This window comes from Pleurodeles waltl, chromosome 1_2 (genome assembly GCF_031143425.1).
Source record: "Pleurodeles waltl isolate 20211129_DDA chromosome 1_2, aPleWal1.hap1.20221129, whole genome shotgun sequence".
NCBI classification, from domain to species: domain Eukaryota; kingdom Metazoa; phylum Chordata; class Amphibia; order Caudata; family Salamandridae; genus Pleurodeles; species Pleurodeles waltl.
In genome coordinates, this window is record NC_090437.1 from 572,315,434 (window position 1) to 572,387,522 (window position 72,089).

Sequence of the window (72,089 nt, forward strand, 5' to 3'; positions counted from 1 at the left end):
CACCCACAACATAGCTAAGCACAGCAAAACACGGTTCCGGGAAAGATATGCTTTACATATATCTCGTACTATCTTTATAAGAGCTAAAAATGCTCTTTTAAAATTACCGGCTGTAAAACACAGCTGCGCAAAGAGCGATACAAAGTGCAGAAAATGCTAAAAAGTATAGTGTATTGGGATGGAACTCCATCACATGGACAGCATGACAGGGATGGAAACCAGGTACCCACTAAAGAAAAAGCGACTAAAAAGTGAATCTTATTTAATCCCAGTCGGGTCACATAAAGTCTTGATTCTGGACTATCAATCCAGAATAAATAAGGTTCTATACCCGAGGTGATAGTTAAGGAGAAATAATTTAAGACTGAGCACATACAGTATCTAATGCCTTCTTGATTCTATTCTTTGCCTATCTGCTGACTTTCTGGTCCAGGGTCGTAGGTCCTCCCATCTCTGTCTACAATCGATGCTGCGCTGCTGATAGACCCCAAGGGGCTGCATCTTCTTGGTGTTGGCCTTCTTCTGATGAACGTTGACCTGTATGGATGAGAAAAAATTGCAGATTATTTACTAACATTTTAGTTTTCCTAGATAATACTAATTTGCAGTGACCTGTTGAGTACGCTCAACATTTTCAAGGTCCTCATGTTACTATTCCAGGCAACAAACATCATCATGACCAGGGGTCTGAAAACTTTCCTGTAGTGAGAGCCACTCCTGTGCATTACAAATCACTTTGAGCTAGTAGAGGCTAAGCGACTTGTACAATATTAACACCCTCCCCCACTCACAGTTTCATTGACTTAATTCCAAATCTTCTTATGGGCAGATACTATGGTTTGAAACATACAGTGACTAGGCGGAGTATGGAAGGGCTGGCATGTGTGTCAGTGAGAGCATGGTTTTTGGTGATGCATGAACAAGTGTGTGTAGTAATGGGACATGCTTGTATGGATGATTGAGAGCCTGTGTCATTTATACTTATAGCACAGGATATACCTTTCCCCATATGTGGCACCATTACATGGCTAAAACATACAGACACTCATCTTTCAGAAAATGGGATTTAGCTTAAATTGAAACAAAAACATCAGACTACACCATAACGTGAAAGTTTCTTTTTGAACTTTGCATTTCTCTAATTTTTACATGTGGCTGTATTTGTCACTTATACTACAGAGTCTACTGGCCACTGGAAGTAAGGGGCATGCAGTTTGTCAAATGAAATCTGTTTTATGAGTAAAAGGAACAAAAGGTCAGTATATTCAGTCAGGTGACTTTTTGTTTCAATTTACAAACATTTCAAACTTTGTCAGACATCATTATGCTCCTTGCTAAATTGTTCAGTAAACTGCACTCCAATCACAACATTTCGCTCATGAGCAAAAAGGGACAAATTAGCCTGTGTGTGAAGAAGAAACAAGTTACTTAGAAAACATTTACCATTCAAACATGTACCTGTTCCTCTGGGTTCGCATACAACTGGCTATACAGAGACAGGACCTTTGTGTTCCAACTCTTCAGAGGAGACATTAGGGGCCCTGTCATCTGATTTGCCTGGCATTGTGGCTCCCAGAGGTCAGTAGTGGCAGCAGAAGCAGAGGAGCTGTTTTGCATGCAGTGTTAGGAGGCAACTGAGATTTTTTTGAGTCTGTGCGTACAAATGCACGGCGTATGTGATCCATGACAGAGACGGACACAGCCATTGGCTTTCATGCATAGCCATCATACATGTTAGCCTATGGCATTGTTTGACATGGAGTGTCACACCTACTATGCCGTTAACTTCCGCCAACAGCAGTTAGAGCGCCAATGTCCTGATGTCATTGTCAGGCGCCTACCATTTTAGGAAGTGAACCAGTGGCTTTTTTAATTTAACGTACATCACCACCACTCCAAATGGTGGCTAGTTTGTTTACCAATGAAAGATATGTACAACACAGTATGTTTTCAAATTTGACACATTAATATTCAAATCTTTACTGTGTTTAACATCAGTAGTGACACAGTGTATGTTTTACTTCAGTTGACAGATTTGTTTAAAAATGTTTTAAAAACATTCATGTGTAAATATTACATTTAAACTTTATTGTTTACACATTAAAATAAAGAATATCAGGCATGCAAATTGCTATTTGAAGTTGCAACATAACACAAAAAATGTGGTGTAGATTTATGTCACAAAAACATATGTATTGTTACAAACACATGAGATGTGTGTTGATCATCAAAGTATTGTAGGACCATTTTAGGTGATACTTTGTTTTTCTTAACCTCTTCTGTGCCTTGGACGAGATGATCTCGTCCAAGGCTACAGTTCCCCTGTGCCTTGGACGAGATGATCTCGTCCATGGCACAGGGGAACTTGGGGGCGCGCTAGCGCGCCCCCCGTGCACCCCCCTCCCCCCCCCCAAGTCGGGGATGGAAGGGGAAGACCTTCCCCTTCCACCCCCGACCCCCCCCCCACCCCCCCCTGTGACGTCAGCGCGCGCGCGCGCGCTGATGTGTCACAGGGGCCTCCCTCGTCGCGCTGGAAGCTCTGCTTCCAGCACGATTGAAAAAGAAATGCAAAAGCATTTCTTTTTCAATCACTTGGGAGGCCCGGAGGGGCTTCAAAGGGAAGGAAAAGTATTTCCTTCCCTTTGAAGTCCCTCCGAGGGTTTCAAAAGCCGGATTGCTTGCAATCCGGTTTTTGAAACCCCACTAGACACCAGGGATTTGTTTTTTTTTCGTAGAAATTGACAAAAGGGAGCGACCCCTTGGGCAAGGGTCGCTCCCAGGGGGGGCATTTTTTTGAAAAGGCCTTTTCGGCCTTTTTTTTTATTGAGGTGGGGAGCGACCCCTTAGGCAAGGGTCGTTCCCCTCGGGGGAAAATTATATTTTGGCCATTTCTGCCCCCCTTGGGGGCAGATTGGCCTATTTTGATGAGGCCAATCTGCCCCCAAGGGGGGTAGAAACCACTAGACACCAGGGATTTTTTTTTTTTTTATGGTTATTGACAAAAGGGAGCGACCCCTTGGGCAAGGGTCGCTCCCAGGGGGGCATATTTTCGGGAAGGCCTTTTCTGCCCCCCCTGGGGGCAGATCGGCCTACTATTAGGCCGATCTGCCCCCAGGGGGGGCAGAAACCTCTAGGCACCAGGGACCATTTTTTGTTTTTTTGTTTCATTTTTTTTTTTTTGGTGGGGAGTGACCCCTTAGGCAAGGGTCGCTCCCCTTGGGGGAAAATTATATTTTGCCCATTTCTGCCCCCCTTGGGGGCAGATTGGCCTATTTTGATGAGGCCAATCTGCCCCCAAGGGGGGTAGAAACCACTAGACACCAGGGAGTTTTTTCTTTGCGTGAATTTCACGCAAAGGGAGCGACCACTAGGCAAGGGTCGCTCCCTGGGGGGGAGGGGAATTTATTATTAGGCCGATCTGCCCCCAGGGGGGGAAGAAACCTCTAGGCGCCAGGGCAAATTTTTTTTTTGTGTTTTTTTTTTTTGTTCTTTTTTTTTTTTTTAGAGATGGGGAGCGACCCATCAGGCAAGGGTCGCTCCCCTGGGGGGCAAATTGTATTTAGACCATTTCTGCCCCCCTGGGGGCAGATTGGCCAATTTTAGGTCAATCTGCCCCCAAGGGGGCAGAAACCACTAGGCACCGGGGATTTGTTTTTTGGCGCCAATGTCACGCAGGGGGAGCGACCCCGTAGGCAAGGGTCGCTCCCGGGGGGGGGGGGTGGGTGCAAATTTATTTTAGGCCATTTCTGCCCCCCCGGGGGACAGATCGGCCTATTATTAGGCCGAACTGCCCCCGGGGGGGGGCAGAACACTCTAGGCACCAGGGCAATTTTTTTTTTGTGTTTTTTTTTTTTGTTGTTTCTTTTTTTAGAGATGGGGAGCGACCCATCAGGCAAGGGTCGCTCCCCTGGGGGGGCAAATTGTATTTAGTCCATTTCTGCCCCCCTGGGGGCAGATTGGCCAATTTTAGGTCAATCTGCCCCCAAGGGGGCAGAAACCACTAGGCACCGGGGATTTGTTTTTTGGCGCCAATGTCACGCAGGGGGAGCGACCCTGTAGGCAAGGGTCGCTCCCGGGGGGGGGTGGGGGTTGGGGGGGCAAATTTATTTTAGGCCATTTCTGCCCCCCCGGGGGACAGATCGGCCTATTATTAGGCCGAACTGCCCCCGGGGGGGGGGCAGAACACTCTAGGCACCAGGGCAATTTTTTTTTTGCTTTTTTTTTTTTTGTTGTTTCTTTTTTTAGAGATGGGGAGCGACCCATCAGGCAAGGGTCGCTCCCCTGGGGGGGCAAATTGTATTTAGACCATTTCTGCCCCCCTGGGGGCAGATTGGCCAATTGTAGGTCAATCTGCCCCCAAGGGGGCAGAAACCACTAGGCACCGGGGATTTGTTTTTTGGCGCCAATGTCACGCAGGGGGAGCGACCCCGTAGGCAAGGGTCGCTCCCGGGGGGGGGGGATGGGGGTTGGGGGGGCAAATTTATTTTAGGCCATTTCTGCCCCCCCGGGGGACAGATCGGCCTATTAGGCCGAACTGCCCCCGGGGGGGGGGGGGGGGGCAGAACACTCTAGGCACCAGGGCAATTTTTTTTTTGTGTTTTTTTTTTTTTGTTGTTTCTTTTTTTAGAGATGGGGAGCGACCCATCAGGCAAGGGTCGCTCCCCTGGGGGGGCAAATTGTATTTAGACCATTTCTGCCCCCCTGGGGGCAGATTGGCCAATTTTAGGTCAATCTGCCCCCAAGGGGGCAGAAACCACTAGGCACCGGGGATTTGTTTTTTGGCGCCAATGTCACGCAGGGGCAGCGACCCCGTAGGCAAGGGTCGCTCCCGAGGGGGGGATGGGGGTTGGGGGGGCAAATTTATTTTAGGCCATTTCTGCCCCCCCGGGGGACAGATCGGCCTATTAGGCCGAACTGCCCCGGGGGGGGGGCAGAACACTCTAGGCACCAGGGCAATTTTTTTTTGTGTTTTTTTTTTTTGTTGTTTCTTTTTTTAGAGATGGGGAGCGACCCATCAGGCAAGGGTCGCTCCCCTGGGGGGGGGAAATTGTATTTAGACCATTTCTGCCCCCCTGGGGGCAGATTGGCCAATTTTAGGTCAATCTGCCCCCAAGGGGGCAGAAACCACTAGGCACCGGGGATTTGTTTTTTGGCGCCAATGTCACGCAGGGGGAGCGACCCTGTAGGCAAGGGTCGCTCCCGGGGGGGGGTGGGGGTTGGGGGGGCAAATTTATTTTAGGCCATTTCTGCCCCCCCGGGGGACAGATCGGCCTATTATTAGGCCGAACTGCCCCCGGGGGGGGGGGGGGGGGGCAGAACACTCTAGGCACCAGGGCAATTTTTTTTTTGTGTTTTTTTTTTTTGTTGTTTCTTTTTTTAGAGATGGGGAGCGACCCATCAGGCAAGGGTCGCTCCCCTGGGGGGGCAAATTGTATTTAGACCATTTCTGCCCCCCTGGGGGCAGATTGGCCAATTTTAGGTCAATCTGCCCCCAAGGGGGCAGAAACCACTAGGCACCGGGGATTTGTTTTTTGGCGCCAATGTCACGCAGGGGGAGCGACCCAGTAGGCAAGGGTCGCTCCCGAGGGGGGGGATGGGGGTTGGGGGGGGCAAATTTATTTTAGGCCATTTCTGCCCCCCCGGGGGACAGATCGGCCTATTATTAGGCTGAACTGCCCCCGGGGGGGGGGGGCAGAACACTCTAGGCACCAGGGCAATTTTTTTTTTGTGTTTTTTTTTTTTTGTTGTTTCTTTTTTTAGAGATGGGGAGCGACCCATCAGGCAAGGGTCGCTCCCCTGGGGGGGCAAATTGTATTTAGACCATTTCTGCCCCCCTGGGGGCAGATTGGCCAATTTTAGGTCAATCTGCCCCCAAGGGGGCAGAAACCACTAGGCACCGGGGATTTGTTTTTTGGCGCCAATGTCACGCAGGGGGAGCGACCCCGTAGGCAAGGGTCGCTCCCGGGGGGGGGGATGGGGGTTGGGGGGGCAAATTTATTTTAGGCCATTTCTGCCCCCCCGGGGGACAGATCGGCCTATTATTAGGCCGATCTGCCCCCGGGGGGGGGGGCAGAAACCTCTAGGCGCCAGGGGAATTTTTCTTTTTTTTCTTTGTTTTTTTTTTTTTAGAGATGGGGAGCGACCCATCAGGCAAAAGTCGCTCCCCTGAGGGACAAATTGTATTTAGGCCATTTCTGCCCCCCTTGGGGGCAGATTGGCTGAGTTTAGGTCAACCTGCCCCCAAGGGGGCAGAAACCACTAGGCACCGGGGATTTGTTTTTTGGTGCCAATGTCACGCAGGGGGAGCGACCCCGTAGGCAAGGGTCGCTCCCGACGGGGGAGGGTGGGGGTTGGGGGGGCAAATTTATTTTAGGGCATTTCTGCCCCCCCCCCCCCCCCCTGGGGCCGGCTGAGCTACAGGCCAAACACCACAGGTAGGCACCTTGCAAAAAACACCTCTGTTTTCTGTGAAAAAATATGTTGTGTCCACGTTGTGTTTTGGGCCATTTCCTTTTGTGGGCGCTAGGCCTACCCACAGAAGTGATGTACCATTTTTATCGAGAGACTTAGGGGAACGCTGGGTGGAAGGAAATTTGTGGCTCCTCTCAGATTCCAGAACTTTCTGTCACCGAAATGAGAGGAAAAAGTGTTTTTTGGGCCAAATTTTGATGTTTGCAAAGGATTCTGGGTAACATAACCTGGTCAGAGCCCCGCAAGTCACCCCATCTTGGATTCCCCTGGGTTTCTAGTTTTCAAAAATGCACTGGTTTGCTAGGTTTCCTCAGGTGTCGGCTGAGCTACAGGCCAAAATCCACAGGTAGGCACTGCTTTTTATAAAAAAATGTGATGTGTCCACGTTGTGTTTTGGGCCCTTTCCTTTCGTGGGCGCTAGTCCTACCCACACAAGTGAGGTATCATTTTTATCGGGAGACTTGGGGGAATGCTGGGTAGAAGGAAATTTGTGGCTCCTCTCAGATTCCAGAACTTTCTGCCACAGAAATGTGAGTAACATGTGTATTTTTAGCCAAATTTTGAGGTTTGCAAAGGATTCTGGGTAACAGAACCTGGTCCGAGCCCCGCAAGTCACCCCTCCTTGGATTCCCCTAGGTCTCTAGTTTTCAGAAATGCACAGGTTTGGTAGGTTTCCCTAGGTGCCGGCTGAGCTAGAGGCCAAAATCTACAGGTAGGCACTTCGCAAAAAACACCTCTGTTTTTTTCCAAAATTTAGGATGTGTCCACGTTGCGCTTTGGGGTGTTTCCTGTCGCCGGCGCTAGGCCTACCCACGCAAGTGAGGTATCATTTTTATCGGGAGACTTGGGGGAACGCTGGGTGGAAGGAAATTTGTAGCTCCTCTCAGATTCCAGAACTTTCTGCCACAGAAATGTGAGGGACATGTGTTTTTTTAGCCAAATTTTGAGGTTTGCAAAGGATTCTGGGTAACAGAACCTGGTCCGAGCCCCGCAAGTCACCCCTCCTTGGATTCCCCTAGGTCTCTAGTTTTCAGAAATGCACAGGTTTGGTAGGTTTCCCTAGGTGCCGGCTGAGCTAGAGGCCAAAATCTACAGGTAGGCACTTCGCAAAAAACACCTCTGTTTTTTTCCAAAATTTAGGATGTGTCCACGTTGCGCTTTGGGGTGTTTCCTGTCGCCGGCGCTAGGCCTACCCACGCAAGTGAGGTATCATTTTTATCGGGAGACTTGGGGGAACGCTGGGTAGAAGGAAATTTGTGGCTCCTCTCAGATTCCAAAACTTTCTGCCACAGAAATGTGAGTAACATGTGTATTTTTAGCCAAATTTTGAGGTTTGCAAAGGATTCTGGGTAACAGAACCTGGTCCGAGCCCCGCAAGTCACCCCTCCTTGGATTCCCCTAGGTCTCTAGTTTTCAGAAATGCACAGGTTTGGTAGGTTTCCCTAGGTGCCGGCTGAGCTAGAGGCCAAAATCTACAGGTAGGCACTTCGCAAAAAACACCTCTGTTTTTTTCAAAAATTTAGGATGTGTCCACGTTGCGCTTTGGGGTGTTTCCTGTCGCCGGCGCTAGGCCTACCCACGCAAGTGAGGTATCATTTTTATCGGGAGACTTGGGGGAACGCTGGGTGGAAGGAAATTTGTAGCTCCTCTCAGATTCTTGAATTTTCTGCCACAGAAATGTGAGGGACAAGTGTTTTTTTAGCCAAATTTTGAGGTTTGCAAAGGATTCAGGGTAACAGAACCTGGTCCGAGCCACACAAGTCACCCCTCCTTGGATTCCCCTAGGTCTCTAGTTTTCAGAAATGTACAGGTTTGGTAGGTTTCCCTAGGTGGCGGCTGAGCTAGAGGCCAAAATCTCCAGGTAGTCACTTTGCTAAAAACAGCTCTGTTTTCTGTGATGTGTCCACGTTGTGTTTTGGGGCATATCCTGTCGCGGGCGCTAGGCCTACCCACACAAGTGAGGTATCATTTTTATCGGGAGACGTGGGGGAACGCTGGGTGGAAGGAAATTTGTGGCTCCTCTCAGATTCCAGAACTTTCTGCCACAGAAATGTGAGGAACATGTGTTTTTTTAGCCAAATTTTGAGGTTTGCAAAGGATTCTGGGTAACAGAACCTGGTCCGAGCCACACAAGTCACCCCTCCTTGGATTCCCCTAGGTCTCTAGTTTTCAGAAATGCACAGGTTTGGTAGGTTTCCCTAGGTGCCGGCTGAGCTAGAGGCCAAAATCTACAGTTAGTCACTTTGCTAAAAACAGCTCTGTTTTCTGTGATATGTCCACGTTGTGTTTTGGGGCATATCCTGTCGCGGGCGCTAGGCCTACCCACACAAGTGAGGTATCATTTTTATCGGGAGACGTGGGGGAACGCTGGGTGGAAGGAAATTTGTGGCTCCTCTCAGATTCCAGAACTTTCTGCCACAGAAATGTGAGGAACATGTGTTTTTTTAGCCAAATTTTGAGGTTTACAAAGGATTCTGGGTAACAGAACCTGGTCCGAGCCCCGCAAGTCACCCCTCCTTGGATTCCCCTAGGTCTCTAGTTTTCAGAAATGCACAGGTTTGGTAGGTTCCCCTAGGTGGCGGCTGAGCTAGAGGCCAAAATCTACAGGTAGTCACTTTGCTAAAAACAGCTCTGTTTTCTGTGATATGTCCACGTTGTGTTTTGGGGCATATCCTGTCGCGGGCGCTAGGCCTAGCCACACAAGTGAGGTATCATTTTTATCGGGAGACTTGGGGGAACATAGAATAGCAAAACAAGTGTTAATGCCCCTTGTCTTTCTCTACATTTATTCCTTCCAAATATAGGGGTGTGTGTAAAAAAGACATCTATTTGAGAAATTCCATGTAATTCACGTGCTACTATGGTCACCCCGGAATTCAGAGATGTGCAAATAACCACTGCTCCTCAACACCTTATCTTGTGCCCTTTTTGGAAATGCAAAGGTTTTCTTGATAGCTATTTTTTACTCCTTATATTTCAGCAAATGAATTACTGTATACCCGGTATAGAATGAAAACGCACTGCAGGGTGCAGCTCATTTATTGGCTCTGGGTTCCTCAGGTTCTTGATGAACCTACAAACCCTATATATCCCCGCAACCAGAGGAGTCCAGCAGACGTAACGGTATATTGCTTTCGATAATCTGACATTGCAGGGAAAAGTTACAGAGTAAAAAGTAGAGAAAAATTGATGTTTTTTTCACCTCAATTTCAATATTTTTCTTTTTCAGCTGTTATTTTCTGTAGGAAACCCTTGTAGGATCTACACAAATGACCCCTTGCTGAATTCAGAATTATGTCTACTTTTCAGAAATGTTTAGGTTTCTGGGATCCAGCATTGGTTTCATGACCATTCCTGTCACTGACTGGAAGGAGGCTGAAAGCACAAAAAATTGCACAAATGGGGTATGCCCCAGTAAAATGCCAAAATTGTGTTGAAAAATTGGGTTTTCGGATTCAAGTCTGCCTGTTCCTGAAAGCTGGGAAGCTGCTGAGTTTAGCACCGCAGACCCTTTGTTGATGCCATTTTCAGGGGAAAAACCACAAGCCTTCTTCTGCAGCCCCTTTTTCCAATTTTTTTGAAAAAAACGAAATTTTCACTGTATTTTGGCCAATTTCTTGGCCTCCTTCAGGGGAACCCACAAAGTCTGGGTACCTTTAGAATCCCTAGGATGTTGGAAAAAAAGGACGCAAATTTGGCTTGGTTAGCTTATGTGGACAAAAAGTTATGAGGGCCTAAGCGCGAACTGCCCCAAATAGGCAAAAAAGGGCCTGGCACAGGAGGGGGAAAAGACCTGGCAGCGAAGGGGTTAAATGCAGACACATGAATAAAGGCATGACTAGAAGGCAATAGCCTCAAGACTCCAGACCTTTTCCAGACCTTGCCACCATGGCAGAAGGGGACATCATAAAAAATGCCAAATGAATAGGCAAACTATTCTAGATTCATATCACCAACTGGATCCTGATCATCTACCTCACAATAGGAATGCAACACCAATAACACCAATAGTGAAATTCATGGCAGTACTTCATTTTGTGGCCACAGGATATTTCCAATACACTGTGGCAGTATCTGGAAGCATGCCACAACCACCTTTCAGTGGTTTGCTTCAAGAAGTCCTTTCTTCAATGATGAGACACATCAATAGCTTCATCTTCTTTCCACAAAATCAGGATTTTGGCAATGTGAAGGGAGATTTTTATGCTTTTGATGGCATACCACATGTGGCTGGAGCAATTGATGGCACGCATGTTGCCTTGGTGCCACCACACACCAGGGAACAGGTCTACCTTAATCAGAAGTACTTCCATTCAATTAGGGTTCAAGTTGTCTGCTTGCATGATTTGCACATTTCAAGTGTGTATGCCCGTTTCTCAGGTCAACACATGATTCCTTTGTACTGAGGAACATCACCATACCCCTGCAAATGTCACAACTTGGACTTGGGAGGGCCTGGCTTGTTGGTAAGTACCATATGACTTGAGGATCATTTGCTTTATTCATAGTTTAGGTATGTACAAAGGGATCAGATATTTGTGCTCAATATATTTTTTACTTTCATATAGGAGACTCAGCTTATCCTAACTGAACATGGTAGTTAGCCACTTAAATGAGGCCCATGGAATAACATGGAGGCCAGTGGAGAGGGCTTTTGGGCTTCTGGAGGCCAGACGTAGATGTGCGGACAAGTCTGGCGGAGCCCTCCTCTACCTCCCTGATGGAGTGCACCAAATCACTGTTACCTGCTGCATGTTGCACAACATAGCCCTGCAACAGAACATCCCAATCATTGCAGAGGATTGAGACCATAAAGAGCCACTGCGTGAGGATGTTGAAATGGAAAATGAAGATGGCAGTGGTGAAGAGGAAGGAATTGATATACGTCAAGATGCTATTGACAGCTTCTTCAACTGAGCGTAAGTTTACCGTTACATATTGTAACATTAAATGTCAGAACAACTTGTAACATAGTGAACATATCAGTCTGTGATGGTAATTTAGTAGTAATGGTTAGTTCAGGAAAGTCCAGGGCAAAGATGTTTGTTGATCAGAGATTTCATACATTGACTACTGTGTCTATTGACATTGATTATCTTTGCTTGTGCTAAGTATGTGTCCTCCTAACTTATCATTTGAGTCAATTTTCTTATGTGAAATCCTTAATTTTCCCTTATTCTGTTTAAGGATCCATCACCATGTACAGATCTTAAACAGAGACAACTTGCACAGTGATTGGATGGAAGTTTTTGAGATTGTTTTATACCTGTTTTCTGTTGGAAGCTGCAATCAAGGCAATATGTGTTGCTTAACTTGCTCTAACCACAAGTATATGTCAAGTTATAGGATACTGATCTCACTCACAATGGCTGAATCATCATTTTGTGTTAAGTGTATGAAGTTGTTGCTGTATCTCATCGTTGTAGAAATAGCAGATACTGCCACACTGTATTGAAATGATCCTGTGGCCACAAAATGTAATGCTGCCATGATTAAGACTATTGGTCTTAATACCCTCATACCTGAGCAAAGGCCTGTGATCTGGTTCAGCATCTGCAACGAGGCAGTCAGCGTCTAGTTGTGGTTCCCTGGTCGGAATCTCCCTCTAAGACTATTGGTGTAACTGATGTGGAATTCATATTGTGAGGCAGGATATCTGCCTATGGCTGAATACATTAATCATTAATAGTTTGCCTATTTAATATGTTTATTCAGATTATTTCCCCTTCTTCCATGGTGTCAAGATCTTGGGGCATCAAATTCCACATGACACAGACTATTTGGGTTATTGTCACATGGTCTGGCAAATGGCATGATAGATGGATAAGAAAATGGATTGCATGCCTTAGTCATTTACTTATAGGTCTCTTTATTATTCTCTATATGTCTCGCGTTTTCCTTCTTTTACTTTTATTTCATCACAAGCGCCTCCATTTTCCTCTTCCCTTTAGGACAGTGGTTACCAACCTTTTGACTCCTGAGGACCCCCACTGAATCATTACTGGAAGCCAGGGGGACCCCCAAGCGATTTAAACAATGGCGGCTGCTCCGCTATGGCAGAGGAGCGTCGCCCCCTTCCCCCTCCCCCACCAGCAGCAACCTCTACAAACCCTTTCACAAGGAAAGGATATTAAACTTTGTTTATTATCCTTTCCTTTTGAAAGGGGCAGGGCATTGGGGGTGCAAGCAGAGGGGAGTGCACTGTTCACTCCCGTCAGAGCACATGTGTGTTGGCCCTGCCGTCTCGGGCTGGCCAAACACACATGCACACTGGGCTCTCTCCAGCCCTGCTTTGAGCAGCATCAGGATTGGCTGCAAGGCAGGCTGGGAGCCTGTGCCTGCGTGCAGCAGAGGAGCGGCACGGCGCAGCGCAGGAGCAGAGGTAAGGTTTTTTTAAACATTTTTTACAATTTTTTTATTAATCCCCGTCCCCAGTAATTCTCGCAAGCCGCGACTGGATTTAAATTTCAAACAACAATTTTTTTATTTCCCAAGCAATTTCAGTTTTTACTTTTTTAGGTACATACATTTGTCACATAAATATGTGGTGATGAAAGGAAGTAAAACCATAAGGGCCTCTCATCTCTCCCTAGCCTCTGTCACATGGAATTAATTTGTTTTATAGCACCTCTCATACCAGTGTAGGGTGTCAGTGCACATTACGGGGGACTACAAGGTGTAGGATTCAGATGCCATCCACACTGGTAGGCATTTTCCAAGAGTGCTTGGTCTGGAGAAGCTCAAACTCAAGATTCAGAACACAACACAGTTAGCATTGACTTTAATAATAAGAATGCATTTCTATGCAAGCAAACATTTGTTAGCAGCATAAGGAAAATGAAAGACTGGGAAAAAAAAAAACTTTCTAATTTGTGCCATGCAGTTTGCATGCAGCTCTTTAATGGCAGTTCAAAGCTCACTGTGCTGAGTTACAATTGTAGCTTATGAACTGCATAGTAACAAAAGAATATCTGTGACAAAAGCAGTAACCCACTGTGCTGTGCACATAACATACTTTTCTATGCATGATACACATTCTTTGCAGCAGGCATATTAACCATCTGTGCTACATTTGAGTCAAAATTGACACTGCACAAAACTCCCATCTCTCTCCAGCAGGTACATTAATCACTGGAGTTATCTTGATACTTTTATTTTTGCCTGAAAGCTGCTGGAGGTACAAGAAACTTTGCACTGCTTTTAAGATTGCTGAACCAAGGAAGTAATAAATATAAAAACACCCACGTGTTTGGTGGAGGCCCCGGCTAGAGAAGTGCCTTCCTCCCGTTCCAGGTCTGCGGACCCCTTGGGAATGTGTCAATGACCCCTGGGGATCCCCGGCCACAGGTTGGGAACCACTACTGCAGGATCAACTGGACCAAACCACCGTGGTTGGCGTGCCCCTCAGATAGAAGAAGAAATAACTTCTGTTAAGATAAGTTGATGTTCCTTAAAGTCAGCTGATCGGCTTCACACACAATACCATGCCCCTCCACCTCCCGTATCACTGTAAAGGCTTTAAAGGGACTGGTGTCCCAGGTACTCTTTAAAAAAAAACATGTGCATTTCGGGGTACGGAAAGAGAATGGAAAAGCCAGGTAAAGCCCCACCAATACTATTGTCCTCATCACACACCTCCACCCCAGGATTTTCCCAATCGGGCAAAAGGGGAAAACGAGAGATGAAGTCAGCATTTCTCTGTTCCCTACCCTTCCTGACCTGAAGGGCTGCAAACACAAAAACCACCTGTCATTGTTCCCCTTCTTGCGCTAAAGCCAGATGAGAGGTGCATGATAGGTATATAGTACAAATGACCTACCATACTCCACTTCAGGGCTAGACACCACTCCTTTTCTATGGTGGGATACATCTTTTCGCGTTTCCCACTGATATAGAGAGGGTTCTTTTTTGCCGCCCAGAACAGCACCAATACCAACATCCAAAGTGTCAGTTTGTAGAATACATGGTTTTCTAAAGTCAGGAGACAATAGCACTGGAGCTGTAGTAAGAGCGTTCTTCAAATCCTGGAAGGCTTCTAGAGCTGTAGCTAGGGGGTGTTTGAAGGCAGAAGGAGATACTGATTTCTTTAACAAGTCTGTAAGGGAAACTGAACATTCGGAGATGTAAGGAATAAACCACCTATAATATCCTAGGAGACCGAGAAAAGCTCACTTCTCCCTTTTTGTTGTGGGGAAAGGAGTCCCTGTTATGGCTTTTATTTTTTTATTTTTGAGGTTCGATCATCCTGTCTCCTAGGAGATAATGTAGATACTTTACTTTGTGGTGTGCAGATCTGGACTTTTTCACTTTGCTATGGAGGTGGGTGTTCTGTAACTCAGATAGCACAGACCTAAGATGGGTAAGGTGTTCGGGCCAAGTCTTGCTATGTACCACTATATCGTCGATATAAGCTGATGCCTATCCCTGGTGTTTTGCTAGTAGGGTGTTCATGAGTCTCTGATAAGTAGCAGGGGCCCCATGTAACCCGAAGGGGAGGAAAATTAAGTGGTACAACCCATCAGGCATAACAAAGGCTGTTTTTTCTTGGTCAGCTGGATTCAACAGGAGCTGCCAATAACCTTTGGTCAAGTCAATAGTACTTGTGTAGTGTGCTTCACCAAGCCTCTCAATCAGTTCGTCCACTCTAGGTAAAGGATTCCCTTCCAGTTTGGAGACCCTGTTCACAGCCTGGAAGTCAGTACAAAATGTAGGCCGCCGTCTGGTTTTGGGATGAGTACTATAGGTGAACACCACTCACTCTGAGATGGGACAATGACCCCCATCCTAGGCATTTGTGTGACCTTTGCCTGGAGAGCTAGACGCCTCAGTTCGGGGATACAATATGGTCATTCCTTGATCACTACTCCCTCTTGGGTTGGTATGGATTGCATAGTAAGGTCATTTCTACCAGGTAGATCCTAAAATATGGGAATCATTTATGTCTGAGTCATTTATAGTGGTTTTCATTTACTTTACGGAGTCCACTATTTGTACGTTTGTGGGAGGGGGTCCTAACCATTTCTTTAACATGTTGATGTGATATAACTGTTCAGTTTTGGGGGAGGTGTAGCCGGTAGGTACCTTATCCTACTCTCTTAATTATCTCATAGGGTCCTTGCCATTCTTTCTTCATTTGGCAGTGGAATTTGGTAGAAGGATCAGAGCCCAATCGCCTACAGTGAGTTTTCTCCACGTTCATAAAAATGCTTTTGTCTGTTCAGAATTCTCTTGGTTTACATAGGCTAGTGCTCTTAGCTTCCCCAACCGGGATTTGAGTTGTCTAGTATACTGCAATAGAGACCAGGCTTCATCTTCTGAGTCCTTTTCCCATGCTTCTCTTATTATTTTCAGCAGTGTACATAGTCGTCACCCAAAGAACAACTCAAAAGAGGAGACCCCCAAACTACTTTGGACTTGGCTTCTTATACACACAAGGCAAGCTGGAGTAACTGGTCCCAAGTTCTCTTGTCACTAGATAACATCTTCTTTAGAGTCAATTTGAGACTTCCCTTGTACCTCTCATCGAGGCCATCTGTCTGGGGATGGTAAACAGAAGTGGTTAGATGTTTTATGTTTAACTATTTGCAAACTTGTTTCATTATTTTAGAAACAAAGGGTGTTCCCTGATCTGTGAGGATCCCATGAGTTAATTCCATCTGAGAAAATACCTGAATGAGATGTTGGGTGATGACCTTTGACATAGACACTCGTAAGGGAATGGCCTTGGGATACCGTGTAGAATAATCAACCATCACCAACATGTATTGGAAACCTTTTGTGGACCGGGGCAAGGGTCCAATCAAATCTATAACAATGCGGTCAAATGGCTTTCCTATTACTGGTAATGATGTAAGGGTACCTTGGGTGGTTGATAGGGGTTCTCTTTTTTGGCACATGGCACACTATTGGCAATATCGCTTGAACTGCGCATATGCCCCAGGCCAATAGAAATTCAGTAGGATATCTTGGCTGGTCTTTTCTATTCCGGAGTGACAGGCCAACAGATGTGAATGTGCAAAAAACAAAACTTGATCACGATATTCGAAAGGGCCTAACAACTGAGGGGTATCATTGGCCTTACCTAATCGGTATAGGAGGTTCTTTTGTATGACTAAACATGGATATGTAGGAGTGGAGGAGCCTGGGTTATCCTTGGCACTTTGCAAAGCTTTCTGGAGGGTGCTATTGTTAAGTTGCGCCAGTTCAAACCGTTTGTCCAATACCCATGGTTGTGGAGTAGGAAGAAAATCATGGACAAAAGACCTCTTCGTGTTTTGATTGATATGGATCATTTTTTTTAAAGGTTTCCTAACAATAAATCAAGGAATTAGGGATTGCCTGTACCCAAAATGAGATGTTCAGGGAGGCAAGGTAGAACCCCTACTTCAAATGTGCTGCTTATCCCTGAGGGGCTGGAGAGATTAAGGGGGTGATTCTGACCCCGGCGGTCTTAGACCGCCGGGGCCAGGGTCGGCGGGAGCACCGCCGACAGGCCGGCGGTGCCCCGCAGGGCATTCTGACCGCGGCGGTAAAGCCGCGGTCAGACCGGCAACACTGGCGGTCTCCCGCCAGTGTACTGCCGCCCTATTGAATCCTCCAAGGCGGCGCAGCTAGCTGCGCCGCCGAGGGGATTCCGACCCCCCCTACCGCCATCCAGTTCCCGGCGGTCCGCCCGCCGGGAACCGGATGGCGGTAGGGGGGGTCGCGGGGCCCCTGGGGGCCCCTGCAGTGCCCATGCCACTGGCATGGGCACTGCAGGGGCCCCCGTAAGAGGGCCCCTACAAGTATTTCACTGTCTGCTTGGCAGACAGTGAAATACGCGACGGGTGCAACAGCACCCGTTGCACCTTCCCACTCCGCCGGCTCGATTACGAGCCGGCATCCTTGTGGGAAGGGAGTTTTTCCCTGGGCTGGCGGGCGGTCTTTTGGCGACCGCCCGCCAGCCCAGGGAAAAACTTAGAATACCCTCTGCGGTCTTTCGACCGCGGAGCGGTATTTCGGAGGGGGAAGTCTGGCGGGCGGCCTCCGCCGCCCGCCAGACTTAGAATGACCCCCTAAGTCTGGCGACTAGATATACCTTAGTGTCAGCATGTACACAATGTATCCACACCTTTTTGTTTGGAATTATTTGGGAAGGATGTACTCACTCTCTCCTGACTACTGATTGCCTACAGCTGGAATCTAACAAAGTAGTTATGGTTGTCCCAGTTAACAACAAACTCACATAATACAGGAGGCCGGTTTCCTGTGCATAGAGAACAGACCTAGGAACATAACAGCTATCCATAGGATCTTCATCCACTTTCTCTTTCGTCTTTTGCTAAAATGGGTGATATGGCCCACTCTCCAAATTTGTAGCATTGAGGACCAGGGTTTACCATAGGCTTGGGTTTACCTGTTCTAGGCTTATAAGGTTCATTGATGGTTTTGTTGGGCTTTTTCCCATACTTGTGAATGGACAGGGGGATGGGTTTGGAGGTCTTCTCAGGCTCAGCTGGATACCCTCAAGACTGGGCACGTGCAAACGAAGTGGCCATTTCCACTGCATGGTCAAGAGTCAACCCAGCATGTTGTTGTAACCATTTCCGTGTTTGAAATGGAAATGCTTCCAAATACTTTTCAAGGTAGATTGTTTCCATGATTTCTTCTTTTGTGGATTCTAGGGTTTAAGCCAGCGATCTGCGGTGTATTTCATTCTATAGGAGAAGTCTTCGGGGTGTCTCCAGATGTACCCTTTTATTTCCTGAATTTCAATCTGTGGGTTTCCTTATCTGCACCTAAATGATCCATAATAACCTGTTTCACTTCTCCATAACCTGTCGTCCCATCGCGGTTGACAATCTGATATGCCGCTTGTACTTCTTCTGTAAGCTACAATGCTAAATAGAAGAGTCTTCTTTTAGCTGGCCAGGTTTTAGCACAAGCAGCTCGCTCAATGTTCAACAAGAACGCCACAGGGTCTTCCCCAGGCACATACTTCTGTAATGGTTCCATATCTCCTGATACCATGGGGCCTCATGACAGGCTACCACCCGAGTCTGCCCTTCTGCCATTTTAGTGAGGTTATCACCTTGGGAACAAATGGCATTGGCGAACACGGTCCGGTCTACCTCCGCTTCCTTCATGTGTTTCTCGAGGGCCTTTTCCATTTTCTGCTGGCCCTCACCTAGCTGGTGCGTAAGGTGATCCATATTGTAGCAGATGGTGTCTTATGCCCGCATTCTCCACCACTTGGCACATGGTCTGGAAACGGCTCGGTAGACGGATAACAAAATGCATTGCACACTTTAGGTATTTAGTAATCCCTTTTTTTATTCTCTAAATGTCTTCTGTTTTCCACCTTTGACTTTTGTTTCAACAAAATCGTCTTCATTTTCCTCTCCCCTCTAGGATTGACTGGACCAGACCACTGTGGTTGGCATGCCCCTCAGATTGAAGAGGAAAGAACCATATGTAAGTGGATGTTCCTTAAGGTTAGCTATAGTATGGGAGTGGGTGTGATGGATATAATCACCCACTTGCCCTACCCCGTCAGTGTTGTTGTGCATTCCTTTCTTTTCTATTGGTTACAAGTTGGTCATGCGACTGTCATTCCTGTCTCGTAAATAAGATTTGGTACTTCCAAATGTATGACACTAATACATTGCAATTTCTGTTTCTTGTTTATCAATCAATCACAAATTTGTGAAGCGCAGCTAATCACCCATAGGGTCTCAAGGTGCTGAATGTAAGCCTGCTGCTCAGTCAACGAGCCAGGTCTTGAGGTCCTTCCTGAACTGCTTCAGTGATGCGATCTGCCTGAGCCTGGTGTTTGCTCAATTACAACCAGGAATGGGGGACCTAAGATTGGTGTGATGTTCCTTTGGACATAGCAAGTGGAGGTATCCCTTGGCTGAGTTGTTGTTGCAGCTGGGGTCGGAGGTGTAATTGTGGGCTGGTTGAGACTTACTGTAGCTGTGTGCCTAGACAGACCAGATGGGCCAAGCAGCTCCACATCATTTGGACATGCAGGAGTGGTGTTCTCACTGAAGTCTTGATCCTGGTCTGCAGTGGAGGTGTCTTCAGTTGTATACTGTTAGAAATGGGGTTTTTGGTTGGCAGTCAGGTTGCCCTCTGTCCAAGCAAGAACCCTCACTCTAGTCAGGGTAAGTCACACACAATCCAAAATCAGCCTGTGCTCACCCTCCGGTAGCTTGGCACGAGCAGTCAGGCTTAACTTAGAAGGCAATGTGTAAAGCATTTGTGCAATAAATCATACAACACCATAGCATAACACCACAAAAATACACCACACAGTGTTTAAAAAAATATATAATATTTATCTGGGTATCTTCAGGTCAAAACGATCAAAGTTGCAATACGAATTTGTAAAGATATCACTGAAAAGTGATAGAAAGTGTCTTAAGTCTTTAGAAAGTAAACAAAGTCTCTTTCAAACACAAAGTACCTGGTTTCTGGTGGAAAATCTCCTCAGAGGGCCACAGGAAAAGAGGTGCGTGGAAAACTGGTGTGTGCGTCGATTTCTCCTCAGCACACACGGACTTGCGTCGTTATTTTCCACGCGGGGAGTCGGGCGTCGTTTTCCGGTGCGCGGACAGTCTCTTACTGTGGTTTGCGGGGAGTACCAGATGTCCCGGGTCTGTGCGTGGATTTTCCTGCTTGTTTTCCGGCTGCGCGTCGTTCTGCGGGGCTGCGCGTCGAAGTTTCGATCTCACGGCAGACATCGCGTCGATTTCTCCTGCGGAGCCGGGCGGCGTTGTCCTTGCGAGGCCGTGCGTCAAAGTTTCGATCTCACGGCAGGTGTCGCGTCGATTTCTCCTGCGGAGTCGGGCGGCGTTGTCCTTGCGAGGCCGTGCGTCAAAGTTTTGATCTCACGGCAGGCGTCGCGTCGATTTCTCCCGGGAAGTCGGGCGGCGTTGTCCTTGTGAGGCCGTGCGTCAAAGTTTCGGTCGTCCCGAAGACGTTGCGTCGATCAGCGTCGGTGTGCGGCGTTTTTCTTGCCGCGGAACAAGCTGTGCGTCGAAAAGTTCGGCGCACGGAGCGTCCAAGAGGAAGAGAGAAGTCTTTTTGGTCCTGAGACTTCAGGGAACAGGAGGCAAGCTCTATCCAAGCCCTTGGAGAGCACTTTCACAGCCAGACAAGAGTTCAGCAAGGCAGCAGGCCAACAGCAAGGCAGCAGTCCTTTGTAGAAAAGCAGACAGGTGAGTCCTTTGAGCAGCCAGGCAGTTCTTCTTGGCAGGATGTAGTTTCTGGTTCAGGTTTCTTCTCCAGCAAGTGTCTGATGAGGTAGGGCAGAGGCCCTGTTTTATACTAAGTTGTGCCTTTGAAGTGGGGGTGACTTCAAAGAGTGTCTAAGAAATGCACCAAACCCCCTTTCAGTTCAATCCTGTCTGCCAGAGTCCCAGTAGGGGGTGTGGCAGTCCTTTGTGTGAGGGCAGGCCCTCCACCCTCCCAGCCCAGGAAGACCAATTCAAAATGCAGATGTATGCAAGTGAGGCTGAGTACCCTGTGTGTGGGGTGTGTCTGAGTGAATGCACAAGGAGCTGTCAACTAAACCTAGCCAGACGTGGATTGAAGGGCACAACAAGGTTTTAGTGCAAAGAAATGCTCACTTTCTAAAAGTGGCATTTCTAGAATAGTAATATTAAATCCAACTTCACCAGTCAGCCGGACTTTATATTACCATTCTGGCCATACTAAATATGACCTTCCTGCTCCTTTCAGATCAGCAGCTGCCACTTCAACAATGTATGAGAGCAGCCCCAATGTTAGCCTATGAAGGGAGCAGGCCTCACAGTAGTGTAAAAACGAATTTAGGAGTTTTACACTACCAGGACATATAACCACACAAGTACATGTCCTGCCTTTTACCCACACAGCACCCTGCTCTAGGGGTTACCTAGGGCACACATTAGGGGTGACTTATGTATAGAAAAAGGGGAGTTCTAGGCTTTGCAAGTACCTTAAATGCCAAGTCGAAGTGGCAGTGAAACTGCACACACAGGCCTTGCAATGGCAGGCCTGAGACAAGGTTAAGGGGCTACTGAGGTGGGTGGCACAACCAGTGCTGCAGGCCCACTAGAAGCATTTAATCTACCTGCCCTAGGCACATGTAGTGCACTCTACCAGGGACTTACAAGTAAATTAAATAGTCAATCGTGGATAAACCAATCAGTAGTACAATTTACACAGAGAGCTTATGCACTTTAGCACTGGTTAGCAGTGGTAAAGTGCCCAGAGGTCAAAAGCCAACAACAACAGGTCAGAAAAAATAGGAGGAAGGAGGCAAGAAGTTTGGGGATGTCCCTGTCAAAAAGCCAGGTCCAACATGACCCACTACCAGCCTAAAGCCAGGGGAGAACAATCACTATCCTGATGTACTTCCCTGTTTGAGGCGACAGAACAAGGACCCAGGCCCACAACAGCAGGGGCATGCTCCAGTTCTTCGCCTTCCTGACTCCAATTGGGTCCCTCTGTCCATACTCTCAGGGCCCACTAAGCCAACCCATGGGGAACCTTTCTCCTTACCTGCGGATCCCATCTGTGCAGCACCTAACCTTACTTTGCTCACAGATGTATCCCAGGAGCAGGATAGTACCACCATGACCAACACAGTGGTGTTGCCCACTCTACCCCCGGGGTGTGACACTTGTCCCCTCCCCAGGGATAACTCTGTCCACCCGGACAGCAAGCCACAGTGATTACTGACAGCTGCCAGGGATGAGAGCCAGGCCCCAGGCCTCTCAAAGCTCTCCAACCACTGTGGCTGTGGAGAGTGGGGGGCGGTAGCCCCAGGTGCTGGGCACCCTTTAACCACTCTCCCTTCGACCAGGTCAGGGATGACAGCCTGAACCTGGTCCTCCCCTCTGGGGCTCTGTACCCTCCCTCCTGGAGCGGTACCCCCAGAGTCCAACATGGTCAGGGTGCTTACAGAAGTCGCCCTGTACCATTCCTCCACCAGTGCAGGGCTGTTAACCTGCAACTGGCCCTCCAACCTGGGGTCTGTACCTTCAGGTTGGACTAGGGCCCGGGGTGAGGCTTCCCTCCCCCTGCCCTCCCTCCTGGGGTCCAGCACCCTCCAACTAGGAGTGGCCTCCTCAGAAGACAACATGGTAGGGGCACTGTTATCAGTAGCCCCTCCCTCCAGGTCCGGGGGGACACCCTGAACCTGGTCTTCCAGCCCAGGGTCTGTACCCTCAGACTGGATCACTGCCTGGCAAACCAGGACTTTCTGGGAGGCACACCTACCCCCCACCAGGTCAGAGTTTAACCTCTGCACCTGACCATTCAACTCAGAGTCACCACCCTGAAGTTGAACAATTGCCTGGCACGCCAGGACTTCCTGGAGGGCACACTAACCCTCCACCAGGTCAGAGTTTAACCTCTGAACCTGGCCATTCAACTCAGAGTCACCACCCTGAAGTTGAACAATTGCCTGGCGCACCAGGACTTTCTGGGAGGCACGCCTACCTCCCACCAGGTCAGAGTTTAATCTCTGAGCCTGGTTCCCCAACCCAGGGTCACCACCCTGAGGTTGGGCAATTGCCTGGCACGCCAGGACTTTCTGGGGGGCACACCTACCCCCCACCAGGTCAGAGTTTAACCTCTGAACCTGGTCATCCAACCCAGAGTCAACACCCTGAGGTTGGACAATTGCCTGGCACAGCAGGACTTCTTGGGAGGCACACCTCCCTCCCACCAGGTCAGAGTTTAACCTCTGAACCTGGGTATCCAACCCAGAGTCACCACCCTGAGGTTGGGCAACTGCCTGGCACACCAGGACTTTCTGGGAGGCACGCCTACCTCCCACCAGGTCAGAGGTTAACCTCTGAACCTGGTTCTCCAACCCAGGGTCACCACCCTGAGGTTGAACAATTGCCTGGCACGCCAGGACTTTCTGGGGGGCACACCTACCCCCCACCAGGTCAGAGTTTAACCTCTGAACCCGGTTATCCAACCCAGAGTCAGCACTCTGAGGTTGGACCACTGCCTGGTACACCAGGACTTTCTGGGGGGCACACCTACCCCCCAACAGGTCAGAGTTTATCCCCTGAACCTGGTTAGCCAACCCAGAGTCACCACCCTGAGGTTGAACCATTGCCTGGCAGGCCAGGACTTCCAGGGAGGCACACCTACCTCCCACCAGGTCAGAGTTTAACCTCTGAGCCTGGTTCCCCAACCCAGGGTCACCACCCTGAGGTTGGGCAATTGCCTGGCACGCCAGGACTTTCTGGGGGGCACATCTACCTCCCACCAGGTCAGAGTTTATCCCCTGAACCTGGTCATCCAACCCAGAGTCAACACCCTGAGGTTGGACAATTGTCTGGCACAGCAGGACTTCTTGGGAGGCACATCTACCTCCCACCAGGTCAGAGTTTAACCTCTGAACCTGGGTATCCAACCCAGAGTCACCACCCTGAGGTTGAATCTTTGCCTGGCATGCCAGGACTTCCTGGGGGGCACTCTCACCCCCCACAAGGGACACACCGTCCCCAAGGGCCACACTAGAGTCTGGTTGGTGCAGGTCTCCCGACCTCTGCCCATCCGGCAGAATCTGGGTTTCCCCTAAACCAGAAACGGTTTCACCTGGGTCATTCCTGGGGGGCTCTGCTCTCAGAGCTGTCCCCTGACTCTCAAGGTCCTCCACTGGGGTCTGCAACCCCCTCTCAACCCTATGTCTGGACTTCTGCACCCCCTCACTAGGAGGGGTATTGCCAGACACCAGAACTGTTGGGATGCTGGCTACAGTCACCCCCCCAAGTTCTTCTGACACTGCGGGGCTTCCCTCAAAAAGTGGCCCTACGGTACAGGCTAGGCTTCCCTCCTGGTGTTCCCTCATGGAACCCTCTAGGACCTGGGACCTACCTGGGACACTACAATCCTTTCCCACCTCACTCGGTTGGGAACCACCTAGACCACTCCCTTCAGGAGCACCCCCAAATGCCTCTTCAGACTCTCTGGTACTCACCCAGAAGTCTGCCTCCATTGTAAGTTCCCTGGGGTCAGAGAACTCACACTCTACCTGGTGTTGGCGTAGCTCTGGAAAATAAGGACCAGACATATGCTCTCCAGCAATTACATCATTCTGCCCTTCACATGTATTAACCACAGTACCCTTCACCCAACCACCCAGTAACTCAACCTTGGAAAAGCACTCTACTTCACCCTCCTGAGACTGGTGAGACAGTATATGTCTGTCCCTGACACTCAACCCATACTCTTCTGGGATGTCTCTACACTCTATATCCAGGACGTCCACCGGGGGGAACCCTTTTCTCTGTCACTCTCTGCTAGAGTCAGTAAAGTGTCCCTCCCCCCAGTAGGAATATGACTCCCTGTGCCAGTTCCCCAATCCTTCTCAGGGACCCTGTGCATAACGGGAACTACCTCATACCCTTGAACCGCCTGGGGTGTGTCAACTCCCTTCTTCAAGTTGGGCACCACATCTCTGGGCTTGTGCCCTTCTTCAGCAGTACTAGATGCAAGATTTTTGCTGCCACCATCTGAACTGGACTCAGCCCTTCCGGCCTCCAGTTTCAGCTCTTTACAGCTCAGCTCTTGAGCTGCAATCTTTTCTTCTTCCAGGGCTAAGAGTCTTTTTGCCTCAACCTCTGCAAGATACTCCTCTAATTGTTGCTCCTGTCGCCTTTGACCTCGGAGCCATTCATCTATTTCTGGGTCACTGTCCAAATCTGAGTAGTCTTCCTCCTCAGGTGCGTAGTCCTCCTCCTCATCTGAGGGGTACTTAGTCATTTGGTTTCTTGCTGCCTCTCTCTCTGCCCATCTTTCCTCCCCCCAGACTATGTAGTGATGTAGCATCTCCGCCTTAGTAGAGCTCCTTGCTACAGGAAGGCCCCATTTTCTGCAAAGCTTCCTTAGGTCAGCCTTAGTGAGGTGGTCAGTACGAACAAAGAATGAGTAGGTACACAATCCCATTCTGATAAGATTTTACCAGCAAGAACCAAAACCCCAAGTCCAAAAATATCAATAGTATATCCAGGAGGACATCAGAGAACCAAAAGCCAAAAAAGATGAAAAATCAAGTTGACCTTCAACTGTGGGTAGGTAGTGAAATACTTAGCTACTGTATGTCACTACACAAACACAAGTCCTATCCTCACCGCTGATCACCAATGTTAGAAATGGGGTTTTTGGTTGGCAGTCAGGTTGCCCGCTGTCCAAGCAAGAACCCTCACTCTAGTCAGGGTAAGTCACACACAATCCAAAATCAGCCTGTGCTCACCCTCCGGTAGCTTGGCACGAGCAGTCAGGCTTCACTTAGAAGGCAATGTGTAAAGCATTTGTGCAATAAATCATACAACACCATAGCATAACACCACAAAAATACACCACACAGTGTTTAGAAAAATATATAATATTTATCTGGGTATCTTCAGGTCAAAACGATCAAAGTTGCAATACGAATTTGTAAAGATATCACTGAAAAGTGATAGAAAGTGTCTTAAGTCTTTAGAAAGTAAACAAAGTCTCTTTCAAACACAAAGTACCTGGTTTCTGGTGGAAAATCTCCTCAGAGGGCCACAGGAGAAGAGGTGCGTGGAAAACTGGTGTGTGCGTCGATTTCTCCTCAGCACACACGGACTTGCATCGTTATTTTCCACGCGGGGAGTCGGGCGTCGTTTTCCGGCGCGCGGACAGTCTCTTACTGTGGTTTGCGGGGAGTACCAGATGTCCCGGGTCTGTGCGTGGATTTTCCTGTTTGTTTTCCGGCTGCGCGTCGTTCTGCGGGCTGTGCGTCGAAGTTTCGATCTCACGGCAGGCGTCGCGTCGATTTCTCCTGCGGAGTCAGGCGGCGTTGTCCTTGCGAGGCCGTGCGTCAAAGTTTCGATCTCACGGCAGGCGTCGCGTCGATTTCTCCTGCGGAGTCGGGTGGCGTTGTCCTTGCGAGGCCGTGCGTCAAAGTTTTGATCTCACGGCAGGCGTCGCGTCGATTTCTCCCGGGAAGTCGGGCGGCGTTGTCCTTGCGAGGCCGTGCGTCAAAGTTTCGGTCGTCCCGAAGACGTCGCGTCGATCAGCGTCGGTGTGCGGCGTTTTTCTTGCCGCGGAACAAGCTGTGCGTCGAAAAGTTTGTGCACGGAGCGTCCAAGAGGAAGAGAGAAGTCTTTTTGGTCCTGAGACTTCAGGGAACAGGAGGCAAGCTCTATCCAAGCCCTTGGAGAGCACTTTTACAGCCAGACAAGAGTTCAGCAAGGCAGCAGGCCAACAGCAAGGCAGCAGTCCTTTGTAGAAAAGCAGACAGGTGAGTCCTTTGAGCAGCCAGGCAGTTCTTCTTGGCAGGATGTAGTTTCTGGTTCAGGTTTCTTCTCCAGCAAGTGTCTGATGAGGTAGGGCAGAGGCCCTGTTTTATACTAAGTTGTGCCTTTGAAGTGGGGGTGACTTCAAAGAGTGTCTAAGAAATGCACCAAGCCCCCTTTCAGTTCAATCCTGTCTGCCAGAGTCCCAGTAGGGGGTGTGGCAGTCCATTGTGTGAGGGCAGGCCCTCCACCCTCCCAGCCCAGGAAGACCCATTCAAAATGCAGATGTATGCAAGTGAGGCTGAGTACCCTGTGTGTGGGGTGTGTCTGAGTGAATGCACAAGGAGCTGTCAACTAAACCTAGCCAGACGTGGATTGAAGGGCACAACAAGGTTTTAGTGCAAAGAAAAGCTCACTTTCTAAAAGTGGCATTTCTAGAATAGTAATATTAAATCCGACTTCACCAGTCAGCCAGACTTTATATTACCATTCTGGCCATACTAAATATGACCTTCCTGCTCCTTTCAGATCAGCAGCTGCCACTTCAACAATGTATGAGAGCAGCCCCAATGTTAGCCTATGAAGGGAGCAGGCCTCACAGTAGTGTAAAAACGAATTTAGAAGTTTTACACTACCAGGACATATAACCACACAAGTACATGTCCTGCCTTTTACCCACACAGCACCCTGCTCTAGGGGTTACCTAGGGCACACATTAGGGGTGACTTATGTATAGAAAAAGGGGAGTTCTAGGCTTGGCAAGTACCTTTAAATGCCAAATCGAAGTGGCAGTGAAACTGCACACACAGGCCTTGCAATGGCAGGCCTGAGACAAGGTTAAGGGGCTACTGAGGTGGGTGGCACAACCAGTGCTGCAGGCCCACTAGAAGCATTTAATCTACCTGCCCTAGGCACATGTAGTGCACTTTACCAGGGACTTACAGGTAAATAGTCAATCATGGATAAACCAATCAGTAGTACAATTTACACAGAGAGCATATGCACTTTAGCACTGGTTAGCAGTGGTAAAGTGCCCAGAGGTCAAAAGCCAACAACAACAGGTCAGAAAAAATAGGAGGAAGGAGGCAAAAAGTTTGGGGATGTCCCTGTCAAAAAGCCAGGTCCAACATATACCTAAGATTGGTGTGATGTTCCTTTGGACATAGCAAGTGGAGGTTTCCATTGGCTGAGTTGTTGTTGCAGATGGGGTCAGAGATATAAGTGTGGGCTGAGTGAGACTTACTGCAGCTGTGTGCCTAGAGAGACCAGATGGACCAAGCAGTTCCACATCATCTGGACATGCAGGAGTGGTGTTCTCACTGAAGGCTTGATCCGGGTCTGCAGTGGAGGTGTCTTCAGTTGCATACAGTGGTCCAGTGGCCCTGGACGTTGGACCTCAAATGAATTACAAACCGTATGAAATAAACATCTGGACTGTATCTCAAATGTGTTTTCAGCTACAAATGAAGCAACCTAGAAGTGAAAATTATAAATAATGGAATGATTAGGCTTTTTTGTGATTTTTACTATGCAGGTTAATTTACATAATGCAGACTTCAGTAATAATGTTGGAGAGATATCCTGAAGTGATAAATGTCATTCAGAAAGTGTACATTATATGTACCAGACATTCAACCCAGCACAGTAGTGAGGACAATAGAGAACTAAACCATTCCAAGACCTAGCAGGCTAAAAATGGTGTTCTGCAGGGGAATGGCAAAGGGTCATGGTCTGACATGGAATGGGTTTTATAGTGTGGTTTGTAGATTTCACAATTGGCCAATATACATCAGGTGTGTGCTGCTATCATTCATCCAATAGCCACAGCCAAAGTACAATGCTGAAGTGGTCTAATGACAGACACCAGCCCTCAGGGGACTGCCGCTGGTACACTGCCAGCACAACTATGTTATCTATGTATAGTCCACACAATCCCGCCCTCTAGATGGCAACAGAATACTATACATCAACACTGGAGTTGGTTTCTCTACAAAAATGTCTTCTGAGTCTGAAGTTAAGTGGAGACTGAACCCAATTCACATCCTGTATCCAACCTGTGCTCCATCACGTTGGGCCATAACCTTTGACTTGCGACTAGATCTCCTCGTTTGATTCTTTGATCTTTTAGACACTAGGTTTCACTTTAAACTTTAAAAAATTTAAATAGATTTTGTTGTTTTGTTGTCAGATCGTTTTTTTAATTTACTCTATTTTTCTAAATTGCTGTGGATTTTTGTGTGTTGTGTTTTCACCTTTATTACTGTGTGTATGTGTGTGTGTGTGTGTGCTGCATAAATACTTTACATAATAACACTAAGTTAAACCTGACTGTTTTGCGCTAAGCTACCACAGGGTTAAGCACAGGTTAATTTAGTGACTTTAGTGGTTCACCCTGACAAGGATTTTGGCTGCTAATTAAAGAAAGCGTGCACCCTCCTCAACCAGCATCCCAATTTGTCACAGAAACTTATGCAGTTCTCTGTGCTTTTTTGCATTTGCTTTTTATTGCTTGTATTTTTCTTTTACCATTATTATATAAATAGAGGACTAAAAGCCCCTGACTGCAAAGAAAACTGGACTCAATGTGAGCTATTCTTAACTTTTTGATAGGAAACGAAAAGCAGACCCTCTGAACACACTTTTTGTGTTGTATGTAGCTTTTTTAATAGATTTGTAGGTTATGCATGTATAGTCCTATATATTTGGTGTGGTCATTGTGATTCTTCAACTCCTGTAGTTTAGTCCCATTTCTATGAACCTCCCAGTTTTTTGTTCTAAAAACCTGGTCACCCTATTCACAGTAGTTCTGAGACCTGAGGAGAGGAACAGTTAGTGCACACACAAGTTGAATTATAGTGGAAAAGTCCTGGTTAAACTCCTCTCGCTAACCGTCACCACTATTCCTGTGCACTTTTCCAGTGAGATCAATGCTTAATTTGATCAGGTGGGGTCCATCAGCATTTATTTCTGGACACCAGCACTTATTTTTCCTCGAGGACACTTTGACCCATAACAAAGGAGAGGAATACATAAAGGAGAAGGAAGAAAAAGACGGACAATACTGTGAGAAAGAGAAAAAGTGGAGATGATGAAGGATGTGCAAGAGGGTGATAGAGGGGCAGGGAGTGCCTGGTGATGGGTTAAAGATGAATCAGGTGAAATCAATACTAGGCAACACTGGAATTTTGCACCCCAACATTCAAAAGCACTGGCGACAGCTTCAGAGCAAAGTTTTTGGCCCTTCACTTACTATTTTTACAAATCAAGCACTGAATGGGATAGGACCCCCTTTCAATCTGTTACTTCTAGCAACTAAAATCGTTACTTTACAAGTTAATGCACACAATGTAGGTTGTTTCAGTCAGGAAACAAGTGGCAGTAAAATCACGTTTCCTTATAGATGTCGGTACTACTCACTATAGTAAGGACTGTTGAAAACTGATGTTACTAAAGACCTGACACCATGGCAGATTGCATCGCAGTGCACTATATGCGTGCTCATGTTGCCATTCTCCTGACAGGTGCTGTGAGTCTGTGTAAATAAATCACAGCTGCTGCGCACAGTCGGAAGCTTGCTAAACAAAAGCTCAACTCCAACGGGGAATGTAGCTATTTGCAAAGTTACCACACCCGTAGTGTTTGATCAGATGCAGGGCCGGCTGGAGGGCGGTGTGACGGGTATTGGCTGCAGGGGGCGCTGACTTGGAATGTGGGCACTGCCCTCGGAGTGGGGGTGGGCGTTGTGTTTAGCAATAACTTACAATTTAAAAGCACCTAGTGCAAAGTTCATTGTGGTCCAGCTTTCAGACAGCAATAAAAATGTCAAGATAACTCTTGCGATTAATGTTCTGCTAGAGTGAGGGAGTTTTGTTTGGTGCTAGTTTTGACTCGCTGTAGTGTTCTAATAAGCTTGCTGCAAAGACCCGACCTGTATGTTGTGGATGGCTGAGTGGACTCGTGAAGCTATCCTTAACAGGGCTTTCTAGCAAATGACTTGCATCTGAGAAAGGGGCTATGGGGCGATGAGGGGCGCTTTTCCGGGTGGTAGAGAGGGAGGAGGTAAGTGGAGGGGGGTAAAAATGATTGTGGCACCGGCCATCACCCGCTCTAGAGCCGGCCCTGATCGGATGCAGCGAAGTGAGAAAACACATACATGCTTGATTTTCATAACTGCTTTGTCCGTATGCATATGTGCTCACGGGCACATCTTGAAAAAACTCTCCTAATTTATCCCAGAGTTCCGTGACAACATACTGGACTCAGCCTTTTCTATGTGATTTCACGAACTGGATTAACACAACATCCAACACCTTAAAGAAATAAAACATCATTACAAACTTTGCTTCGCTAAGTGGCTTACCGAAACAATGGGCCATGTGCAGGGTGTGACGAGGGGCCCCTGATATTCCATAGACCACAGATATGCTTTGTATTGAATCGAGGTCTCCTGTGGTGAAGGTGGAAAGGAGCCTCGTACGCAAGGCCTCTGTCTGCCCCGCTTCCTAGGGCTTGCCAATCCATTTCACTAGCTAAAATATGAGTTTTCTCAAACTTAGAATTTATATAGTTACCAATTACAGCCACTGGAATATAGTTTGTCCCGGCTCATTAAGTAGTGTGGTGGTTTGGCTGCTGGTGTTCCAGACATAATATGCCCCAGTCAGACACTTTAGGGCATGAATTGTTAGACATGTCAAATATCCCTTCAGTCTGATTTGCCTACCCATGTGTGAATGAACAATAAATCCTACTTTAATTGCTTAGTTTCATTTTTAACAGCAGACTGAAGGAACATTGCCAACGTTTACTGCACTGGAACAATCCTTTAAAGATTATACTATTCATTATAAAAATACAGTTATTATTATTTTATTTTTTCGAATGACCTATGCATAAATATCTGGATTATACTGATTACATTATTTGCAAAATGTGGTGTCTTAATTGGGCAGATTATTATGTTGTTTCAGGAGCTCTTTTCCTACTGCAAACCCAGTTCTCTTTTTCAATTATTCCCCCGTGTTAGCCTTCATCTCTATGCCAGTGACACACACCAGCCTTACATTCATTGTCCTTGCACTGAAGATGAAGGTATGAATGTGGACTTTCTAAAGCGCCAGCACACCCTTGTTATTGGTTCTTGAAATATAAACAAATCAGTGGCCCTGGCAAGAGTTGAAAAGCGAGGCGAACAGCAGGGTTTGGACAACTATGAGGAACTCATTTATTAGAACTAATCTGCAGGGAACTAACTTGTAAGTTCATCTAAGTACAAAAGCACAGGGCACATATGAAAAAATGAAGTTTAAAATTTACCTTTACTTAAACATTCTTTATTTGCTTCATGCAATTTATTTCATTATTAGTGGATTGATGTTCGTATGGTGCACAACATTATTGCCCTGAAAAGTAACTCCCAATCACGGAGATGCAAAACCGTATATTCAGTAGGGGTGTACGTTAACATATATTCCCCTTTTTTAAATGTTATATTTTCCTTTTCCAACAATCGATTGTTCCCCTCTTTGTCTCGTTCCTTACTGTACATAAAATATTAGCATTCATCGTATACATCCAGACGCGCAGTGTAATATGCTACAGAATACAATTGTTGATAGGGAGTGACCGTGACTCACAAGGGGCAAAATCTACGGGTTGTCATGGTCCCCTCCCCTTCTTTCACAATGCCAATACATAGCATATTACATTCAGTAAATCTGAATACATGGCTTTTTATGCCATGCTATATTGTCATGCTTACTTTTTGCAAACAGCTTACTAAATAAGAATCAGGACACTAGTGGTTAAATGTATGCATTGAGATAAAATCACAATGGATTTGCCTGGATACTATTAGCAGAGTTATTTTTTCTTTTGTGAATTCATTTTAATATGCATCGTCTGAGACAGTAAACTTCATATTTAAATTGCATTTACACTTGACCATTGCACTGTTGTAATAATGTATGAATGTGTGTCTATTACTTGCTTTAAATAACATGAGTTTGGTCTTAAAAACTTTTTTGAAATATTTTCACTTCCAAACGTTCACTGGGACCAATCCAGTTATCGTATCTGACCAGGCATGCTTGGCCTCAAATCACATATTTACTGATTCCATATGCTATCTGTCGGGCCAGGCCCTTTTTAGAGGGTTAACCCCCAAAACGTTTGCCTTTTTCCTACTATTTTTTCTGACCTGTTTTTGTTGGCTTTAGGACTCTGGGCATTTTACCACTGCTAACCAGTGCTAAAGGAAGGGCATATGCTCCCTGTCTAAATCGTATTGGTGATTGGTCTCTCCATGATTGACATATTTGATTCACTAGTAAGTGCCTTAGTAAAGTGCACCATGTGTGCCCAGGACCTGAAAACCAACTGCTACTACTGGGCCTGCAGCACTGATTGTGCACCCACATGAGTAGCCCTGGAAACATCTCAGACCTGCCATTCCAGTGTCAGAGTGTGCAGCTTTAAACTGCCATTTTGACCTGGCAAGTGCACCCACTTGCCAGGCCCAAACCTTCCCTATTATTACCTGTAAGTTACCCCTAAGGTAGGCCCAAGGTAGCCCCAAGAGCAGGGTACAGGGCAGTTGTAGTGCTGTTTTAGTAATGTCTTTAGGCACGTTATATTCGCAACTAGGCATGCTGCCTGTGCCCTTTAGCATAGTAACATTTCTTTTTATTCTTATAGAATCTGCGGCATTCATGGGGGTGTTTTATTTTCCTTTATCTTGTTGTTCTTTTGCCTATGAAAGCATTACATTTCTTAGCACAACATTCTTTCCCTCCGTGCTTTCTTCAAGGCTGCAGCGAGATAGGATTGTCAGCCCAAGTGGTACCCTGCGTCTCTGACATTCACAGAAACACATGTACTTTTACATGGGGAAACGTTCTCAGAACATCAGTTGTTTTATTATGAAAACATCTCCGTGTCCCATGCACATTAGAGGGAGGTTCCAGCCAGATGACCACGACTGCATGCTGTCTGACTTCGTTACAGCTGTTCGCTGAGACTACTGGTTCCCTGGCCCACATGGGAATGGTGTCTCTATAGATAAAAGGCTTCTTTACTTATGTCATACTCATGTATGGGGAATTATGTCTTCCCAGGGGGGGATCATGAAGGGCGGGTTAGGGCTTATCCTGTTGTGCTCTAACATAGCTTAGTTAGGAATTACATATATCGTGCATAGTGACAGTATGGTGGGACTTTTCCTGTGTTTCACTATTTTGCTTCTAGTATGTTTCATCATTCTAATTATTGCATTTCATGTTATTTTATCCAAGACACAGCTGATTGAATACATCTTATTGAACCATTTCCTTCCTCTGTTTGTCTTTTCATGTGTGAGACTAATGTAACTGAGAGCAAAGAATGAAATCTGATCCACCACGATTTCCCTGAGAAGACACAATGTCATGCGTCCGGTTGGCATAAATCATCCCTGTTCTTGGGCAGATATTAGGTGCGGCTAGCTTGCCAGAAATGGATTAGGCCGACAGTCACATGGTGTGAGAGTGGACTCAGTTCCCCACAATTCAGGTGATGCTGCTGCTCAAATCCAGCAGCCTCATCGGTACAATGAAAGCCAAAGCCACAGGGTGTTTCTAAGGTAGGATATGCAATGGTGTGTTTTACATGTCCTGATAATGAAATACTGCTAATTTGGGTTTCCACTATCGCAAGGCATATCTCTCCCATAGGGTAACACGGGGATTGCCTTGAGTGTAATTTTGTAAATGTAATTTCCCATTTAGGAGCAACTGGAGATATGGATTTCGGGGTCTCTGAACTCATAATTTAAACATACATCTTTTGGTGAAGTTGGTTTATGAATTGTAAGTTTGAAAATGCCACTTTTAGAAAGTGGGCATTTTCTTGATTAACCATTCTGCCTGTGTGCTGAATACATGTCTGGATCACGATGGCAGTTGGGCTGTTTGTGAATTCACTCTGAACAGTCGCACAAAGGGAGTTGAGGTGTGACCTGCATTTCCTGATTGGTCTTCCTTAGCTACAGTGGTGGGAGGAGCTGACACGTACCTGAGGGCTGTGCCTCTCCTTACACAAAGCAGCCTCCATCCCCCGGGAGTGTGTCTGAGGCTAGTACAGGAAAGGCAGGATCTTGTCCTCTACAAAGACTTCTCTTTGAAGTTTCCCTACTTCAGACAGAAATGGGTATAAGTACTGAGCCTCTGACCCCACATAGTTAGAACACTGCTGGACTGAGGGCATTCTGCCAGGAAGAAGAGCTGGATGCTGCAGGAGGGGCTGCCACTCTGCCTGTTGCTTTGCTGTGCAGGCCCGCTGCTTGCTGGTTCTGCCCTAGGAGTGAAAGGACTGGACTTAGCTTTCTATGTCCTGCTTTCCAAGGTTCTCCAAGGGTTTGAACTGAGCTTGCCTCCTGTTAAGAAGTCTTAGGGACATCAAAGACTTCGTCCGCCAGTGCCTGAGCTCTTCTGCTGTGAGCCCTAACTTGCCAAGTGGTGCAAACTCCTGTCCCTTGGAAGTGCAAGCTGGTGATCTAAAGGAGAAAATCCACGCACTGATGTGCTGGAGGTGAAAAATCGACACATCACCTGTCCCGTGGCTGAGGAATCGACCCAACGCCTGTTTTACCGCAGCTCCATCCACACAGCACGTCTGTATTTTCTACGCATCATTCCTCATCAGTTTCTTATCGAGCCCGCACCGCAGTAAGTAAGCAAGGCTGTGTGTCTGGAAATCAATGCATCGCCTTACCTTCGAGGAAAAAATTGACGCATCACCTCGCCTGCCAGTAGGGAACTGATGCATCGGCTCACCTGTGAGGAAAGAATCGATGCATCTCCACCCCCCTGTGCAGTAAGGAACTGACACATCACTTCACTTTTTCGGCACCACACCTCCCCTGCGGCATGCATGGTCTTTGTTTTTGTCGCATTCCAGGTATTTTGTGTTAAAAAGATAACACCATTCCTTCCTATGTATTTAGAGTCATTTACAACTTTAAAAAGCTATATCTTTACTTGTGTATGTTGGATTTTTGTTGTTTTGGTCTTGTTTTACTCAGATAAATATTGGCTATTTATCTAAATGATGTGGAGTATTTTTTTGGTGTTTTCACTGTGTTACTGCTTGTGTGTGTACAAATACTTTACACATTGCCTCTGAGATAAGCCTGACTGCCCATGCCAAGCTGTCAATGGGGTGAGCAGGGGTTATCTTAGTTGTGTGACTCACTTACCCTGACAAAAGTGGAGGTATCTACTCTGACAGGGTCAAACCACTGCCAACTAGATACCCTATTTCCAACACTATCATTGATGCTAGGTACTTTTAGGCACTATTTAAAAATTCATGTCTCCAGTTCTCGTTATTGGATTTTTGTTGTTTGGTTTTATTTTCCTCTTTATTTTAAAGTTGTTTGGGGAGTTGTATTGTGTTTTGTGTGACTTGTTCTACTGTGTATGCACTGCTTAAATAATGTGCATATTGCCTTTAATATAAGCCTGACTGCTTCATGCCAAATTAGCAGGGATTGAGCTTAAGTTTATTTTATCACATTTCTGTAACATCTAGTAATTGGCAGCTGTATCTATTGAGGTGGACACTTGCCTATGACAAATATTAATCCACTTATCTACAGTTCGTCTTGAGAAATAAGCTGCTCTGCTGGCGCACCTGTGGACCTGTGAAGCAGACCTGATGCAGCGTGATGCATCTCCTCACAACCGCATTGGAACCGCCGCAGCACCCTCAACAATAAGGCATTGCAGCCCTGCAGCTCCTTTGAACCTCATTTCACAACACACCCTTGACGCGGGAAATCGCAAAGCAAACCAGGATTTAAAGTACTTTGTTCAGTAGGCCTAACTTGGTCACTTCATTCTGCCCATTCTCTGTCACTGTCAGCCTGAACTTATCCCCCTGACTAGTGTGACCAGATAACTATAGTTGCCACTTTGTGCTTCTAGGCACTGTTCTTACTTAATACTTTGAAATTTCATATCTCCGGTTCTGCTGATTGGATTTTAGTTTATCATTTTAATCCCAAATAATGTACTAAATGTTAATCTATTTTTCTAAATTGGTGTCTGATTTTTCTTTTTCTTCTTTGGAAAATATGCTTATTAAGTTTTTGTATATTCCACTATACACAAGGAACATTGGCATTTGAGAAAGATTTATACACCATGCCAATGCGGGTTCTCATTCACTGCCTTGCCTATTAAGTACAGTTATATACAGGATCCCTTAATGAGGTATGTCTACAAAGGACTTGATGGCATGGGTTGTCATATAATATAGCATCTCTGGTTGAACTTGGTACACCCCCAAAAACATACTTTATATCGTACGCAAACATAAAAAACAAAAAAACACTAGGTCTAAATAATCAGTCGGTCATTTTCAACTTCAAGTTCAGCAGGTCTGCTTGGGGTAGCCCGGCAAACATACTGTACAGTGGTATATACACAATCACCTGGAATTTCTTCCTCAGATGTAGGCCAAATCACATTACAGTCCACATACCCCCCCCAGTGTCCCCCTGCCCACACACATCACAGTGAGGCTTCTCAGTTGGAACAAGTGTTTTGCTGGGCTGGTGACTCACCATTTGCCCCAGAGTCTGATGCATCAGAGGAGGGCAGCCCCCATTCTGGGTTCTTCCTCCTGTGCCCATTTCTTAACAAGGTTCCCAACGAGTCACCATTTGGCCCACTGAAACTTCCAAGTCATGGCAATCTGATCTCTGGCAAGCCCTAGTGATAGGTCAGTGAAGCGGTTCCCCACTTTCTTGGGCTTATGCCTTGGGAAGGACCCTATCAGGCACATCTCCAAGGTACAGGTCATATCCCACTGCAGTAGCCCATCAAGTCTCTGTATCACTGATGCCCAAAATACCTGACTATGGGGGTCATTCTGACCCTGGCGGTCTTTGACCGCCAGGGCGGAGGACCGCGGGAGCACCGCCGACAGGCCGGCGGTGCTCCAATGGGGATTCCGACCGCGGCGGTAAAGCCGCGGTCGGACCGGCACCACTGGCGGGGTCCCGCCAGTGTACCGCGGCCCCATTGAATCCTCCGCGGCGGCGCAGCTTGCTGCACCGCCGCGGGGATTCCGACCCCCCCCTACCGCCATCCAGATCCCGGCGGTCGGACCGCCGAGATCCGGATGGCGGTAGGGGGGGTCGCGGGGCCCCTGGGGGCCCCTGCAGTGCCCATGCCACTGGCATGGGCATTGCAGGGGCCCCCGTAAGAGGGCCCCTACATGTATTTCACTGTCTGCTGCGCAGACAGTGAAATACGCGACGGGTGCAACTGCACCCGTCGCACAGCTTCCACTCCGCCGGCTCGATTCCGAGCCGGCTTCATCGTGGAAGCCTCTTTCCCGCTGGGCTGGCTGGCGGTCTGAAGGCGACCGCCCGCCAGCCCAGCGGGAAAGTCAGAATTACCGCCGCGGTCTTTCGACCGCGGAACGGTAACCTGACGGCGGGACTTTGGCGGGCGGCCTCCGCCGCCCGCCAAGGTCAGAATGAGGGCCTATGTGTGCAAGACCAGGTCACATGACAAAAGTCTGCCTCCAGCAATGCATGTCTCGGGGAATGCTTGGATTCTACCCATAAATAGCTGTAAGCTTCTTGGGAGTGAGGTGAGTTTGGTGGAGATAATTAAACTGTATAAATTTGAGGCAAGTGTTATGGGAGACCCTTTGTGGGTATTCCAACATTCTTTCTCAGTCATGGTCCAATATATCTCGCTCCAACTCCCCTTCCCATCTGATCCACAAGGCATGCAATGGCTTCCTACCCTTCTTACTAATGGCACCATAAAAACTCTTCACTAAATGTCTCTCATCCCTCATGGACTTTAGGACCTGGACAACCTCATGGGTCTGTGTCTCAAAGTGATGTGAGCATCCTGATGAGCGCCTCATAGGTGAGAAACTGCCACAGCTGTAGACCATGCTCCTATTGGGGGAATCTCCCAATCACCTCACAAAGCGCCACCAACAGCGGAGTGCAATGGACAGCATGAGACTATCCTTCCCCTTCCTGGTTAACAACGCACCTTGGTGAGATTCACCCCCCCCGAGTCACCCCAGTTCTGGCAAGTTTGTGCTATCCAGCCATTTAGCAATCCATTGCAGATGGGCAGATGGGCCGCTGGATAATAGGTCTCATAATAGGTCTCATCTTGGTTGTACTTCCCATCCCATATGAGATTTCAGAGGAGTGCGCCAATTTGCAGAGACCACCCAGCTGGGATCCACACAGAGAGATTACTAAAGTAGTACAGTACTTGGGGGAACAAATTCATCTTCACAAGTGTTAGGTGTGCCATAATGGAGAGCTTTAGTGTCCATCAGAAGGCTACGCACTGTAGGAGGCTGGTCCGGCTTAAAGTGGGTACCTGATGGTACTTACACCTTGTGCAAGGACTAGTTCTCCCTTATTAGTAGATCAGTAGTGTTCTAGCAGCTTAGGCAGATAGAGGTGGCTATAGCAGAGCAGCTTAGGCTGAACTAGGAGACATGCAAAGCTCCTACTATACCACTTATATAATTTAGCACTATATCATAAGAATCCCAATACTGAGAGTTACTAAAAATAAAGGTACTTTATTTTAGTAACAATGTGTCAAAAATATCCCAGAGGATATACTCCCTTAGGAGGCAAGTAAAATACACACGATATACACACAAACCAAAATCAGGTAAGTAAACAGTTAGAAAAGTAGTGCAAACACTGTAGAATACAATAGGATGCAATATGCCTAGGGGCAACACAAACCATACACTAAGAAAGTGGAATTCGAACCACTTAGGGACCCCTGGCCTAGTGTAGTGTGTAGAGAGTCGCCTGGAGTGTAAGAAAACACTAAGGGTGTCCAAGATACCCCACCCCAAGACCCTGAAAAGTAGGAGTAAAGTGATACTACTTCCCCAGAAACACACTGAAGTCGTGATAGTAGATTCTGCAAAGACCACAACAGACTGAAAAGCACTGAAGACGGATTCCTGGACCTGAGGACCTGTAAAGGAAGGGGACCAAGTCCAAGAGCCACAAAAGTGTCCAGGGGGGCAGGAGCCCACTAAACCCCGGTTGAAGGTGCAAAATGGCTGCCTCCGGGTGGAAGAAGCTGAAGATTCTGCAACAACGAAAGATGCCAGGAACTCATCCTTTGTGCAGAAGATGTCCTACGGAGAGCTGGAGGATGCAGAGCTGTTTCTTTGGAGAAAGACCGCAAACAAGCCTTGCTGGCTGCAAAGGTCACGTTAAAGAAAAAGGGTGCTGCCTTGGCCCAGGAAGGACCAGGAGGTCACCACTTGGAAGAGGAGACAGAGGGGGCCCTCAGCAACACAGAGAGTCCATGCACAAGAAGGCAGCACCTGCAGAAGTACTTGAACACAGGTTCAAGAAAACTGAGTACGGTGGTCGTCTCAACACTCCAAAAGAGGGTCCCATGAAGCCGGTGGTCAACTCAACGAGTTCAGCAATGCAGGATGGAGCGCTGGGGACCTGGGCTGTGCTGTGCACGAAGGAGTCCTTGCAAAAGTGCACAGAAGCCCTAGCAGCTGCAGTTCATGCAGTACACAGGATTACTGTCTGGCGTGGGGAGGCAAGGACTTACCTCCACCAAATTTGGACAGAAGGGCCACTGGACTGTGGGGGATACTTGGATTCAGCTCTTGTGTTCCAGGGACCACACTCGTCAAGATGAGAGGGGACCCAGAGGACCGGTGAAGCAGAAGTTTGGTGCCTGCTGGAGCTGGGGGAAGATTCCGTCGACCCACGGAAGATTTCTTTTTGGCTTCCAGTGCAGGGTGAAGGCAGACAGCCCCCAGATCATGCACCACCAGGAAGCAGTCGAGAAAGCCGGCAGGATTAGGCACTACAATGTCACTGGTAGTCTTCTTGCTACTTTGTTGCAGTTTTGCAGGCGTGCTGGAGCAGTCAGAGGTTGATCCTTGGCAGAAGTAAAAAAGGGAGATGCAGAGGAACACTGGTGAATTCTTGCAAGTTGTTATCTGAGGAAAAGCCCACACGAGAGACCCTAAGTAGCCCTCAGAAGAGGATTGGCCACCTAGTCAGGTAAGCACCTATCAGGAGGGGTCCCTGACATCACCTGCTGGCACTGGCCACTCAGAGGCCTCCATTGTGCCGTCACACCTCTGGATTCAAAATGGCAGATGTCTGGGACACACTGGAGGAGCTCTGGGCCCCACCACTGGGGTAGTGATGGACAGGGGAGTGGCCACTCCCCTTTTCTTTGTCCAGTTTCGCACCAGAGAGGGGATGGGGGTTCCCTGAACAGGGAAGTAGGGCACCATCTGTGCCCTTCAAAGCGGTTCCAGAGGCTGGGGGAGGCTACTCCTCCCCAGCCCTTAACACCTATTTCCAAAGGGAGAAGGTGTAACACCCTGTCTCAGAGGAAATTCTTTGTTCTGCCTTCCTGGGACTGCGCTGCCCAGACCCCAGGAGGGCAGAAGCCTGTCTGTGGGTTGGCAGCAGCGGTAGCTGCAGAGGAAACCCCAGAGAGCTGGTTTGGCAGTACCCGGGGTCCATGGTGGAGCCCTGGGGATGCATGGGATTGGCACCCCAATACCAGATTTGGCATAGGGGACAATTCCATGATCTTAGACATGTTACATGGCCATATTCGGAGTTACCATTGTGAAGCTACATATAGGTATTGATCTATATGTAGTGCATGCGTGTAATGGTGTCCCCGCACTCACAAAGTCCTGGGAAAGGGCCCTGAACTATGTGGGAGCACTTTGGCTAGTGCCAGGGTGTCCTCACACTTACTAACTTTGCACCTAACCTTCATTAAGTGAGGGTTAGACATATAGGTGACTTAGTGCAGTGTACAAAGGCTGTGAAATAACGTGTGCTTTATTTCACTCAGGCTGCAGTGGCAGTCCTGTGTAAAATGTGTCTGAGCTCCCTATGGGTGGCAAAAGAAATGCTGCAGCCCATTGGGATCTCCTGGAACCCCAATACCCTGGGTACCTAGGTACCATATTCTAGGGAATTATAAGGGTGTTCCAGTGTGCCAATTAGAATTGGTGAAAATGGTCACTAGCCTATAGTGACAATTGTAAAGGCAGAGAGAGCAAAAGCACTGAGGTTCTGGTTAGCAGAGCCTCATTGACACAGTTAGTCACTACACAAATACACACATTCAGGCCACAAACTATGAGCACTGGAGTCCTGGCTAGCAGGATCCCAGTCAGACAGGCAAAAACAAACTTACATACATGTGAAAAATGGGGGGTAACATGCCAGGCAAGATGGTACTTTCCTACACGCACCCAGGTAAGGAGCAGATTGCGGGCCATAGATTTCCCTCCCGGGTGTCTTCAAGTGAATGAAAGATCTGTATCCCCAAGCTCCTAATATCCAGTCCCAGGAAATGAGGCCTCATCATTCCCCATTGGAAGGGAAAAACAAATTTGTTTGTGATATTAACACACAGTCCAGAAACCTGACCAAACTCCTGCAACATGTATGGGGCATCTGTCTCAATGTTCATAACATATATCAGTAGGTCATTGGCATACAGGGAATACAATATGTTCAGTTCTATCTAGGACAGTGCCCCTACCTTGACCTCTCCCTACACAGCATTGCCAAAGGCTCAATGGCCAGTGCAAACAGGAGTGGGGATATGGGACAACATTGTCTGGTACCCCGATGAATCCCGTAGGGGTCTGAGACATGGCAACCTGTCCATACCCTATCATTGGGGTTAGTATAAAGCAGGCGCACCCATCGCATCCAAGCAAGTCCCAGCCCCACTCTCAACATGACCTTCTCTAGGTATGACCAGTTCACCATGTCAAATGCCTTTTCCAGGTCAACTGACATCAATCCGATCTGCCCCCTCATCCGGTAGAGATGAAGCACGCAGGAGCATATACAAGTGGCGCAAGTTTACAGGGTATTGTGTTGTGGTATAAAACCATCCTGGTCCGAGGGGATCAGTAAGTGCATATGGGGGAGCCGCCGTGTTGCCAGGATCTTGCTCAGGACCTTAAAGTCCATGTCATCATGGATAAAGATCTGTACACCATGAAAAGCGCTCTCGGAGTCTTTGTTTTGGGGCTGGGTACTATCATTCCATCCCTGGTGGAGGGCAGAAACTCTCCACTCTCTCCTGCCACGGCATAAATAGCAGCCAGCTGTGGTGCAAGCACTCCAGCAAAAGCAGTATAAACTTCTGCTGGTCGGCCATCTGGGCCAGGCGTCTTTTGCTGAGCTATATCATGGATACCTCCTTTAATCTCCTGGTGTTATAGTGTCCTCGAGTACCCCTGCCTCTCCCCCAGTGATTCTGCGCAGTTGCAAGGGGTGAAGGAAGGCATCAGTGGCCTCCAATGTACTCTTATTCTTTCTCCCGTAGAGCATCATATAATAATACCAGATGGCAGTAATAATCTCTGACTCGGAAAACACCAGGCCTCCATCTGGCAAACTAACCTGGGTGATCGGGGAATCCTGACTATCGAGCTGCACCAACCACACCAGTAACTGCCCACTATGCCTCACTCTCATGGGCCCTGGCTATATACTCCTGGTACCCATGGCATCAGAGTTTCTCCAGGAGGACACTATATTGTTCTCTGACCCTGCCAGTGGCAGTCCCACATCCTGTTCAGTGCCTACCCGGTTTTCCAGTTGTCGAAGAGAGTCTTCCAGGCTGGTTAAGTCCTGTTCAAGGTCCCACCTAATACCCACCAAGGCACCCAGACCATACCCCCCTCGACCACCACCTCAAATGCCTCTCACTCTAGAAGACAGTCTGATGCTGTTCCTTGGTTGCACTCAAAATAGGTCGATATGGCCTCAGGGAGGCCCTCCCAATATGTGTGGTCCCCCAGTGCATTGGGAAGTAGGAGCCACAGAGGAACTGCAGATCTCTCTCCTCCTGGCGCATCAATAAGGGACTGTGGTCTGATATGGTGTGGCCAAGGTATTCCAAATGTTGGACAAGGGGCACAGTCTATTGGTACAAAGGAATCTGTCTAACTGGACATGTAGGGCATTGAGGGAGGAGTAAAATGAGTATTTCCTAAGTAGGCTATTTTGCACTCTCCACACATGTTCAAATCCCTAGCACCCTATCCAATAAGTAAGGGCCCTCACTAGCCTGTGCACAGGGGCCCCCAGCAGGGGTGGATTAGAGTGATTGAGGGCTATGTCTGCCACACAATTAAAGTCCACCCATAGAAGAACATCCTTAATTGAAAAGTGCTCAGCCACAGAGGCATGCCATTAAAAAAAGCCAGTTGATCTTGGTTTGGGGTATAGATAAAGCCACACACCAATTGTTTACCATTCAGTCTCCCTTCAATCAGGACATACATGCCTTCTTTGTCAATGACAAAGTTCACAGTCCAGATCATTGCCCCTCTAGCAAATGCGGAGTACTCCGTAGTGTATACTTGTCCCCACCAGCGCCTTTGAAGTTGCTGTGCCTCCACTTTACTAAGGTGTGTCTTCTGGAGTAAGGCTATCAGCACCCCTCTTTGTTTCAAAAACATGTGATGTTTGGCCGCTGGACCCATGCCTCTGATATTACACATCATCACCTAAAACCGCCATGTGATACGGCCATGGTAAATGCAAGCATCCCGTGCCTCTGCCCCCCTCATCTCAGTCCTTCCTACCCCAAACCGGCAGACAACTCCCAGCCATTTGAATGTACAATACCCAGAACCCAAAAATATTACAAACAAAACCCAACTCCCCAACCCCAGAGCAGCCCAGCAACACCAGCCGCCCAAATATAGGCATGGTAAATTATGAACCAGTGCGCACAAGCACCCCGCCTCAGCCCGGTCTGTCAACTTGGGTCAGCAGCAGCACTAGCCATCGCACTGGAAGAACACCAATAGGTGCACCAATCCCCATAGCCGGGCACATGCCATCTGGGCACAAAAGCATGGATAGCTACTCTCTTACCATTATTCCATGGTGGGTGTTCCCTCTCCCCTTAAGCCCCAAGCACCACAGACAGTCAGTCAAGATTAAAAAAAATGGGCTGCTGCAATGCACAGGTTCCCCAGTAGTACTCCCATTTTTACCAAATGGGCTTTCATTGTTACAAAGCATCATCCCACAGCACTCACATTGCCAGTCATCCCACAAATCTCTTACCCACAGAAATGGTCCTGAATTAGATCAGTTCTTCCACTGTTTGTGTGGTCCCCCCGGGGCAGGCTGTTTGCTGAGTGTTATAGCATCTGAGGCAAACCCCTCAGACTGTGCATTGGGCTGTGTGCTCTCCCTGTGGCCCCTGCCTATTATCCTGGAGACCACACATAGTGCTACCGCTCTGTCCACATCTGTCTGAGCCCTCATCAGCTACAGCACCTGGTCACAGTGAGCTGTGTCTTGTGTCCTCCTCAGTCTGCACTGTGTCCAGGACCTCTCTTTGCCACTCCTTCACTTGGTTGTTAAGCTTGATATAGTTCAAACCAGTCCCAAGCATCCAGTGGGTTCTGGAAGAAGTAATGCGTTCCATCTAGGATCACCCGAAGCTTTGCCAGGAACAAAAGGGAACACCTTGTCCCTGCCTCCTGCAACACTTTTTTAACCTCCAAGAAGGAAGCTCTTCTAGTCTGGACTGTTGCAGTGAAGACGGGAACATGGTTACAGCAACAGTCTTGATGTGGAAGGGTCTCCCTATGCATGCTTTGTGAAGTAGGGTATCACAGTCCCTGTAATGCAATAGTCTGGCTACCACCAGGCACGGTGACCATTACGGGGCTAGGGGTTTGGGCGGAACCCAGTGCGATCTTTCTAGAGCAAAGAAAGGTGAAAGTTCAGAGGGTGCCACCTCCAACTTCATCCAAGTCTCGAGGAATGCAACCATATTGCTGCCTTCCGCTTTCTCTGGAATTCCTACAATCCAGGCATTATTGTGCTGGCTGCACCTCTCAGTGTCTTTGGCTTTGTGTCCAAGAACTTTCATGTGGTATATCAGTACAACTAGTTGTGACTGCAAGGAACTCTGCTCCGGCTGGATCTCATCCACGATTACTTCTGTGGCTTTAACTATGTATGCCGATTTATTATAGTCTACCATTAGCAGGCCCATTTCTGTCACCACTTCTCCGATCTGTTGCTGGAGCAATTGTTTTGAGTCTGCTATGGCCTTGAGTATCATATCCATTGTGGGGTGCAGGGCATGGGTCCTGTGCTACATGCAGGTTCTGGGCAGAGGCTCCTCGTCTTGGTCTCCCCCAGGTCTCCATCGTGAGGCCACTTTCCCCGGGCTTGGTTCTGCCTATTGCTTCAATTGCCAGAGCATCCAGCCAGGCGTCCAAGCAGTCAAGTTCCATCCCAGTCAGTGGAGGGGGTCACCCTCCCAGCGAGCCATTTGTCCATGTACAATGGATCACCCCATCTTGCCTGGTCTCTGCCTGGTACCACATCCTACTCAAGCCATTGGACATGTCATGAGTGATGCAGTCTGTGATGTCATAAGCAGAGCAAAGTAAGGGCACAAGTTCTATTCAGCTCAGTAAACTATAACTGTTTATTTCATTTTTTTTTTTGTTTTAAATGTTTTGTCATAACTTACATATTTACCTAACTGTAACATCACTTTTACCCTTGGATTTTTCAGTGAATTGCTGAGGTTTTAATGTAAAAAAAAGATAATATTACTATACCTAGCTATAACGTTACCTTAAACTTATTACTTTATGGAACCCCTCACAGACAGTCAACCTGCCGCTGCACATGGCCTGAGTTGTGTGTGTTGTGGAGTTTGGCCAACCCCCACCTCAGGCACCCTCCCCACATTTCATTTATTTTCCATCCCCTCTGAAGCCATGCAGGATTGTGGCTACCACCAAAAACATTTTTTTTAACAATTGGGTCTGGAGGGGCCAGGGGGTGAGGGTACCACTCCAGTGACACTTATATGGCATTTTCCAAACATTCAGGACAGTCTCAGAGTCCTGTAATGGCAGCTGCATCATGTCAGTTCATGTTGAGGTCAGCAAGTCAGATAACTAGCTCCAAAAAACTCCCTCAGTAAATCAGAAGGCTTGAATATTTTAATTTCAGCTTAACTGTCAATCTATATATATCTTGAATATGTGAATTATTATTAATTTCACAAAACTATGAAAAGTATTTACACCAAATCACAAAAGTACACTTTCTGGGCAAACGTCTAGTTTTCTGTCTAATTTGTTGTAATATCGTTCAGCTGTTTTGGCTGTAGCACTGTCTAAAAGTCCTATGGAAATTACATGTGGAAATTGCCTTTTGGGACCCTCCTTTTTCTCAGCCCCCACTTGATGGATCACGTTATATATATGTCCCTGCCAAGTCCCCACTTAACCTTATGCTGGAATATATTAAGTGAGAGCACTGGTACTAGGGTCTGGTGCAATGTAGTCACTGCATGTTTACAGCTCTGAATTATGAGTAGATCCAGTAATGCTGACCTGTCTGGCTCAATGTCTTCATTGAAGCATGTGTGCCGGACCACTCTCATTAGCGCAGCACATACCACGAACTGGCCTGCAGCCAGCACATTCTCATCCCTCAGAGTTGAAAACTTGGTCAGCTTACCACCCCAGTCTAAATCTCCTTCCTGAGATATCCCTGTCATGGTCTTTGGGGAACCCTTCCCACCAATTTATGGACCTCAGGTAGGTATCACATGGGTATGTCTGGTGAGTATGGTATGCTTCTGCCTATCTTTGCTCTTTATTTTTGTTAGCAGTATTGAGCCACCTAAGCTGCTCTAATGTGTCCAAGTGAATTCTTGTGGCTGTCCAAATGAATTTTTGTGGCCAACATGATACCCTATTCTTGGTCCTTCTCCCACCATTTACCTGCTAACGACTCTATGGCCATTGCAAGTGAAATAGGGGAAAGTGGCCATCCCTGCCAATACCTCTCTGTATTACCCAGGGTTCAGAGAATGAGTGCCCATTATGGACTCTGAGCACTGAGTGGCCATACAGGAGTTGTATCCTCCTCAGAATGTTTGCACCCAGGCCCAGTTAATTCAGTACAGTGAATAGAAAAAGCCATCCCAGTGTGTTGACTACCTTTTCGATATCTAGTGAAGCGATCATAATCAGCGGGGCTACAGCAGCAGCCCTTTCCATAAACACTAATACCTATCTTAAGTACATATGGGTACTCCAGGTGAGGATAAACCCATTCTGGACTTTGTGCACCAGTCTTTTAGCCAATACCTTACCTAGAATTTTATATTTCATGTTAAGTAGGTAAAGGGGCCAGTATGACTTGACATCCAGTGGGTTTCTCACTTGTTTCGGAAGAACCACCATCACAATTTCACATGTTGATTCCAGGAAGGATCCATACTGGAGTGCGCGCTGAAAGAGTGCTAAGAATTTAGGGGATTGAGCCTCTTTAAATGTATTATAGACCCCTGGGGTTGGGGGAGCCGGTCCGTCCCCAGTGTCTTGCCCATCGGCAGTAGTCACTGGCAGGAAAGTCTCCTCCAGTGACATTGTGGCATTTCAGGCCTTCCTGCCATCCTGAAACAAACTGGGCATATGGTTTCCCAACTAAATACTCCATCAGTTCTTCCTCAAGTACCACACCAGAGGGTTACATAGAGAGATTCATAGTTGATGAAAATCTCTGTGTGCAGACAATGTAATCTCCTGGGGAGCACAGTGCATGAATCGGTTATCTTTCTCCTCCTCTTCTTGCACCATTCACCCCAATAACAGCCCCACATGCTCTCCCTATGCTACCTAGTGACATATTCCTGAAGACTCAGATGTTTTAGACTTAGCATCAGTTCATGATATTCTTTTTCCTTCTCAATATGTTGTGTGTGCTTCTCTTAGTCTAAAACTTGTTTCTAATGTATGCATCTCCTGTTCCCTGTCCATTATCTGTCTATTCAGTATCCTCTTTGTCTCATAGGTGTTCTTCAGGCACAACCCCTGCAGGAACCTTAAGGGATTTCCATTTGGTGGCAGTACTACTGCCTATCCCTTGAGTTTCATAGAAAGTGTGTGATACTGTCTCCTATCATATGTCTAAAGGGTGTGCATCCGTCTGTACTTGCCAGGTTAGCACAGAGGGTTGCAGGACCCCAGCCTCCACCTTCATGTACAGTGAGCTATGAGCAGCTAGAGCCCTGCTTAGGTACTTCCTACCTGTTATCTCTAGCCCCACACCATGTTTGCTGAGAAACATGTAAAGTTGTGTATATACCTTGTGTAGGTGTGAACAATGTTAGTATTCAGCCCGTTCTAGGTGCTGTTCCCTCCACATTTGGGTTAGCTTCCAATGTATAAGCCAGGTGGTAAATTACCTAATGATCTGGAAGGGCCCATCTTCAGGGGAGACACAGATCAATCTGTTTGAATGTTGCCCACCATATTATAGCCCCCATCCAGCACCCATGCACAGTCAGGTAGATCTACAAGTCTAGTTCTTAGAGAGTGTAAGAACTGAATTTGATTACCAGTAAGTGCATAAACATCCACCACTGTCAGCTCCCATCCATCTAGTTTGCCCACCACTATGGTGCATCTCCCCTCCAAATCAACCACAGTGTGAGGAATCCGAAACGGGACTTTGGGGGCTATCCAAACTAAAACCCCTTGTGCATATGCGGAGTATGTTGTGTCAGCTAGTTGCCCTCTACACTTCCTTTTTTTCTTATTGAGTTTGTATAAGGTGGGTCTCCTGGATACATTCAGAATGTGGACTTGCGTTTCAAGTATGACAACAATGCCATTTGCTTGACTGGCTTCCACAGTCCACTAACGTTCAATCTTTAGAGCTATAACCTGTGTGCATCTATAATATACAGGGACACCAGTGCCGCCTCCTCCACATAGTTATCCACGTACCTATAGGATAGTACGTGTGCCTGCCCTTAGAGTCTATACATGTAATTCTAGCAATCTCTGCAACTTGACCTACTGTGAGTGTATGCTGCCTCTCCCGTCAGGCTCGGGATTATGTAACTGCCCTGCTACCCCACCCCCCAACAACATTAAAAGGAACAACAATTACCATTTGCTTCTTTTGTGGAACGTGTGAGATCAAGAGTAGAAAAGAAAACCTCAGTACATATTATATCACTTGTCCCTCCAGAACCACCAAATGTAAGCCGGTCACCCTTTTTCTGTAGTGCATCATTCACCCTTCCCATAATATAGCTACCCCGGGGTTGGACCACTGCTCACCTGTCCTCACTGATAAAGCCCTTCCTCTGTGTCATAGCATCATTACTGTGATGAAAAAAATCTCTCACCTGTGGACTTAACTCAGCTACAGTATGTTTGAGTCAAACACCCATATTGGGATGTACCCTCCTGTGCATACAGTATTATATCATGCTTTCAGACATCATCAGGGTGATCTGTGGGCCCATGCCTAGGACGTCAGCTGGGATTCTGTCTTCAGAGTCATCTGAATTCATAGGTGACCGTGCCTCAGAGTCCAGAGAGGAAGTGCCTTTTGTCCTGTATTCTGTCACAGCTTTGACCAGTTTATCTCATCATCATACGGAGTGGTTGTGCAACCTCAGTGTATAATAAAGTCACAATTCCATACCTGGTTCAGTCAGGCTGTGTCGTAGTTGGACTGTTGCTCCTAAGCAAGACTGCTGATTTAGGGGAGACAGCACTTTTATTTGTAGGCGACTAAGCCACTCCTATAACAAGTCACAACTGTCTGCCCAACCCTCCCAGCTCACAAGAAGTACCTCACCAAAACTCAGAAAGCAAAGGTGATTTCTGGCATCCTTACGTAAGGACTCTAAATTGCGACATCTTAGGGAAGTTGTGGTGGATCGGAAGTTACCCTTTTCTCATGTTAGCAACAAATCTCAGTCACACACAGGAAAGGAAGAAGATGCAGGAACGTTTTCAATATATTCATTGAAAAGACTGCAATCTACTGTTTAATGCATGAGCTGCAATGATTATGACAATGAACAGTAAAAGAAGTATAATTATGAAGATGAGAGTTGTGAATATAAAACCCCTACCATTTTACAATATACATGAGCTATAATATTCCTAGCAAACAGAACCTAATTTCTAACATAATGAGAGCTGGGTATGATAAACCTAATCTGCCAGTACCATGTCCAAGATAAGCACCCCCCCAATCCTTTTTACCTTAGAATGAGGTCTCTAGGTCAGGCTCCATGGTGACACAAAGGATGGGTTCTGCAGCAAGGTGACGTGAAGTGTAGATGACATCTGGAAGTAATCCCTCTAATGACTTTGTCCGTGTGAGATGTATTTATACAGATCATGTAGGATCCCTGACGCAGGTATGTTCCTAAACAACTGACTGACTTGTGGTTGCAATTAAATTAACGATCCCCAACAAGTGTACATATTCTTCCTATCATAAGTATGTGAGAAAGGGACATGAGAACAATACCTACGCACATCACCGATCATGACACTGATAATGACGCCTTCTAAGAGAAGCATTGATAATGCAAATCAAAACATGTTTATAACTATAAACAAAGGCAGCCATCTTAGAAGAAATAATAAATGAAATAAAACAGAGAAAGGTAGGTAGGTTAGAAGTCACTAGGTGATGGGGATGCAGGCTGCAAGCCAAAAGGCTAAGCTAAACTCCTAAATCCCAATAAGAACAAACTAAAATAGATTCATCACAGCTCATTTGTAAACTTGTAGCACAGTCATGAGTGGCTGTGTCTCAGAGCACTCAGGCGTTATCAAAGAAACATGTGTAAGACACTAAGAAGAGCCAAAACAATTGAATCAGAAGAAAATACAACATATTAAAAATCTAGCACTACTATATACAATAACTTGTATTGTTATCTTTAAATTGACACCTCAACAACCAAATACACTAGACAGTTCTGAAGATATTAATTTCTAAAGAAACAACAAACCATAGCTTTTCAGTCAATACAGTAATGGTCAACCACAACAAATAACTTGAAATGGCTATAAGGTATTCTTGTGGGGACCAACTCTGGCAGAAAGGCAGTCACAGAAATCAAAAAGGTCTAGCTGAACAGTTACTTCACAGTTAAAGCAGTCTCTAATCCAGTTACAGGGTTATGGATGATCAGCAATAGAAGCCAATAGAGTGAACCATCACAGAAGTCAATGGACCGGTCCTGATGTAAAGGATGCAGGATGCTGAAGATGCTCTGGAATGCTGAGGATGCTCTGCTGATGTCTGTGGTCTTCCTGTGGCCACCCCATTGATACACATGCACAGGGGGGTGACTTTGCCCTCAGCAATCTCTGTGCCACAAAGTCAGTGACCACTGGTCTCCAGTTACAGCAAAACTAGTGGTTCCCTTCAACTGACAGTAACTTCCATTGAGGGCAACCAAGCTGCACTCTGCTGGCTCTCCCTGGTCCAGCAGAATTGGGTGCAACTTTTGAGGATTGGGACTCTGACACCTGTGCTGCACCTCAGCATCCAGCTGCGATAAGATTTCTTGGCACTGACCTCTCAAAGGAGGAGGCTTGTAAGCTTTTATGGTTCTGTGGCTGTAAAAGAGAGTCAGCCAACTGACTCTTGGGGTCACCATCTCTCTCTGGGGCTCCAGGATGACTTTTCGATGAGTGGAACACCACAGGCACAGTCCTTACTTTGTTTGCCCAAGATGCAGCAGGTGCAGTTCAACATTTGGTTCTACCCCCAATTACTGGGTCAGGGAACAGCAGGGCAGCCCTTCTTCGGTCTTTTCTCCAGTCTAGATATTATTTGAGGTCTGGGTGCCAGTGCTACTACTTTTATGCCCACTACGAGCCTAGGAGGATGTGGTGAATAATTAGCCAATGAATTGCCAGATGCCCTCCCACCTTATGACACTTTCCTGAGAAGTGAGGCATCTAGCTTGCCTAGAAGGCACCATTCTGCCCATTCTCAACACAGCATAACCGTTCTCTTGGTGTGTGGAGCTCCCTAGCCCAACGCAGAGGTATGGGTACCTGGGGGCTACACAATCTTGAAAAAACATGTTTGACAATGGCTTCACCCTTTCTGCCCGAGTTACCAGCCTGTTTGCTAAAACAAAAGAGCAGCTCCTCTTGTGTGTGACTACAATATGCCCTTCAAAGGCAGCTTTACCTGTGAAGCTCGCCTTTTGGGCTCACACCCAATCTGGCCATCCTACCAGGAGGTCACATCTCTACTCTTGGCAGATCCTTTGTTCCTCTTCATGAGAGTCGTTCTCACCTCTCCCCAGGAGGGCAGAAGGCTGTCTGAATGGCAACAGCTTGTGTGCACAGCTTGTGTGCATCCATAAAGAGGTTCCGGAAACTTTGGGCAACAAAGTGTCAACTTTCTAAAGTTGTCATTCATGTCAAAGTTACATTAAATTAGATTTGAGCAAGGTATCACTTGATACCTTGAGTACCAGGTTTAGTGGTCCCACTAAGAAGTTGGCATGGCTTTGTTGTCAGCGTGTAACTCCATACCTACCAATGTGGTTACTAGGCATTCCACAGTAAAAAAAAATCAATGCAGGGTTTTTATTGTCAGGACTTATAAAGTTAACAAAGCACATATGCCTCTTTTTAACATAAGGCACCCTCCCTCAGTAGACATGCCTTAGGTGTGACATACCTTTCGAAAATGAATGTCTTGGCTTTGAAATTGGGTTAACTGGAAAAGTAAATTTAGAAGTTGAAAACTGCTCTGCTAGCTGGCAGTAGATTCATGCTTTGCTTAGTCACACTCGTGGTTGCAAAACAAATGCCGCAGTCCACAATGGGCACTTAATTTACAGGCCCTGTATACCCGTGGTACCATAAATTAGGCACTTATATATAAGTTAACTTATGTCAATAAGTGGGTGAGCAAAGCAGACATATACTTTTTAAGTGTCAGAACATGTGCACGAGGCCATGTCAGCAGGGCCCCAGTGCAATACATAGTGATTAAGCCAGTACCTAATAGTCAAAAGGTGGGGGCAGAAAATGGGGGTGAACCTGTAAAGAGCCATTTCACCACAACCAGCAATTATTTACTTAATTTATTCAATGTTGTGCTTGCCTCCCAAAGAGCCCCCATGAGGTCTGGGGATGTACCAACACATGTTTAATTATTTCATGCAACTATTGCCTCCCCCCTGCATCTCATGGTGTAAGTATAGACAATTTATGGGCACCAGCAATTATTTTATTTATTTATTCATTTATGTCTGCCTCCCACCGCCTCTCCTAGAGTCCCCAAGAGCCCTGGAGTTTGACTTCAAGTGCTCTCCCATTGAGCAATTATATATTTAATGTATTCGATTTTTCCTTGCCTCTTCCTTGCCTCTTCCTGCCTTCCCTAGGTACCCAACTGGCCCTTGTAGGGCACCAAGGTAACTTTTCCTGTGTAAAGTCTAGCACAAATAGTTTATGCACGGGTTCACTACTGCTATACATTGATAATGATTATGACTTGTATTAGATTGGCTAGATTGCCCAAGTCTCACTGACTTCCTACTTTGTTTTTTTTAACCAACAATTTCACAAGATGTCACATCATGCACAATACTGAGACAGTGAGCTCTGAGAATTAGCTGATAGCGACACCAGAGCCCTCTACTGAGTGTTTCTGCTTGTGCTAAGTGCTGATAACAACCCATAAAAGAAAATGGCTCCTAAAAAGGAGGTTCTTGCCAAGAAAGTGGCCAGTAAGGAGAAGAGGTCTGTTGCCACCAATGGCATCAAACCCTTAGCATTTTTCTGTAAATGCAACATTCATTCTGCAACCCCTTCTGGGCAGGAAAAGGCTGGGGGGAGGGACACTCCTGGATTAATAGCACCACTACTATCAAAACCTAAACCCATGTATCCCAGCATTACCTTGACTGAAGTCATGGAGAGCACTGGATCTGAATTAGAATTGTCCTAGCAGCCAACCAGATCTTCATAGGGAAGTCATTAAGATGGACTGCACAGCATCTCAAAAACATAGCTGCTAGTGGTGAGAGAGAAGCTCATAACTCAGACAAAGAGGTCGGCAACGTTCCCTCTAATTATTTTTCTCTTCATGCGGCAATATAATGCTAGTGAGTGCCTTTTTGTCTTTCATGTGCGGAATCGAAAATATGAAGGAGCAACTATGCAGGTAATCGTATTAAGCAATATAACATTTCTTATGGGGTAGGAGGAGAAAAGTGCTGTAGAAAAGAGGATCCAACAAGTTTTTATCATTTAAAACTTTAGGCAATGCTGTATTTCCTTTGTTGTCTGTTGTGTCTCATAGATCCGCAGTTTCGAGCCTTATTTTCTGTGAACCCAATGCTAAATGTGTCTAAAGTAAATGCTAACTTATTAACGCAGCACACTGTGTACATATTCTGAAATTTGTGGGTGTACTAATTTGTTCTATTCACCCAAAATGGTCAATTGCCTATGCAGAGAATAAGAAAAAACATACTTGAATAATCTGATATTAAATAAACATCCAATAAACACTTAAACCTGAAAGAGTATTTTGAATGAAGGTCTTTCAAAGATCTCCAAGAAGATTTTATGGGCACTCATGTAGAAATAACATTTAAAATCTCTTTACAGCAGAGGCTTTAAGAGTCATGCATCCTAAACGTACATTGGTTGTAAATGCATTGGAAGAAATTCCAGGCAATGTGTGTAGAAGCTACAGTGCTGTGTTCTGTTACTAAAGCACACTTTCTATCATTAATACAAGCAGTGTCTTTTCTACAGGAAAACTGCTAAAGTGTTTCTATAAAGTGTGACATAAAGAGAGGCTCTTTTATTCCATATGAAGCAGAAAAATCAAAAAGTGAAAGGCATAATTTCATATTAAACAAGAAGATGGTAGACTGCTTTATTCTCCGTAGAACAGTGGGACGGGATAGTTGTGTTAATCCATATTGAACAGAAAAGCAGCAAAGGACGAGCTCTCTTCTTTAGAACAGAAGGATGGTGTATGCTATTTTATTGCCTATGGAATATGACAGCGGTGGAACAAAGACATTTGGCATTATTCCCCAAAGAAATTGAAAGGTAAGGATTATGGGAACGTTGAAATTCAGAGACAATTGGCTAACCAATGTAGGATGCAAAACAATCAGGTTCTCCTGCACTCCTGCTTGTCCACCAGATTATTATACTGATCACTTCTCCAGTCTTACCAACCACCCATCTTCCTGTATTCCGAAATGACATGAATGACTTTGACTCAAAGTATAAAAATGAATCAAAGAATGAACAAAGCTCATATGTGGAGGAGAATGGAAATAGACTTATGAACCTGTGCGCAACCCCCACCCACCTAACACACATAGAGTCCACGATGCCACCTCTTAAAAACAAAACAGAAAGGAAAACAGATGAGAGAGGACCCTCGATTTTGTTTTTCAGAATGGGGTCAGACTGAAGGAATAACAGGAAGAGAAAACAAGAAATAGGGAAAACCCCAGTAGAGATAAAAAAGAGAGGGAGGACAAGAGACATCTGAAAGGAAAGGAGCCGAGGACGTCAAAGGAAAAGAACGAGGGTGAGAAGAAGATGATTGGAGAGAGGAGCAAGACAAGTGGTTTGAGGCAGAGTCCTGGGACTCCGCCAGAGAAGGCCAAATCCCTGCTACGGTTCCGGAGAACCATGGCACTTATGGTGAGTGATGCGGGAAAAAAAAAAAAGGAAAATACACTAAGGGAGGTGAGGCCCGCTGCATGGACTTGTACACAGAACAATTTCTAACACAGCATAACGGTCCAACTAGGAAGTCATTAAGAGCTTACCCACCAGAGCTGAATATAGAAGGTGGGTAGGTAAGTGGATATTTTTTCCTTTGTAAATCTTTTCGGGGCACCTATGCAATCTCCCTTTATGTTGTACACACACACACTGTATTTTTTTTGGTTGTCTGGGTTTGACTTCAAGTGCTCTCCCATTGCGCACTACCTTATTAGACCCCTGCATTTGGGGGAGGGCTGCAGGAGAACTTCAGTAATGTGCTATGCACCCTGGGTTTCTTGGTGATGGGGAATGGTCATTGTAGAACTGAATATTTACCACAGGTTTTTTTTTTTTCTTCTTTTCCGGTTAGTATGCCGCAAGGTTACGGCGGCTGTTCCCATCCAGCCCAGATGCACCTAAGGAAAGAAGAAAGAAGGCAAACATTAGAATAGCACACATCATAAACACTCCGAAGATCTTTTTTTCAAAGAGACTCCATGAGGAAATCAATTAAAAACAATAACTTACTTTGTTTTTTGCTGCATAAGCCAGAAACTAATAGAATCTGCCACCACTGCACACCATATAAGGCCTCCGAAACTTCATTTCCAACCCAACCTCCCACAGAACCATGCAGGCATATTATGAAAACATGGACTACTGTCCTACGAAAAGACAAGTTGCGTTCAAAATGCTATTATTAAGGTGTTAAGTGACATCTGAAAATTAGTCTATTGTTCTTAAGTCAAATGGAAGGCAGAGATGCAACATAAAACAATAATACAGCAACATGTACATATATAGATATGGTATCAGCTTGAGATAAGTTGATATATGTACTTATTAATCATGGCATGCTAATTTAGCTCATGAAAGAACTGAACACGAAACGGTGTCCTCTGTTGTTAAATGGCAGACTGAGCGAACTTTCTATCCTGGGTTGAACTGAACAGTGTATAACCAGGAAACCTGGGCTTAAATCCTAGCTTCCTCGCTGGACCAAATTCTGTGCTCTTAGGCAAATCATCTAAGAGTGCCTCATTTTCCTTAATTGACCAATTAGGTAACACAATGAGGAATTTCATTTCAGAATACACGCTATACAAAATGTCACTCCTATTTGGTTTAAAAGGCAATTATGCTGCTTCACACATAACTACAAGATTGGGCATATATACAGGGCTCATGTCAAACTAATACTTTTGTCATTTGGCTCATGATAATGTCATTAGGGCAAAACGATATTCATGACTGTTTTAAGTTCATGTTCAGAAACTATTACTTTTAATGTAACAGTTGTCACACACGTGATCTATTCTAATGTATTAACAGGGAACATTCACAGATGAAATCGCCTCTTTTTATTTCGAGGGAGTCTTCATATATTTTCCATGATTTACATGCCAAATATTTCAGTAGTTTCTTATGGCTGTGGCTCAGCTATCTCTATGAATGAATATGCAGGCTTGCTCACCTCTAAAGGAGCAATATCCTGCATTATGGCAGCGGGACATCAGGGTAGATACGCTTCCCAAAGAGTAACAAAAGAACAGTGAACAGCTGCAGCTCATTGTGGATGAACAAAAGGCTGTTCTACAGCTAGCACTATAAGATTCATCAACCTTAATTTAGACATACAGATGTGTCTGCAGATTATGATATTCTTGAAGTTGACTGTGTCCCTGGTAACCATGCCACACTGTTCAGTAAGGCATAGGAAGACTGGTTGAAATTCTCTTTGTGTTTATTTTTCTGAAGCTGGAGAGCAATCAGACATCTCAGATTGTCAGACCTGTGCATGTCTGTTTTAGCTTTGCATTGTGCTACATTTAGGAATGGATTTGTAATTGGAAAAGCAGAATTGCTAGTACTAGAAAAACAGACCTGTGTAAGCCACTGCCATCTGATAAAAGACACTTCTGCACTCTCTGGACATGCAAACAGAAATAAGTGTATTTTGATGTTGGCAGGGCTCTCCGTGCTTCCCACTGTGAAATTCTGCATTAGGACAGGAGGGTCTGTAATGTAAATGGATCTGCCATGGAATTTAGGATACATGTTGTTGTCTCTTCCCAGCTTTACAGGCTTTTTAGAGACAAATGAATTCAGACATTGTTACCCACTCCTAGCTATTCAATTTGTAAGCTACAGTAAGAAGGCACTGGCAATGCTATATTTATATAGGCATCGCAAAGACAAGCCACATTTCCTATAACTAGGAGCAACATGTCTTATTGCTTCCCATAGGGTTACATGACCTAAAACAAGGGGTGTCTCATTCAGCCTTGTTAATGCTGGAAAAGTACTCAAGCAAACTTCTCCAGTGAAATGCGTTTATCCTATTAGCCTCCTGATCACATATTTGAAACCTGGTAGGCCTGACAAAGTCTTTCATCCATCTCACAGCGATAATATATCTAGCATAATGCTGAATAACAGCATTGCACACTATTTACAGATGCTAGTGAGTTTCAGGCCTGAGGCAGTACACGTGACAAAATAAACTTATTTTCCATTTCTTCTCTTACCTGCAGGACTTTGTGAACTCTTGATTGTATCTTGAAATATTATCCCAGGTAGCAAAATGTCATGGAGTTGAGGAGTCCCCGGCAAGTTTTAGGCTTTACGTGATCTAAAGTCTGCTCAGCTTTTCGTCCTTCTAGGGTTTGCAAAACGAGTATGAATAAGTTGTAGACTATTATCTAAAGTAAAAGAAGTCTTTGTGCTGCTTTGATGGCTTGTAGCAAAACTTCAAATGAGTAAAAGATGTGATCGAATCAAGAATGGTTTAGAATTACAAATTAAGGTTTCTTCAGTGAGAATAATTAAATGAAACTTTGAAAACGATAACAAATTAATTGATGTCAAAGGTGGCTTTCTGATATCAGTTAGAGGGATATTAATTTTTTATCATGATCTTCCTATTTTATGACAGGCTGTCCTAGCAAATGTAGCTCCGAATTGTTAAGGAGAAGCTTATTTCCAGACAAACCAAAGGCATTTTTCTCTGACAAAGCTTTATAATAAATCTAGAAATGGATACTTCTAAAGCTGCATCTTCTTGCACAGCTTTTGAAGCAAGCCATGTTGCTTTGAATTCCCCAATTTAGTTCACTATATTTATGTCCTTAAAGTGAAAGGGAACTCATTTGAGAAAGGGTTGACCTTGCACCAACATTATTAGGCTTATTGACTTTTGAAGAAGATTGTGCTCCAACAATGTCTTTCTGCACAGCCTGAAGATGGAAGCAGGCTGGACATGCAGGCGCTCAGCCTAGAGGGAACTGTGGTGGTGAGGAAGAAGAGGAGGATGTCAGCAGCAGGCAAAATAGTATTTCTCCTGTAGGGCAGGGACTGCAGTCATTACCCACAGCAATCTCACAATGGGACAAAGGACAGAGGCATTATGTCACCCCAAAGCATGCTTGTAGGCCACTACTACTGGAGGTATCACGAAGAAGACTGTCAACCAACCAACCTTCAAGGCTATATTCACCAAGGAGCCACAGGACCACCAAACTCATGAGAAATTCAACTTATGCAATGGTGAGGTGACAGAAATGTTAGTTCTTGACCTACTCCCTCTTTCTCTTGTGAAAGGAAAAGTGTTTCTTGAATTAGTGGAGATTTCTTGTATTAGTGAAGCAATCAGCGTGCACATAAAGTAATTGTAATAGCCCTCATACAGATGCCAGCATGTCAGAGTGTCTGATCAAATGCTACTTTCTTTCGAGAATAAGACCCAGGAAGTCAGCAAGGAGGAAAGCATAATGAATCAAGCAATCCTATTGTTGCATCCGTGGCAGGATCGTTTTCAAAAGGTGAAACAAACATTTACTAATGTCAATGAAGAAGCAGTTTCTTTGTTGAACAGTTTAAGACTTTGCTTCACAAAAACAGCTTGTGCCCTCCCAAGAGTACATCTGTGCAGCAATACTGAATCCGTGGTACAAAAATGCATTGGCCCCTTTCATTCCTTTTTATACAATTGAATGTCTCAATTTACAAGACTTGGATCACCAGATAAGAGGGTTATCTAAAAGAAGAACCTATGCAAATTGTAGGCCAGGGCACAACTGAAATGCAGCCTTTAATATCTAGAGATGGCCATACTGTTGACTCCCAGCCTCTGCAGCAGCAGCCAACATCATCCCTGGCTAATTCGAAACACACAACAAAAACAGCTTCACTGTCACACTCTACAATAGCCAGATTTCATATGGCGTGAATTACGTAAAATGCACAGGCAACACATGCACAGCAAGTGGCAGCACCAATCACAATTCAAAGGATGGTACAATTTTTTTTATCTTGATGACCCAACAGAGATTTACTTGGATCAAGGCCAAATGACCTATTGGCATTGGAAGAAAGAACAGGAGCTAGAACTCAACAGGCTGGAATATCTATCTATCTATCTTTCAATCGATCTATCTTGGTTAAGTGGGAAAACGTTTAGTGAAGGGGGTTATACAACATTAATGTCCCATTTTAACTCCCATAATATTTTTCTATCTAAACCACAGCTAAAACCGCTGAAAACATTGACACAGAAATTGGCATTAAGTTAATTTTGCCCAATATGGATACTAGTTTTGGTGTTATGTCAATCTGAGCAGTAGTTTTTGAGGTATTTTAATTACACATCAGTACCTGGTAGGTTCAAAGTGTTAATTGTAATTTTAGACCACTGCATTCAGAAAAGTTGTTTGTGAAACTAAATTCAGTATCAGATGAATCTGGTTGACTGAGATCCACTGAGATCCACTTGAATGGGTTTGCCGACTTCCAGGGCTAGCCCTAGGGCTTCAGGGGCCCTTGGTAAAAAGGGAAGATGTGAGGTCTCCCTAATTTCCATTTGACATCACTAGAAATGATATCTCAGAAAGTGACATCACAGGACTATGAATCTTTTTTGGCATCAATGAAATGACCTAGTGTGGATATCAATACCATCGATAAAAAGATAATACCCAAATGAAATAAGCCCCTTTAAAGCTGTATTAAGTGGGCTACATTAGTCACAATGAACGGAAAAGCTAGACATGGGTCTCTCAGAGATGGATTTCCTTACTTCATGCTAACTGATTGCTTCCAGATCCGTGCATGATAAAAATTCCAGGAGTGTAGAATATAAATTGAATGGCATCACTATGGTAACAAGTATGCAACAGTGGATAGTAAGATAAAATTGATTCCAATTTTATTTTAAAACTTTGTAAATCACAGGCCAGAATTACAAAAGGGCAGCAGGATTTTGTAGAAACAAAGCTTTAGGGTTTAGGATACAGAATTAATACTTTCTCCTCACAATGAGATGAGGTGTTGGAAAACAAGTGAGCACACGTACATTTCTTTAAAAAATAGATATATGGAAACATAGCAGTCTGACAGTGGAGAGCTAGGTAGATTGATGTGCACATAAAAAGATACAATTCCAGTGAAACATAAAGACAGTAATTCCAAAGTGCTAGATTATTCTCATTGAGTGACTCCCTAGTATTGATTCCCCATTTGTTAGGCCACTTTCTAATGCGCACCATCTTTATTTGAAAAGGGTGCTTTATTTCATAGCCACTTTCCACCCCATTTAACTTCTTAGTCTCTTGTAACTAAAATAGCAGATGACATTTCGACTGAGAGCACCTACATAAACATAAAAGTCTTAATTCAGGCCGCACTTTGCTTTCAAGCAGACTTTTGGATGTAACACTATACTTACAGGGATGTGTACTGACGCTGCTGCAATGGATTTATAGCAAGTTAAAGCAAAATAATCATTGAATTTAGCAACAAAGAAACTAGGCTGCGGAATGCAGCTACAGCTAGATTTAAAAGTTGTGCTTGATGAGAGAGTGAAAAAACGAATTCTGCCATTGGCATTTTATTTGCAGACACCGCTAGCCTCGGTACAGTCCTGCAACTCACTGCTGTAGTAAAATACCTAGGTAATGCTCTGTTGAAAGTTACAGACTACTTATTTCTGAGACACATTAGGCATGAGTTGGTTCGGATTGGAGGAGGGCTCGAAAAACCACACTTCATTGCTGATTACACAGAAAGTTCATTTTGTTGTAATAGTTCAATTCTCTGGCAGCTACACTAAAATTTAAACTCTTGCATACTCTTGCATACCAACATAGCCTGTTTCCTGATATAGGCTGACATACCAAGCTTGCACTTCTACAATCTGACATCTTACCACTCAATGTGAGTGCCTCACAGTGTGCAGGCTGTGCGCTTTCCTTAAAAAGCATTCTTAAACATTAACTTGACCTTTTTTTGTAAATGATGACATAAAGCCCGGCTCAAGGTCTTTGGAGCGCTTTACAAAAGCACCAATTACATTACAAAAGGACTGATTATTTTATTTTAGGCATGAAGAGGTTTAAGTGATTTGCCCAGAATCAGAGGCTTTAGAGCCGACACCAGGATTTGTACCTGGTTTCCCGTCCCATTAATCGACACCATGAGCTGTGAGGCCCAAGGGAGTACGTTTGATTCCCTGGCCTTCATAGCCATAGTGTATCGCTGCAAAGCCAAGGAGAGAGGGCCCTGGTGCAAACCATAGGGAAGGGGGCCCCAGACCTGGACCAGCCTAGTCGAAAGCTGCAAGGCACAGGAGAGGAGGCCCCTATCCTAGGCGTCGGAGCACTAAAAAAATATCTGAAAGATCCAGGAAAGGGGGGGCCCCCCAACTGGGCCTTGCAGACTGATCCAGACAGCATTTCACAAACCCAGCCAGGGTTTCAAGCCCCAAGGGGCCAAGGCACTTGGCTACTCATCACCCAGCTATGACGGTCTGATCTGGCTGCCTCCTCCTCCCCTAGCACAACTCTCCTTACCTGATAATGTCCAGCTGGTTCTTGAACAAGGGGGCGTCCTGTTGCCTAGCAACACAAAACAGAAAGGGCAGACAAGGCTGTAGGGCAGGTTTTTAAGAGAGGCTCTGCCCTTCCCCTGACATGAGCTAACACAATTGTTGGCCTTGCTTGCTGCCCACTTCCCCACCCACTCTTTTCCTTCCCTGCATCTCCAGGATTGCCACCACGTCCATCGAGGTCAAGACTCCTTGCTTAAAAATTACATTAGTGATCCGAGGGTCGGAGGAGGACTGGAGGAGCAGGTGGGCTGACTGATAGTGTGGGCTTTCACACCTAAGCAGGGCCTCACATTTTTGAGCTGAGCTCAGGTCCCTGGGCAGGTGCCTACACTGCCAAGTGCCGGCCCGCAGACTGCACTTCGAGCATTGCGCAATCAGAAAACCAGTTTCCATCGTGCACCTCATGATCTGACGTCCGGTTCACGAGCTGCTATGATGTTAAAACCTGGTACCGGATGAAAATTTTGCTCTAGCCACCCTTAAATGTGTAAAGCGCTTAGCAAATTACTTTTGGTCCTAGTTCTATACAAATCAATATTGGGAAGCATTATAGAATACAAAGCTAGAAAACACCAACCCTGAGAGGGCCCAGGAGACAACTTATCAGAATTATTATTATTTTTAAATGAAAGAAAATCTATAAAGTGTGATGTACCTTGAAAACTTTTTGACACCCGGGAGACTGCACAAAGCGCTCGGTCAAGTATTTGCAATCAGTTAAGGTTCACTAACTGTCTAAGAACCTTGCCATACATAAAAAAGTGCCCTCGCTTCCCCGGATTACATCCTCCTGGGAGATCTGAACTACCATCTGGAAAATGCCAACGACGTCAACACCGCGTCACTGACCTCCAACCTCCTCAACCTCGGTCTCCGCCAGCTAGTCAACACACCTACCCACATCGCCGGACACACCCTTGACCCCCTCTTCACCTCTAGCAACCACATTTCCTTCAGCCACACCTCCGAACTCCACTGGACTGACCATCACTGTGTCCATTTCACCTATAAGAAAACCACAGAGCAACACCGCATCCAGCTACCTCCCCACCGCCGCTGGGGCAAAATCACCCAAGAACAACTGACCAACACCCTCGTCAACAACCTTCCACCCGACGCAATCGACCCGAGCACAGCCGCCATCAACCTCCATCAATGGATCCTCGACTGCGCCAACACCCTTGCCCCTCTCAAGAAACCCACCACCACCCAAGGAAAGAGAAAACCAGCCTGGTTCACAGACGATCTCACCACCTCCAAAAGCAACTGCCAGAAACTCAAAAAGAAATGGATCCAAGAACGCACACCCGACAACCTCGCCGCCCTCAAAAACGCCAACCGCGAACACCACCAACGGATCCGCACCGCCAAGCGCGCCCACTTCACCGAACGCATCAACAGCAACGCCCATGACTGCAAAGAACTATTCGGCATCGTGAAGGAACTCTCCAATCCGAAAGCCAACTCCAACGACATCCCGCCCTCCCAGAAACTCTGCGACGACCTCTCCACCTTCTTCCACCAGAAAATCACCACCATCCACGACAGCTTCATCACCGGTCCACCGCCAGACCCCACCCCCGACGTCTCCTCCCGCGACTGCCGCCTCACCGCCTGGACCCACGTGGACGAGGCAGAAACCATAGCAACCATGAACACCATCCACTCAGGCTCCCCCACGGACCCCTGCCCCCATCATGTTTTCAACTCAGCCAACGCCACCATCGCCCCCGAACTCCGCAAGATCATCAACCTCTCCTTCACTTCCGCCCCCTTCCCGGACAGCTGGAAACACGCAGAAATCCAACCCCTCCTCAAAAAACCCAAGGCTGACCCCAACGACCTCAAAAACTTCCGTCCGATCTCTCTCCTCCCTTTTCCAGCGAAAGTCATCGAGAAGATCGTCAACACTCAGCTCACCCACTTCCTCAAAGACAATTCCATCCTGGACCCCTCACAATCGGATTCAGACGAAACCACAGCACTGAGACCGCCCTCCTCGCCGCCACAGATGACATCAGACATCAAATGGACAACGGCGAAACCTCAGCCCTCATCCTCCTCGACCTATCAGCCGCTTTTGACACCGTCTGCCACCGCACCCTACTGACCCGCCTCCAGGAAGCCGGCATCCAAGATAAAGCCCTCCACTGGATCTCATCCTTCCTCTCCGACAGAACGCAGAGAGTCCGTCTCTCCCCTTTCCGCTCCAAAGCCACCAACCTCATCTGCGGCGTCCCCCAAGGATCCTCCCTCAGCCCCACGTTGTTCAACATCTACATGGCCCCCCTCGCTCAACTGGCCCGCCAACATCATCTCAGCATCATCTCCTACGCCGACGATACCCAGCTCGTCCTCTCCCTGACCAAAGACCCACTCACCGCCAAAACAAACCTCCACGAGGGACTAAAATCTATCGCCGATTGGATGAACAACAGTCGCCTGAAACTCAACTCCGACAAGACGGAAGTCCTCATCCTCGGACGCACTCCCTCGGCCTGGAACGACTCATGGTGGCCCTCCGTCCTCGGACCCCCACCCACCCCTGCCAGCCACGCAAGAAACCTCGGCTTCATCCTGGACTCCGCCCTCACCATGTCCAAACAGGTCAGCGCCGTCTCCTCCTCCTGTTTCAACACCCTCCGAATGCTCCGCAGAATTTTCAAGTGGATTCCAACAGAAACCAGAAAGACGGTGACCCAGGCCCTCGTCAGCAGCAGACTTGACTACGGCAACGCACTCTACACAGGCATCCCAACCAAAGACATCAAACGCCTCCAACGTATCCAAAATGCCTCCGCCCGACTGATCCTCAACATACCCCGCCGAAGTCACATCTCCCCTCACCTAAAGGAACTCCACTGGCTCCCGGTAGACAAGAGGATCACCTTCAAACTCCTGACCCATGCTCACAAGGCACTTCACAACACCGGACCCTCCTACCTCAACACCAGACTTCACTTCTACACCCCAACACGTCAACTCCGATCCGCCAACCTCGCCCTCGCCATCGTACCCCGAATCCAGCGCAAGACATCTGGCGGCAGATCCTTCTCCTTCCTCGCCGCCAAGACCTGGAACTCTCTCCCCACATCCCTTCGCCAGACCCAGGACCTCCTCGCATTCAGAAGGCTCCTCAAGACCTGGCTCTTCGACCGATAATCCAGCAGCGCTCCCCTCCCCCCCCCCCCCTCAGCGCCTCGAAACCCTGACGGGTACATAGCGCGCTTTATAAATACTATGATTGATTGATTGATTGATTTTATTGTGCACCTGGTCTGCAAACTGTTCACAAACTTAATAAAACATATTACAAAAATAAATAAACTACCTTAGCACCCAAATAAGCACCGACTTCAGGGGGGCACTCCCTGCACCGAAAAACATAGAGGTCTCTCTAGGCAAAGAACTGGACACAGAGTTTGCTGCTCAAGGCCAGAGGCTGTGCTGAGAAGCCTCTGGGTACAGCGGCAATGGTGTAGCGCAGTGGTTCTCAACGTGTGGTCCGGGGACCCCCGGGGGTCAGTGAAGCTTCTTCATGGAGTCCACGACTGCTTCGAAAATTATATGATATTAACAGATTAATAAAGGGTATATTAATTAAAAAATCAAAATGTAAATCTGAACATTTTAAAATATCCTATAAATGTGAAGGAATTTAAAATGGGAGGATAAAAATTGTTAGTGTCATTTTGATTTGTGGAAGCAGTGCAAGTGTATCAAACAGAATGTAGTATGGATGACTAGTGGCCTCATTTGAATTTAGAAAAGGTCCAACCTTCCCATTGAAATTGTGATTATTTTATATTTGATTGTGAACTAAGTAAATGATTACATATTTTGTGTATTTATTAGGAAAATGCTAGTTTCTGTATTTTTGTGTGCTGATTTACGGTTCAAATCATCGAAAATGCTTAGGCTGGGGTATCCAGCTTCAAGTAATGACTCAATGGGGATACCCGGATTCCAATAGTGATTCATTGGGGGCCCTTGGGCTCCAGTAATGATTAAGTGGAGGTCCACAGGAGACAAAAAGTTAGTTGAGAAACACTGGTGTAGAGCATGCACAGTTGTCTTTGAGAGGAGATTACTGAGAGCAGAACAGGGCCTAAGGCCTCTCCCTACACACAGTGCCGACTGTGCTCAATTGAAGGCTATGAACAGTTGCTCTAACGGCAAGCAGACTCGAACCTATGCATAGCCAAAGGCGGGGATGTACAGGGACTGACACATAATCATCCACAGAAGGGCAATAACAGTAACAACCACTTTATTAGTTAAATCCATTAAGTACATTATAAATGTCCCTCTGTTGTATTGTTACAGCATACACTGATATCCCCATATTGGGAGATTTACATACCTTTAATAATTGGCATGTATTCTGATGTGTATCTGGTAGAGCTATCCCACTGTTGAGACATGATTCATGTTTCTACTGAGGTGGACCATGCTCTTATATTCTAGTATTAAGTTATTCACAGTGATCTCCTTTCTGTTGAGCTGAACTACATACGCCTAGCAATGCACATCTAACTTTAGTTGCAAAATGAACTTATATGCCTTTATGTGCACATGTACAAAACTCTCACAAATATGCTGGAACCTCAACACTGAGACACTCTCATCACCATCAAAAGCAATTTGGTTCATTGCTTTCAGCAGAAAGTTGAGGAAAGCCCTCATTGAAGGCACTCCCTTTTTGGCTGCATGTCTGGACCTCCATGGTCCTCTGCTTCACTGGTAGACTGCCCCTTAGCAGCAACAAAAGGTACCCCAACAAACACCAGGTCCCCTGCAGATGGCAATGTTAAAAAAATAATTTGATGGCTGTTAGAAATGGGGTCTCTAGTTGGCAGTGGTTTGCACCCCATCCAAGTAAAGACCCTCACTCTAGTCAGGGTAAGGGAGTCACACAGCTAAGATAAAGCCCTGCTCACCCCTTTGGTAGCTTGGCATGAGCAGTCAGGCCTATCTCAGAGGCAATGTGATGCCTTTACGCACTGTTACATACACACAGTAACACAGTGAAAACACTACAAAAGTACTCCATACCAGTTTAGAAAAATAGCCAATGTTTATCTGAGTAAAACAAGACCAAAATGGCAAGAATCCAACATACACAAGCAAAGACACAACTTTTTAAAGATTAAGGGCCCTATTACGATTTTGGCGGTCTGACCGCCAATTGTCAACACAACGGTGGGGAGGTGGCTGCCAAGCCTGTGGCTTCCCTTCCGCCGTATTATAATCTTTCCGCCAGGCTGGCAGGCGTAAACAGTGCAGCAGCTTTGGCCTTGGCTCTCAGGGAGCCAAGGCCAATGCCGTTGCAGAGACCGTGCCCCCAGCACCCTCGGAATGCTCACTGTCTGCCATGGCAGATAGTGGGCTTTCTGAGGGTGCTGACAGGAGGGCCTTAGCACTGCCCATTACATGGACAGTGCAGGGGCCTCACTGTCGACTTGTCCCTGCCTTTTGTCAGGCCTTTCCATGGCAGGGTCCCTGCCATGGAAAGGCCGATGGAAAGGCAAGTCGTCATCAACACAGCGGTGCTGAACTTGGCACCGCTGTTACTGACCACGACTTGCACCACTGCCAACCAGTCTGGATCTCTGGTCCTGGTGGTGCTGGCAGTCCGACCACTAGCATCATAATGTGGATGTTGGACTGCCAAGGTTGCAGCGGTCTGACTGCTACCTCGAGTATAGTGATCCATGGACCATTGTACTGATAATGAGGCCCTAAATCTCAGTAAAGCAGTTAGAAACACAATAGCTCCAACTGGGGCTATCACAATGTCTTGACGGAGTTGTTCTCAACAGTCCAACACCACTCGCGAGGGAGTGCTGGCTGGTCATGGAGTCACATGGACCCCAGGTACAGTACCTATGGAAAATGAGCAAACTAAGATGTTGAACGGAGTCGAGGAGGTGAGACATCGCTGCAACCAGTGCAGCGTGGGTTCTTTACTGGTACTGGTGAGATGAGGTGTTGGTTCCTTACTGCTCGGCAGGGGAGGTCCCTTATGGTTGCAGGTAAGGTGATGTGGCATCATTTGTAAGGCATTGGTGCCTTACAATTTGGCAGGATAGATAAATCCAGCAGATCAAGATGTGAGGCATCAACTTCACAGTGTCACAATCACATTACAGGGCCACTGGTACTTTCTGTTGAGTCGGAGTCAAGTGTCCCGGACGTCGGGGACAAGGCACTCAGGACTCAATCTGTGGTGGGAATTTGGAGGTGCTGTAGCGGCGTCGGGCCTGCAGTGTCCTTCCTGGTCGTTGCACTCAGCAGGGACCACGGCTTCGGTGCAGGTAGCGGCGTGGAGTTGGACAGAGGTGCCAGTTCCTAAGTCGCTCTGGAGTCAATCTATTTGGTTTCTCCTTGGTTGCACCAGAACTCACTCACAGGGACTGGATTTGGCACCACCTAGTCAGGACTCTCAGCAAGAGGGTCCAAGTACTGGCAGATGAAGTCTTTGGTGTCCCTGAGACTTCTAACAGGAGGCAAGCTCAGGCCAAACCCTTGGAGAACCTTTGGAAGCAGGATGTAGAAAGCAAAGCCCTGTCCTTTCACTTCTAGGACAGAAGCAGCAAACAGCTGGCCAGCACAGCAAAGCACCAGGCAGAGTGGCAGTCCCTCCTGCAGAATCTAGCTCTTCTTCCTGTCAGAATGTCCTCAGTCCCAAAGGATTCTAAAGTTGTAGTCTCAGAGGTATAGTACTTATACTCATTTCTGCCTTTGAAATAGGTAAACTTCAAAGGAAAGTCTTTGTAGTACACAAGACCCTGCCTTTCCTGCCCTGGCCCCAGACACATTCAAGGGGGTTGGAGACTGCTTTGTGTAAGGACTGGCACAGTCCTATTCAAGTGCAAATGTCATCTCCTCCCACCCGTTTAGCTCAGGAAGATCCATCAGGGTATGCAGGCCACACTGCTCCCTTTGTGTGGCTGTCTAGAGTAAATTCACAAATAGCCCAATTGTCATCCTGACCCAGACATGTATCCACGGAAAGGCAGAGGCACAGAATGGTTAAGAAAGAAAATGCCCACTTTCTAAAAGTGGCATATTCAGACTTACAATTTAAAAAACAACTTCACCAAAAGATGTATTTTTAAATTGTGAGTTCAGAGACCCCACATTCCATAGCTCTATCTGCTCCCAATGGGAAATTACACTTGAAAGATATTTCAAGGCAATCCTCATGTTAGCCTGTGTCAACGATAGTCCTTGCAATAGTGAAAAATGAATTTAGCAGTATTTCACTATCAGGACATGTAAACCACATCAGTACATGTCATACCTTTTAAATACACTGCACCCTGCCTATGGGGCTGCTTGGGCCTACTTTAGGGCTGACTTACATGTAGTAAAATGGACAGTTTGGGCCTGGCAACTGGGTGCACTTGCCAGGTCGAACTGGCAGTTAAAACTGCACTTACAGACATTGCAATGGCCGGTCTGTGACATGTTTACAGGGCTGCTCATGTGGGTGGCAAAGCCAGTGCTGCAGGCCCACTTGTAGCATTTGGTTTACAGGCCCTGTGCACACATAGTGTACAATATTAAGGACTTACTAGTAAATCATGTGTGCCCATCATGTATAAACCAATCACCAAAACCATTTAGACAGACAGCATGTGCACTTTAGCACTGGTCAGCAATGGTAAAGTGCCCAGAGTCATAAAGTTGTTGTAGTTTGACTCTTACTCTAGGCACAACTGCTAGTTTAGGGATGACAGCACTTTTGTTTGTAGGCGACTAGGCCAATCCTACAATAAGTCACAACTGACGGCCCAACCCTCCTGGCTCACAAGCAGTACCTCACCAAAAACCCAAACAGTAAAAGGTGATTTGTGGCAGCCTTTACGCATGGACTCAGGAGTGTGACATCTCAGGGGAGTTGTGGTTAAATGGAGATTACCCTTTTCTCACATGAGCAACAAGTCTCAGTCACACACAGGCAATGAAAGAGATGCAGTGAAGTTCCAATAGGTTTTATTGACAAGACTCCAATCCACGATAACTTGCATGGGCTGCAATGATTAGGATTATGAATAATGCAAGAAACAGAATGATACAAATGAGAGTCATGAATACAAAGACCTCCACCATCTTGTAAGAACATGCAATATGAAATAGATGTGAAATAGGCCCTAATACCCTAGCATGATTAACCTAATTTCTAATCTAAAGAGAGCTATATATGCTAAACCTAATCTGCCAGTGCCATGTCCACAAGAAGAGCCCCCCAACCCTCGTTACCTTGGAATGAGGTCTCTAGATCAGACTCCGTGGGGTCACGGAGACTGGGTCAGCATCAAGGCGAAGTGTAGCATAGATAGCGTCAATGACATCTGGTAGGAATCCCTCTGATAATCATGTCTGTGTGAGATGTATTTATACAGATCTTGTAGGACCCCTGACGCAGGTATGTTCCAAACACTAGGTAAGAAGGCATGCTTGGGGCGGCAGCTACATAAACAATTCCCTGAAAGGTACATTATGTTACTGTCACATGAAAATGGGAAAGTACATGATGTAAATACTTACGTATCTCATTTATCTTTGACACTGATAGTAACACATTTATAGAGTGGCACTGATAATGTTAAACTAAAACATCTTCCTAACTATAAACATGGCAGCCATCTTGGAAGAAATAATTAAATAAATGTGCTAAAACAGAACAAGCTAAGTAGGTTAAAAGTCACTCGGTGATTGGGGCACATGCCTGCAAGTCAGAAGGCTAAGCTAAACTCCTGATTCCCATTAAACCTAAACAGGATCCACTACACCCTCCCCAT